At 33.6% G+C, this 72,089-nt stretch overlaps 3 protein-coding genes across 5 annotated transcripts; 1 reads left to right on the top strand and 2 right to left on the bottom strand.

Annotated features, from left to right (window-relative positions):
* Positions 1-11,986: 11,986 nt before the first annotated feature.
* Positions 11,987-12,703, bottom strand: LOC105772377 (auxin-responsive protein SAUR24). The gene has a single exon (XM_012593652.2). It carries the CDS (start codon positions 12,624-12,626, stop codon positions 12,147-12,149), a length of 480 nt encoding a protein of 159 aa, XP_012449106.1. The 5' UTR covers positions 12,627-12,703; the 3' UTR covers positions 11,987-12,146.
* Positions 12,704-29,080: 16,377 nt separating this feature from the next.
* LOC105773126 (pyrophosphate-energized membrane proton pump 3) lies at positions 29,081-40,483 on the bottom strand. Of its 3 annotated transcripts, none has more exons than XM_012594800.2 (16): positions 40,240-40,483; positions 38,896-38,932; positions 38,590-38,817; positions 37,468-37,671; positions 36,742-36,893; positions 36,513-36,660; positions 36,303-36,435; positions 33,660-33,832; positions 32,828-32,948; positions 31,974-32,161; positions 31,395-31,832; positions 31,142-31,306; positions 30,695-30,850; positions 30,211-30,322; positions 29,708-29,927; positions 29,081-29,517 (listed from the first exon to the last, which is right to left on the bottom strand). In XM_012594800.2, the coding sequence occupies exons 3-16, from the start codon at positions 38,686-38,688 to the stop codon at positions 29,418-29,420; spliced, it is 2,409 nt and encodes an 802-aa protein (XP_012450254.1). In that variant the 5' UTR covers positions 38,689-38,817; positions 38,896-38,932; positions 40,240-40,483; the 3' UTR covers positions 29,081-29,417. The 3 variants fall into 3 exon arrangements, with proteins under 3 accessions (XP_012450254.1, XP_052488319.1, XP_052488320.1); XM_052632359.1 differs by lacking the exon at positions 40,240-40,483 and adding an exon at positions 39,052-39,157; XM_052632360.1 differs by lacking the exon at positions 37,468-37,671 and having other exon boundaries at positions 40,240-40,482.
* Positions 40,484-47,229: 6,746 nt separating this feature from the next.
* Positions 47,230-71,825, top strand: LOC128041721 (uncharacterized). Its single transcript, XM_052632022.1, is given in 8 exon segments — positions 47,230-47,313; positions 47,822-47,844; positions 47,966-48,047; positions 48,147-48,348; positions 68,473-68,664; positions 68,725-69,714; positions 70,035-70,556; positions 70,559-71,825. Coding segments are annotated over 8 exon segments (3,087 nt in total). The 3' UTR covers positions 71,551-71,825.
* Positions 71,826-72,089: the final 264 nt, after the last annotated feature.

The following is a 72,089-nucleotide window of genomic DNA, read 5'->3' as shown; positions in this document are numbered from 1 at the left end:
ACTTCCCAACCATGCATCCTACAATACATGGCCAGCCATGGGAATGAGAAAATCAAGGGATTTCCAAGCAATCTTTAACAACCTCTCAAGCCCTCCATTAATTATAAATACCACCCTTCATCCATCATCTATCATGCCTCATTCATCTCTCATTTCTCTCTTCACTTTCCTCTTGATAGAGGGTTGCGCGCGGACCAAGATCGAGTTGCCAAGTCACGAGAAAACTACTACGAGGCTCTAAATGAAAATATCTAAAATTTTAATATATTTGAGAAGTGAATAACAAGGTGGCCGGCCAAGCCTTTATATAGGCTTCTCAAGTGTTTTCCTAATCTAATTAGAAAACTAAAAATAAAAAAACTCCTAATTATTTTAATGGAAATTCGGCCAAGGGCTTTTAGTTGGGCCTCTTGGACTGAATATCTACATAAAAATTTAAACTAAGTATTTAAAAAATAAAACTTTACAAATTGGGTCACTTTGACAATTTGGCCTAATTTTCAAGTAAGTATGGTTTGTCTTCTTGTTTGGGCTTGGACTCATCTTATTGGGCCTTGCCTTCAAGAACTTGGGCTTGTATTCCATCTCTTACCGAAATTGGGTCGTTGAGGCTCGTAACGAAGATCCAATGCGATTTGGCTGCAATATTTGGTTTCTTGGACCAAGATTTCCAAGACTTGAAATCTTGATTTTCTTGATTCTTGAAATTGCTCCAAACAGCAAGATTGGGCCAAGATTCGGTTTCTTGATTTTCTTGAAAACAAGAAAGTGAATCTTGATTTTCTCTTTCTCTCGTATATACATCTAAGGCCTTGCTAACAAACTCTTGGAAGGTCCCATTTAGTTTGGAACGCATTTGTCGGGCCTTTGATCTCGTTATTGGGCCTTGTGGTAATTTGAGCCCATCACGTTCTTGGGCTTGGGTTGGGCCTTTGTGACTTGTATCATTCCCCCTTCCTCAAAAAGATTCGTCCTCGAATCTGAAAAATCAAATGGGGATAAGTCAGCCACATTAAAGGTAGAACTTACATTGTACTCACCAGAGAGATCAATTTTATAGGCATTGTTGTTGATCCGCTCGAGCACTTGGAAAGGCCCATCGTCCCTTGGGTCCAACTTGGTCTTTCTTTTGGTAGGAAATCGTTCTTTCCTCATATGGACCCAAACCCAATCTCCGGGTTCTAAGATAACCTGTTTGCGCCCTTTGTTTGCTTTGTTGGTGTTGGCGTCATTTGTTTTGGCTATTCGTTGCCTAGCCTTCTCATGTAAGGATTTCACCAACTCAGCTTTCTGTTCGCCATCTAGATTAACAATGTGTTCAAGTGGTAATGGCGCAAGATCAAGTACTGTTAGTGGGTTAAAACCATAAACAATTTCAAATGGAGAATAATCAATTGTAGAATGAATAGATCTATTATATGCAAATTCAACAAATGGTAGACATTCTTCCCAATTTCTAATGTTCTTTCCCACAACAGATCGTAATAATGTTCCTAAGGTTCGATTAACTACTTCAGTTTGGCCATCAGTTTGGGGGTGACATGTAGTAGAATAAAGTAATTTCGTACCAAGCTTACCCCACAATATCTTCCAAAAATGGCTAAGGAATTTGACATTTCTGTCAGAAATAATTGTTTTAGGGATGCCATGAAGTTTTACCACCTCTTTGAAGAATAAGTCTGCCACATGTGTAGCATCATCAGTCTTGTGACAAGGAATAAAATGTGCCATCTTTGAAAACCTGTCAACAACAACAAATATACTATCTCTTCCTTTCTTAGTTCGAGGCAAACCTAGAATAAAATCCATGGATAAGTCTATCCAAGGTGAAGTAGCAATCGGTAAAGGAGTGTAAAGGCCATGAGGCATTACCTTAGATTTTGCTTGTTTACATGTAATGCATTTGGAACATACCTTTTCAACATCCTTCTTCATATGTGGCCAATGGAAGTGTTATTGCAAGATGTCTAGTGTTTTGGCCACTCCAAAATGTCCCATTAAACCTCCACTATGGGCTTCATGAATCAATAAGTCTCTCATGGAACACTTTGGTATACATAACCTGTTTATTTGAAAAAGAAAGCCATCTACAAGATAAAACTTTTCAAAAGCAGTATGTCCACAATTCTTATAGATATGGCCAAAATCAGCATCATCATCATATAACTCCTTAATATGTTCAAACCCTAAGACTTTAGCATTCAATGTAGTTATTAAAGCATATCGTCTAGACAAAGCATCTGCAACTACATTATCTTTACATGTTTTATATTTTATCACATAAGGGACTGTTTCAATGAATTCTACCCATCGGGCATGCCGTTTACTCAACTTACCTTATCCCTTTAACCATTTAAGGGATTCATGATTTGTATGTATGACAAACTCATTAGGCAACAAATAATGTTGCCATACTTGAAGTGCACGAACCAATGCCAATAGTTCTTTGTCATAACTTGAGTAGTTTAATTGTTCACCATTCAATTTCTCACTAAAATAAGCAATAGGTTGCTTATCTTGCATTAAAACGGCGCCAATTCCAATTCCTGAAGCATCACACTCAAGTTCAAAAGTATTAGAAAAATTAGGTAATTTAAGAAGAGGAGCAGAACATAACTTAGCTTTTAGGGTCTGAAAAGCCTTTTCTTGGGTTTCACCCCATTTGAAACCCACTGATTTCTTTATCACCTCTGTTAATGGGGCAGCAATAGTAGAGAAATCTTTCACAAATCGTCTATAAAAACTAGCTAAACCATGGAAAGATCTCACCTCAGTTACCGATTTAGGAGTCGGCCACTCCTTAATTGCCTTGACTTTGTCCTCACCGACATGAATACCTTGAGCACTAACTATGAAACCTAAGAATATTAGTTTATCACAACAGAATGTACATTTATCAAGGTTGGCAAATAATTTTTCAGCTCGCAGAATATCCAAAACGGTTCTAACATGGAAAACATGATCATCTAATGTCTTGAAGTAAATTAAAATATCATCAAAGTAAACTACTACGAATTTACCCAAATGAAGCCTTAAAACATGATTCATTAATCTCATAAATGTACTAGGTGCATTAGTAAGGCCGAAAGGCATAACTAACCATTCATACAATCCAAATTTTGTTTTAAAGGCTGTTTTCCATTCATCCCCTTCCCTCATTCGAATTTGATGATAACCATTTTTTAAATCAATTTTAGCAAATATGATTGAACCATGTAATTCATCAAGCATATCATCAAGTCTAGGAATTGGGTTTCGATACTTTACCGTTATTTTGTTGATTGGACGGCAATCAACACACATTCGATACGTACCATCTTTTTTATACCAATAAGACAGGAACGGCACAAGGACTTAGGCTCTCACGAATGTACCCTTTGTCTAGTAATTCCTCAACTTGCCTTTACAATTCCTTTGTCTCCCTGGGATTGCATCTATAGGCTGGTCGATTTGGTATTGAAGCTCCGGGTACTAAGTCAATTTGATGCTCTATCCCTCGTAAAGGTGGTAAACCTTTAGGAGCCTCATTAAAAACATCCTCATAATCCTGTGAAAAACATTGAAATGCACTAGGCAAATTTTCATTAATGTTAGATAGAGATAAATAATTTTGCTTAAACCTCACAATGATACAAGGTTGTTCATTGAATAGGTCTCTCCTCACATCTTTTTTTGTTGCAATTAAATTTTTCACTCTATTTTTACCACTTGCGGATTCACTCACCTTTGGGCCATTTAAATTTTGACTTTTTTCACTACTAGCCTCTTTTCTCTCTGTCTTTTTTATTTTTCCTTTCTCCCTCACCCCCTCACAAAATTTCATCATTTTTAATTGATCTTTATATACATCACTGGGATTTAAAGGAGCAAGAGTGAATTTTCGGCCTTTAAACACAAGAAAGTATCTATTAAGCTTGCCTTGGTGTGTAACATCACGATCAAACTGCCAAGGCCGTCCAAGGAGCAAGTGTGCCGCATGCATTGGGACCACATCACACCATACCTCATCCTCATAATTCCCAAGCTTAAAAGTGATCAAGGACTGTTTTGTAACTTTAACTTCTGAGCATTCATTAAGCCACTGAAGGTGATACGGCTTAGGGTGCTCGATACAAGGTAACTTTAAGGAATCCACCAAATAGCTACTAACCACATTCGAACAACTCCCACTATCAATAATAAGTGAACATAAGTTACCTTTTATAAAAACACCTAGAATGGAAAATATTGGTCCTTTGGTTATTACAATCGTCTCCCATTTGGATGTTAAGGGTGCGGCAGACTACCATCTTATTTTTTTTCCTCTTTTTTTTTTGAAATACCTGTAAAACAAATACTCAACACTCAAAAGAAAAATTAGCAAACCTCACTGTTAGTCACTCAAAAAGAAAAATCAAATTCTCAATGAGGTAGAATTCAGTCTTGTGAGTTCTTTAGTAGAGTTTATATCAACCAATTAGAAAGTGTATGAACCGAAACTACCAAAGAGTCCTAATTTGCACTAAGATGCCAAAAACTGACGAGACACCAATTAATTTATGTTGCACCGAGGAAGAATTGTGCACACCTTAAAATCCTACTAACCCAAGAAACAAGAAGGTGTTAGATAGTGTAAAGGAAGAATAAAGGCAAACAAATGAAAACCTACAGCTAAGAATCAATAAAAATTGCTGAAATCGAAAAACCTGAAAATTTGCGGAGTAACTTGACAACTTTTTTCGAGGTGTTCCCGATCTCTAAAAATCATAAAATTAAATCTGGAATGTCCTTAAATATTGAATTTTTGATCTGGAAAGTTTGGGCACCAAACTCAACCCGCTGAATCTTTTTTAAAATTTTTATTGGATTTCATCTTTTTCAATTTTTTTGAATTTTTCGACAGAATTTTTTGTGGAAAATATTTTTTATATTTAATCACAGTGCCACAAATATGTATGTAAAATTTCAGATCAATCGGACAACGTTTACCCACTCAAATGAATTTTTTTCAAAAAATTTTTCTGGGTAAAACTGTTGTTTGTAGTTTAAAAATAGAGATCAGTTTAGAAATTAACCAAGAACACCCAAAATCTGATACCAAATGATAGAGGGTTGTGCGCAGACCAAGATCGAGTTGCCAAGTCATGAGAAAACTCCTACGAGGCTCTAAACGAATAGATCTAAAATTTTTAATATATTTGAGAAGTGAATAACAAGGTGGCCGGCCAAGCCTTTATATAGGTCTCTCAAGTGTTTTCCTAATCTAATTAGAAAACTAAAAATAAAAAAACTCCTAATTATTTTAATGGAAATTCGGCCAAGGGCTTTTAATTGGGCCTCTTGGACTGAATATCTACATAAAAATTTAAACTAAGTATTTAAAAAATAAAACTTTACAAATTGGGCCACTTTGACAATTTGGCCTGATTTTCAAGTAAGTATGGTTTGTCTTCTTGTTTGGGCTTGGACTCATCTTATTGGGCCTTGCCTTCAAGAACTTGGGCTTGTATTCCATCTCTTACTGAAATTGGGTCGTTGAGGCTCGTAATAGAGATCCAATGCGATTTGGCTGCAAGATTTGGTTTCTTGGACCAAGATTTCCAAGATTTGAAATCTTGATTTTCTTGATTCTTGAAATCGCTCCAAACAGTAAGATTGGGCCAAGATTCGGTTTCTTGATTTTCTTGAAAACAAAAAAGTGAATCTTGATTTTCTCTTTCTCTCGTATATGCATCTAAGACCTTGCTAACGAACTCCTGGATGGTCCCATTTAGTTTGGAATGCATTTGTCGGGCCTTTGATCTCGTTATTGGGCCTTGTAGTAATTTGAGCCCATCATGTTCTTGGGCTTGGGTTGGGCCTTTGTGACTCATATCACCTCTCCATTTCATGCATAAAGCCATTCATTCTCCCCATTTCTCTTAGCTAGAAATTCCTTAAGAAAAACCTCTCTTGGCCAGCCACCTTGAGAAGCAAATTGCAACAAAGCATTGAAGGAAGCCACACGATCGGGTTTTTGGGAAAAAATTCTCAAAATCGTCAAGAGTTCTTCTTTCCTAGTTTTTATTATTCTTTATCATTCAACATGTCTGTAGTTTATTTTGATGATTTTTCATTAACAATGATAGCTTAATTTTGTTTAGCTAGAATAATTACATTAATTTGACGAAGTTTGTTTGATTCGTGTTATGATGTTTTGTGCCTCAATTATTCATACTTTCAATTAAATTCATGCGTGTATTTCATTCATTAAAATATGATTTACGTTAGAGGTATTCTTGAGTCATCGATGATGCGATATCGCTCCGAGCCGTACGCACTTCATATATCATGCTAAGATGGGATCATAGCCTCCAAAGCCTATCTTAAGGGAGTTGGTCATGGGTGATTTTGCTTTCTATGGTCAAAGGTGGAAGTTGACATGGAGGTCTCAATCGACGGCCATTATGCGGTAATGGCTCGGGGTATAACGGGGGAGCCAATTAATGATCTTTATGTGGCCATGAGCTCAATGTTTTCGAATACCTGAAACTGATGCCCTATAAATACCATACAAAATTTTGATGGCATATTCATATGAAAAAACTTTAGGGTTTCCCGCTATAATCGATGTAATTTTTTTCTCTATTTCCAGGTAACCGGTGCTTTTAACCTTCTTTCTTATTCGAAGGCCAGCACCGTCGTAGAACAAAAGGACTCTCAAGTGAGGAGTGGTTATTATGGTGCAGTAAAGGTGCTGCTACTTTTAGGGCGATGACGATTGTCATTATTACACAACCCATTAATAACTAGAACCGCTACCACGCCGACTTGAGTTTGACCTCTGTTGTGTCGGAACATTCGCTCTCCACCTGAAAGCCCTTTTGTGTCCACCTCGGTGTCAACCTTCGGATAAGAATGAAAGGTTAAAGATATTGACTGCTTGGAAAGAGAGAAAAAATTACATTGATTACATCGGAAGTTCCCAGAGTTTTTCTGTATGATTATGGATTCAATCTTATGTATGGTATATATAGGGCATTATTTATGGGTATCCAAAAAGCATGAACTCCTCACCGCATAACGACTGTCACCTAGCCCCCCGATTATACTCAAAGTCGTCACCGCATCACGACCATCGTTGGGATCTCCACCTAGACTTCAACCTCTGATCGTATCAAGCATTATTACCCTGAAACGTGATTTCCCCATGCTTGGTTTCTAAGGTGAATGTCCTATCCCGCCATGACATATAAAATGTATGTATGCTAAGGCGCATTATCACATCCCTGACCCTTCAAAACTACCTAAGAACTTTCGTTGTTTCAGTCGAAAACCCTGAACACTTTCAAAATACCCTAAATCCTAAAAACCCTAACACTAAAAAAATAGAAGTCCTAACCCTAAAGAGAGAAAGTGAAAGCGCGTTCAGTTGGACGAGCTTTCCTGCCATTTGTGCAGAAAGCGCGCCCAGCTAGACGCGCTTTCACTTTCTCTCTTCAGGTTAGGACCTATTTCTCTAATTAAATTTAAAAACGGCCTAAAGGGCAAATCAAGAAAAAGCTTATTCAACTAATTTAACCTCATTTATATTCTTAAATAAAACAAGGGCTCTAAAGAAATATGTATATATATATTTTAAAAAACATAGAAAGAATAGCCCTTTGATTTCAGTCACAAGGGACTTCTTGTTTCCAAATAGATTTTTGCATATACGTTTGAATTACAATGAAAGTTTCAAGTATATAATTGCATAAACTAAATTTTATGTATTAAATTGCACATTTGATAAAATTCAAATATAATTTTGAGATTTATCTCAAAACTATTTGGACTATTAAATTTTAATTGGATTTTACGTGACAATCAACATGACAATTGCATGTACTTTATTGATGTGACCACATTTTAAAACTTAAAAGCTTTTGGACCTTTAATTTTGTTTTTTTTGAATTTTTATGAAATACACTTTAATTATCATGTCAATTACCATATCACTATCACTAATTTTTAATAGTTTAATTAGGTTTTCTTACCAAAGAAAACTAAAAGTTAAAAATTGATAACTAAAGTGATAAAAATATGATCAAAATAATAAAAGAATTCAAAGTTAATGATTAAATTTATCATTATACATATAAATAATGGCTATTAAAATTTGTAATAACAAAATTAATTGCATTAAAGTAATTAGCAGTGAGTTTGACTTTTTGCCGTACAGAATACAGCTTGTTTTTTTAAAGGAATTCCAAGTCCCAACCATTATTAATTATTCAAGTTATGTACCAAAGAAAGCAATTGATTAATGCTGTGGTTATATTAATTAATCCGTGAAACGCCTTAAACACAGAGTTTGCATGTGCTATAGCCTTTAACCTAAAATAATTGTTAAAAAAAGTAAATCAAGAATTCCCAATTTTCATTCCCCATAGACTTTTTTTTATTATTTATTGAAAAAGTAACTTATTTATTTTTTCAAAATAAAAAGAGGAAAGTACTTGGGCAAGTATGTGCCACGTTCAAACTATTAATTTCCCATATTTTAGCTGTAAGCAACAAACAGTGCATGGAAATAAGTAGCCTAACACTAAGTAATTAAAATTAATAATTTAACAATATAAATTATTATGAATTTTATAATGAGTGTACTTATAAGAGTACTATTTGTCTTATAACTGTCTTCAGTGAAAGGCAAAGATTTTATTTATACCAAGGGATCAAGTTTTACATCTTTTCTTTTCAATTTTATGTTTTACTAAAATAAACTATACCTTATACATCGTATTTCAAGATAATTATCAAAATTATTTAACTACTTATTTTATAATAATATTTCAATCAGATTTAATGTGCATATCACATACAAATAGGTTGTTAAATACTAATATTAAATAATATTGGTATACCCTCAACCTCTCAAATATCATTTATCAGGAACTAGGGCCCATACCTTAAGAAGATCTTTCAGACATTGCCCCTCGAGATTTTGGACATATAAACTCCTTGTGGAATCTCCTCATTAAACTCCTCATGAAAATTCTTCCCATTGAACCTCTTCAGACCTAAATTACATAAGGATCTCAACTAACCACCATTTAATCAATCATCAAATTCTATTTAAATATGTCACTTTAGTGGTCCTATTTAGGGGTGAGCATTCGATCGAATCGAATCGAATCGAAAATTTTTGAGTTAATCGAGTTTTCAAATCTCATTTTATCATCCTAACTTTATTTGAAGTTTTCTCGAATCAAGTCGAGTGAGATGGAATTTGAATCGAATCGAATCGAATCGAATCGAATATATTTGTTCGAGTTAAATGTTAAAAAATAATTTTGGGTCCTTGTAACCATTGTCACCCATCGTAATAAAATTTGTCCACCTTAATCAAATTTTTTATTAACTTTCATCACTTCATAATTTATTTATTAATTTTTTATATACTGGTTACCTTCTTTGCTTGCTTAGTTGTTTCAATTATCTTCAGATTCTTGTCACTATGTATTTTAGAATTAAAATATATTAAATGTAAAAATATGATTTTTAATAAAAGTTATTTTAAAAATAAAATGTGAAATTGATACCAATATAAAATTTTAACACGAATATTTTATGGCATAATTAATAATTCAATTTTAATATAAATATTCAATATGACTAAACAATTCAATAATATAAATAATATAAAATGTGAAATTTAATTTAATAATATAAATAGTAGATATAAATAAAATTATTACTATTTATGTTTAGTGATTTTTTTTGGATAATTTTGATTTTTTATTTGAGAGTTAAGGGTGAGAAGTAAAAGTTTAGGGGAAAAATAAAAAGTTTTGGGGAATAAAAGTTTGAGGGAAAGTAATAGGGGGAGTAAAATTTTGGGGGGAAAATATTAAAAAAAAAATTTGGAGGGGGGAGGGTTTGGGGTAGATGAGAGGTGGGATGAGAAGGAAATAGAAGTTTTAGGGGAAAAGTGGGAAGGAGTAAAAATTTTGAGGGAAAATAAAAGGTTTTGAGGGTTTTTGGGAGTAAAATTTTGAGAAAAAATAAATGGGAGGGTAAATTTTGGTGGGAAATGGATTTTGGGTAGATTGGGGGTTGGGAGGGGAGGGGAGTAAAAGTTTTGGGGGGAAAATGGGAAGGAGTAAAAGTTTTGAGGGAAAAGTAAAAAATGTTTGGGAGTTTGGGGTAAAAATGTAAAATATTATAGTTTGATATTCGAATTATTTGAATTATTCGAATTCGAAAACTCAACTCGATTCGAACTCGAAATTTGAAAAAAAAATTCGAGTTGATTCAAATAACTTGATTAACTCGAATAACTTGATTCGTTTAACTCGAAATTCAAATTTTTTTTCGATTTTTTAAAATCGAATCGAGTTTTGCTCACCCCTAGTCCTATTTAAACATGTTATGTCAAACCGATTTACTTAATCACCTTTGTTGCCTATAACCAGATAACACATGGCATCTTAGATTTCTAGCCTAGAATATATAAGTAAACACTTGACTACCGCAAAAAAAAAAGAGGGAATCTTTTTCTCTTTTCTCTCTCTCCCTTCTTTTTTCGAACTTAACTCCAAAATATCTTTTAACCCTAGATTGATCAATAGTGGCTCTCCACCTTACTCTAAACTTGGTGAACGACCAATCACCACGTAGCTCTGCCCATTAGACCTCTTAATTTTCATTTTAAAAATTTACCATTACTCTTAATTTGAATATAAAAATAAATCTCTAATAAAAGATAAAAGTGATAAATATGAAAATAGCATAAAACGGATAAATATTTTTACCAATATCCAAATTAAAAATAAAAGTAACTAGTTTAAATTATTGGTTTGCAACTTAAGGGCAAAGAATGTTAAAAGAAAAAAAAGCATATAAATTAACTAAATATATTTTCCAATAAGTTAATCCTTATTTACTTATATTTTGTAATGTTTCGTTTATGATATTATATGAAATGATTTTTTAATATTTGTTGACAAATACATATAAAATTTTGAATGGCTGAAAATTTTATTTATTTATTAAAGTTATTTATTAACGAATTATTAAATACGCTTTAAGAATTTAAGTTGTAACCTTTTGGTCGAGTGTTCATCTGCTTCATATAGTTTAAGTTTGAATCATTATTATATCAAAAAATCAATACAAAGGTGCTTTTGTCTTTTCAAAATTTTAATAAAACATATTATAATAGGATTTACGCTTAGGAATGTGAGTTGTAAACTTTTAGCTTTAACCATTAAAGCCAAAACCTCAATTGATTTTAATATAAAATTTTATAAATATATTTTTACATAATTTTTCTTGGAAAAGATTTACTTCCACGGTGTAAAACTACATTACACCATTTTGTATCTCTTTATATGATTCATATTTTAACAATTCAATTGTTGAATTTTTTATTCCATTCATATAAATCATGCTTGTCAAATTTGATGCAAATAAAAAATTATAGCTATTTGTTTTGGGTAAAACTTTCAACCGTTCACTAAATATTAATATATATATATATATATATAGTATTTTAGATCAATATGATAGAGACATCAGATCAATTTAAAATTTTACATATGTGATAAATACAATTACATCGATAAGTTCAAAGGTTGGATCATTAAAATATTAATCATACAAAAATGGTATAAAATTACTTTAATTTTACACGGATGTAAGTAAATTATTTCCAAACAATTCTTAACCCCAGATTTCCTCTCTTTGAACTATAAAATTCAAAGGAAAATTGTTTATATGTCCTATTACTTATGTAATGAAGTAAATGAAAGATTCAAAATTTTGAGTTTAGATGTATTGATAATTTAACTTTTGCATTTTAACATTAGTAGCTCGGTTTCATATTCTTAATCTACCATATCAAAACAAGTAATTGAAAACAAACAGAAAGGGAAAATGTTCAGAATCTCGAATTAAAAAGAATAGGTGTAATGAAATAACATAAAATATACTAATATATTGATTTACTTCCGATGATACGTGTAGTAATAAAAAAAAAGTTGTACTAAATGGGTAATAAAGTGATACAAAGATTGGTAATTCCGAGTTTAATTTGGTTGATACATGTAGTGATAACAAGTGATTTTCAACCAAATATAAACATATGTAATCCATTTTTATATTTCTAATGCAAATCGGAAGGGAGAGAGAAAAAGAAGAGTTGATCATCTACACATTTGAGGCTGATGAGATGGTGTTAAGTAAGAATTATCAAGACGGAAGAAGAGTGCATCATCATCATCTTTTTTGTGTTGAAGCAAGTTTAAGATGTTGTCAAACATGGAAACATCACAAGGGATCTTCAAAACTCCTTCCTGTTGGAACCCAAACTCCTCTTCAGTTTTTCTTAGGAGAATCCCAAAGGCTTCATGCCCCAAATACTCCATAGGAATGATATATCGCTTCAGCTCTTTGCCTACGCAAACAGCCAGGAACCCTTTGGGAACGATCTCACTACCATACCCTGTTGTCGCTGCTGAAACATCATTAAAAGATAGTGTTCTTTTAAAGAATTTCATACTCTTTCCGCCGCCGCTGCCGGTGTTGGTCGTTTTCTTTGATGCATTGGCCAGCTTTTTCCACTTCTTGACAATCTGTTGAAGCCTGACGATCTCACTGATCTTATTAGACTTTTTGGACTCCATTTACTTGCTAGTCTGCTGCAAATTAACGTTAAATATTCTAGGTCTACGCCTAGCTAGCTATACCCTCTACTATTTTCTTTCCCTTTTATTCCTTGATGAATGATAGATGGACTAGAGTTTAATATATTAATATATAAAGAACATCTCTTTTTATTTTTTTATAAATAAATTATATTTTAATTCATAAGTATATAATTGGACCACCAATTGATTAAGCATTGCTTGCAACCATTTATCAACAATTAATTAATTAACCTAAAAAACACACAATTATTTTATTAATTTATTGTTTATACTAGTGTTCAACAAGGAGGCAATAGTGGTGGTAACAAGGAGGAGATAATGGTGGTAACAAGGAAGCTGATTCATCTATGACAGGTGAAGAGCCGAAATAGTTAAGGAATGAGGAGGTGAAGGAATGAGAAAGCAGGGGAGGCTGTAGAATACTGAGTAAATAGGTAAAAGGTTTCAGAGGGCTCGAAAGGAGAAGATCCTTCATACATCATGTGTTGGGGGTATTTATAGGAAATGTCTCTTGTCCAGTAGTGCCACGTCATTAACAATACGGATGGTGACTCGCTCATGTGGTTAGTCAAGGGGTTGGTCCACTGCATGTCAATTATAGTCTAGCATAGTACTATGTGGTCCTTCCCTAGCATTCCCTTGGCTAAGGTAGTACGAGGCTGTTATGCCTTAGTGGTTCCTTAATGGTCCCCTTTGGGGAATAAAAGTGAGTCGCCAAAGGCAAGTGGCCTGATGGAGAGCCCAAAGGATAGCCAAAATTGGGTGGACCTTCTATGGGTGTTACGAAGTACATGGGCCGGTGGTATTTTGTGGTCTTCAATGTTTTTGCACGCAAAGAAAAATGGAAGCGAATATTGGCACTGGTTATCTAATGTTAAACTAATACTAAGTGGTATTATGTGGTCAGATTGTAATACAGAAAGACAGCTTGTATTAGTAGATAAACCTAAACATGTTCTTAGTCTCATAAAAAAGAGCAAATTGTTTGAAAGACTAATCTGTTATCTATAAAGTCTAATTGGGAAGATGCTTTGTCTTGAGCATCGAAGCAGATGACTTCAGAAAAATAAAGACAGAGATGTGACTGACTAGACTGATAGTACATCAGACAAGACACGAATAGAATAGATCCTAGATCCATTTATGGATTTACTCACTTGTGACATTCATTGTGTGACATATCTTAATCCTGAATGGATGATGGACTATGTATGCTTGACTCATATACTTTGATGTAAGTAAAAGCCTAAGTTAAAAAAGATAAGAAACTAAAAGTTGGTGCATTGGTATACGACTTTTGTAGTATGCAACATCATTCACAACAGTGGAATTCATAGCCCAAGTAATGGGTAAATGATACTCTCTCATCGACATTACATTATAGATGAAAAGTAAACGTGACAACGAGTCGTTTGTCTTTGTGATAAATGACTTGATTATTATTTTATAGTAATTGACTTTTCATAAAGGGAGATGTAATAGTTACCAAGAGATAAAATACGATCATATTGGGAGAAAAATTTTATTCCAAACCTTTTATTTTCTCTGTTTTTTCTGTTACCCTTTTCTCTTTTACCCTAGCCACATCCCCCTCTCCTCTCATCTTTTATTTTTTTCTCCCTAAGTGTCGTCACTCCCTCTATCTTCATTGGGTTGTCATTCTCCTTTCTTTTCCCTTCTCCTCCTCTTCCTTCTTCTTTTTATTTCTCTTAGCCACCATACTTGGCACTTTGAACCGCCAAACCCCATTTGATTTTCCCTTGACGTCACCTCCATCACTTTTTGGGTTGTCGTTTTCCCTCTTTTCCCCTTCTCACAGCAACACCTTACGCTCAATTGAAGCCGCCGAACTTTTCATCCCTTGCGCTGCTGGTTTTTCTTCCCTTGCCGAATCACTTTGTCCACTTGGATTCCACTAGTGCTTAGATCTATCCACAATTAATTCCAATTTTAACAGCAATAGATTGGTAAGTATGATCTTAACACTCTTTAGTTTCAGTTGATGGTACATTGGGGAGTGCAATTTTTACCCCTCTCTTTTTTGTTATGTTATATGGTTATGTGGCTCCTCAAATTGGACTAAATCTATTTTCTAACATAAGCCACATTTTGTATGTATTTGTCATTTGAAGGGCCAGATCTAGGAGAAGCAGATCAGATCTGAACTTCAGGTGTGTCGATCAGTCTTGTGGTAACGATGTGTGTCCTAACTAATGTTATCGCATGTGTGTGTGTGTGTGTGTGTCAACATTTGGCCAAATATATATATGTGCCTCCCTTGTGTTATTTGGTTGCTAATTTCATATCTTGATGATGATTAAATATTTCCAATGGTTTTGGTTTTCCTAAGTAACCCAGGTCTTGTAACCTCTCAAGCCTGAACTAAAAGTTATGGTCGGATTCTGAAGGCCACATTAACCACCGAAATGACCCAATAAAAACAATCGAATTCAAAACGTATATTTAAAACCATTTGCTTGTCTTTTTGGAAATAATATTTTCACTTATTAAAACAATCGAATGTCGAATTTCAATTTTGAAAACTTATTTGCATATTTACTTGAATTTCTTTATAAACCCATTTTCATATTTGCAGCAAAAAAACAATAAAAGTTGGGTTTTATCTTAAAAATCTTTTAATGAGATTAATTATATTGATGGATAAAATATTAAGCAATTTAAAATAGTATATCATGCCAAATAAATCCCAAACAAAATCAAACTTACCCATGCCACAATTCAATATAAAAATTTAATACTGATCCCAAAATAACAAAATACCAAAATAGACTTTAATACTTTAATTTAAAATTGATTTTGAGAAACTCCTTCAAATGTCACCATTGAATCCTAACTTTGTGAAAAATATAAAAGCACAAAACTAAACAGGGTGAGCTATAAATCCTAGTGTGAGACTTAACTCAAGTATTAAATAGGAATTATAGCATACAAATCAGAATATCACAGAGAATTTATATAGTCTAATTTCATAGAATCCCTTATGCATGATTATGCCAATGCAATGTTTTTGAAAAAAATAATGCAAGATTTTTCAGAAAAGTTCCTACCTAACTTCGCTACACACCATAAAAGATTTCCCTAGAACTCAATCATCCAATAACACACCAAAATTATGGACAAGTCACCAGAAATTGTAGGCAAGCTACTAGATACAAATATATGTAGACATGCCACTAGAATCGCAAATATGTTGCCAAAATTTGTGGATAAACCACCAGAAAGTGCAGATCATTAAACTACCAGAAACTTCCTCCTTTAAATATCGTCTCAACCCCATGCAATGTGACATGGCATATAGAAATAAAATTAAAATTGTAGGCATGATTAACATGAAATAAAATATAGTAATATAAAAAATTCATCTCATAATATGAGATTAGATTAACAGAAACAAAATCGTGCCATAATGTCACAAAATATGAGCGTCAGAACATAACATATTTTATCATCATACAACAAATCAATCATCATTGAAATCAAGTACTTACCATAGGCTCAAAATCAGTAATCATTTTAGCACTACCCAACCATCATTTAATCACATTATTAACAATAATATATACATCAAAATAACATCATAGGCAATATTTTCTCACCAAGTACTTGAGGTAAGACGCACACATTTAATAATTGTCCAACCCGTAACAAATCTAAACCGCAACCCTTACTTTCAGATCTAACTAAACAAGTTCAAATCAGTACCTAAAATATACAAATCAAAGTTATATATCAGCTTTCAATACCATAAATATACTACAAAAATTGAAAGAATCCAAAACTTTTCATAACTTGATTATGAGATCACTACTTACTTTTCTTCCACTTCAAACAAAGAAAACTTTGATCTTAATCCATTGAAGATTCAAATGCCCAAATATGATCCTTTAATCCAATCTAAACACTTGATTAACATATGTATATTTGGAAAAAAATTAATACTATAGATCTCATAACAAGATGGAAACTTAATACTTAATAACACTTACACTACCTACTAATGATGAGTTGAAAATGGTGAGAAAGACCCATGATGAAAGGTGATTGAATTTAGATGTAGAAAAGAAGAAAGCAACAAAAAAATGGTGATGAACGCTTAAAAAAGAATAGAAAGATATTAAGATAAAATAATGAGATGTAGAGAGAAAAATAAAGAGAAAAAAGGGTGATTCAAATGTGGAGGAGTAGCCAAGAGTGGCGGCACAAATGTGGTTCTTACGGTGGAAAGTAGTAGCTCAAATCTCAACAAAAAAAATATTAGGAGGAGGAGGAGAGCAAGGTGGTTATAGGGGCAACACAGGGTGGTGGTTTTGGAGAAAAAAGATGATAAGAAAAATAATGAAAGTTGATGGCTTTCTTTTGGTAAAAGAGGTGTCATAACTAGTCAAAGGGGAAGAGAAGGAATGCGAGGGAAATAAAGGGAAGAAAAGGAAAGAGGGGGAACACATGGAGTGAAAAGGGGAGAAAACAAAGAAAGAAAAGAAAGATAAAAGAGGAAAGAATCTCCCTTGTATGGCAACAATTTTTGGGTGACAAGGAGGGGTTTGACCAAGCTTTTAATGCCGAAAATTAAACAAAAATAAAGCTAAAGAGATTCAAACTTGGTTCACTTAGTAACTTCATCACTACTTAACCTCTAAGCCAAATCACTTGCTTGTTATAACTCCTACAACATTTATTTAAAAACATGGTGTGACACTTACTAAGGTTTGAAGCAAAATTTCACAAAATAGAGAATAATGTGAGAGAAGAGATCCGAACTCAGGTCTTCAAGGACAAATCCACCAATACTTAACCACTAGACTAATACTTATTTATTATCAAATGTGCAAATATCTTAAAAATCAGGGCATGATCACTCTCAGTTCACTAACCCAATTTCCACTAACCTGATTGTGACAAATCTGATCTAAATATAAAACCTGAATCGGTACCAAAAAACCGCTGGTTCAATTTAATGGGTAACAAAATGTGTATGGTAGATCTAACTTTTTCATGCTACCATTTTTCTAAATTATCGTGTTGATCATGTATGTGATGTAAACCCAGTGCTAAATCCGCCATTGCTACTCATGTATGTTTACTACTACTGTTAAAATTACAAATCGTTACGGATTGCATGATAGTTGCATGTTAATACTGGTACCATTATTGTTTTCTAATTTATAAAAGCATGTCATATTGTTGCATTGGGAAAGGGAAATTGAAGGTGGAAGTATAGGTTTTAAATGTCGGATCTGTTCACTGATAAAATCTACCATTATACTAGTGGTTCACCCGTAAAATATTATTTTGGTGTGTAGGGATGGATGAGTTCTGAGGAACTCTTACTATGGAGTGTAGCGGATGGAGACATGTAGGAAATTGTATCGTTAATCAATCACATTGAATATTTACTGAAAATTAATCGTGAGATTAATAATCTGATATGAACTGTTTTCTATAAGTTTGTATGCTATGTTTATTATTTATGTAGTTATTTCTTTTTGTATTAAGACCACACTGAGCTTCATAGCCCATTCTTTAGTTTCCCATCTTATAACTTGTGAGGTTAGAGCTCGAACTCGGCACTTAGAGCACTGTCACCAAATTTTATACAAAAGTAGTTTCAACTCCATTTTATTAACTTTGTTGAGTTTTGTATTGTTTACAAATGGGCTGTGGCTTGGACTTTCTATTTTTCTTATGGGTGTTAAATTTTGGGATTTCGATTTTATATAATTTTGACAATAAATATGAATATGGTTAATGAATATCCATTTTTTAGTGGTTTCGGAGCCATAAATTCGACGAGTAAGTTCGTAAATGATATTATTTAATATTTATGAGTCAAATATGGTATTAAAATAAATTTTGAATTATCAATTTATGTTATTTAAATGAATAATTAGGTTCAAGTGGTATGACCCTAAAGTTAAGTGGTTTTAGAAAATGAGGTATCGGGACCTCATTTTTATAAATCGAGTTGTAAATATTTTATTAAATATTTATGGAATGTTGTTAAGTCATATTAAAATTTGGCTAAGAAATTTAACCAAATTTTAATGTTTGGATAGTTAATTAAGGAAAAGGACTAAATCGTAAAGGATGCAAAAGTTAATTGCTATAGATTTAAAATGCAAAAGACCAAAATGGTAATTCAATCATGGTCAAAAGTCTGAAATGATTAAATTCACTAGCTTTTGGGCTATTTGCTCTTTAGTCTTAATTAGTTTAAGATTAAATTGTAAATAAGTTTATTTAGTTGGAATTTAATTTAATTGAAGGAATAATTGTGCAATTAAACCTTCCTTTAATGGTAATTATACCATGTTTATATATAGTGGACATTTTTGGACATGTTTTAGTGATTTATAAGTTATAAATTAAAGGTTAATTTTGTAAATAATTAAAGAATAAGTTAAATTAAAAGACTTAAAATATGATATTATCAAATTTTCTGATATTATCAAATTTTCTTTCTTCTTCTTGTTGGACAAGCTGAATATCCATGGAAGACATGGGGAACGCTTTAGGTAAATTTTTGTTCTTCGATTAGGTGAGTAAATCTTTCCCATTTTTAGTGATTTTTATGTTTTTAAGCTCGTATTAGTTTAATCTAGATAAATTGGGGACTAATTTGTAAAACAGTCAAATGTTATTGAATGTTCCATTGATGAATTTAAGATGTTCTTGAAAGTTTATGGTAGAATCTTAAGCTTGGTTGCTAGATAAGACTATTTTGTAAAGTAATTTTGGTAATTTTAATGTTTAAGGACTAAAATGTGAAATTAGTAAAAGTACAAGGACTTAATGAGAAATAATAGAAAACATGGGCTGTAATAGGGTTCCAAACAATTCTACTAAACTTGAAATTGAATAAAAATGGTTGATTTGCATGTTTTGGGCTTAGGGACTAAATTGAATAAAAGTAAAATGTTAGGGGCTATTTTGTAAAATGTCAAAAAGGACTTAATTACATAAAATGAATTGATTTTTTTGTTAGAATTAGTGAATTGAATGGAATTATTAATTTAGGTCAAGAATGAGTAGAAAATCGAGGAGAAGAGAAAATTACCAAATAGCCCCTGTAATTAGTCATTACCGCAATTTAGTCTGGTAAGTTCGTATGAATTGTAATCATTTAAATGTTGTTTAAATTGAATATTTATTATGTTGTTTTATGTAAATGAATCAAAATATACACGTATCAACACTATGACGAATTAACGAATATTGAATCTCGGTTGAACCTTAGAAATTCTTAGGATACAAATGACATGTCATTAAGGATTTTATGTTTCTGGTACTGGTCTTGAATGTCCTACCAATGGCTGAGGTGCTGCATTTGTTGCGGATTCTCCACAGCTCATGTGAGTAGCATCGTGTAGCTTACATTCTGACCCATAGTTCATGTGAGTATTGATGTAAAGGAAAGGTTACAGTTATATGTAAAGGCACACTTCATGTGAGCTTTCCTAAGTATTCGATGTAATTCTAGATAGTTCAACGAGTAAGAAAAGGAAAGGAATGGTAAGTGACTCAATGGAAAGGTTTATGACTATATGGAAAGGTTAATTCTTATGTAATGTATCTTATGAAATTTATTTATGTTATAAATGAGATTATATGATTGCCAATGAATCCACTATCATGTGAACTTGATGATGCTTGAATAGACTTATGTTAAACTCATGGTATTGGAAACGGTAAGTAAGCAAATGGAATGAATCATGATTGTATGGTAACGACGATAAACTAAATGTTATGTTCATACATGGTTGATTTCTTATGTATAATGAACAAGTATACTAAATTGGGAGGTTGATGGTGTTATATAGGCTTTTATTAGGCTTATGGCATTGGTAAAAGGTTTATTCTTATTCTATAAATTTCATTATTTAAATGGTATGTTATGTTTAAAGTTTATACAAGCTGATACGAGCCAAAGAGGTGACACTCAAGGGGTTGTTTTTCCTTGTGGTCCAATCACTCGAAGCAAGGCACGACAATTAAAATCAAAGATGAATGCTTTTGTCCAAGACTTTGTTGCTACAAATTTAATTCATCATGTTCGTGACATTGACAAATACGGGAATGCAATTCACTGGACCAATCTTGGAATAGTGAAAGCCCATAAATTGGTGGATTAATCTTTTATGTATCTTATTATTATTATTTACTTAATTCTCATTGGTTGGGACACATCATTTATGAGTTAAGTAATTTTATTGGTTAGGTTATTATTTATTTATTTTCTTAGATAATTTTAAAGAGTTTTATTAGGATTCAATTACTCTTTAAAGAGTTTTTATTAGGATTCAATTACTCTTGTAATTTGCCTATAAATAGGCTTGTTTTCTACACATTGGTGGAGACATAAAGAAGAGAGTATTTGTTTTCTTCCAAATTTGTGTGAGGCAAATTTTTGAGAGTAGAGTGATTCTTCTCTTGCTATTTAGTTTGGAGTTTGTTACTTTCAAGGATATTTCGGAGCTACAAATATTCAAATTTCTTCCCGTTCATCGGTGTTTCTAGAGGTTCTTCTTCTAGGGGTTTCGTAGGGAGCCGCTCAATCATTGGCCTTTTTGGTTGCAAGTTAACCAAGGGTTCCATAGGGCAAATCTATCCTTTTATTACTATTATTATTATTTAATTAATTTTATTTATTCTCGTTTTTATTTCTAATTTGTGTTTCTCTTGTGTTTAGATCCGGGGTTCTGCATCAGTTGGTATCAGTTTCAGGCCATTCGGTGTTATTTTTGAAGCTAAAATCAAATTCGAAACGAGTCAAAATACCAAAAACACTTTTCATCGGTTTCGTTGATTTTTTTTTTTTAAGTTTGTGTTTATTCTCCTCTTATTCTTTAAAAAAAACAGCAAAAAGAAAAAAAAAGAAGCAAAAAAAGCAAAAAAAAGCGCAAAAAAAACTGAAAAAAAAAGTTGCCTACCATTCATACGTAGGTTTCTTCTTTTCCTATTATTGTTATTATTTTTTATTTTTCCCAAAATCGAATTTCTTTTCCTTCATCTTTTCTTGACTCAAGTATAATTAAAGCTTCAATTTTTTTTTTTGAAAATATTAAGACACTAACGTTTCTAATTTTTGTTTTTTTTTAAATTGGGTAGAGTTTTCTTAAGTTTTCTTCTTATTAAAGCTTTTCTTTGACTCTAGAGTTAAGGATCGTTGCAGGTCTACGTTTTTTGTTTCTCTTACGCTTTCTAACACTTTGTTTCTTCTTGTGTTAGCAGATATTAAAGGCACGCACAATTCCTTCATCTGTGTAGCCTCCATTACAAATTGCCTCGTCAAGTTTATTGGCCTCTTAAAGCAATTAGGATCTTCATTGTTTCTTTCAAGTTTGCACCTCCGTTATTTGATCTTGATTAGTAACCCTCTCCAAACATATTTACAAGTTTTGAATCATTCAGAGAGTTATTCTTTTGAGAGCTAACGAGTGAGGTTATTATTATTTCTTTCTTTCTTTTCCCTGTTTGTGTGATTTTTTCACAGATACCATGCCGATCACTAGATCCCAAACTAGTAAAAATGAAGAGGATGAGCAAAAAAGAGAGAACGATCCTTTGGTCGAGTTGTTACACAAAGAGATGAAAAAGTTGCAAACTCAATTCGAACATCGCATGACCCAGATGTTACGGGAATTAAGTAAATAATAATAATAATATACATAAAAGATTAATCCACCAATTTATGGGCTTTCACTATTCCAAGATTGGTCCAGTGAATTGCATTCCCGTATTTGTCAATGTCACGAACATGATGAATTAAATTTGTAGCAACAAAGTCTTGGACAAAAGCATTCATCTTTGATTTTAATTGTCGTGCCTCGCTTCGAGTGATTGGACCACAAGGAAAAACAACCCCTTAAGTGTCACCTCTTTGGCTCGTATCACAAGCTTACTAAGCATTCGTTATTTACGTAATTATTTTCCTTTGTTTTACAGATTATCGAAAGCTCGACCGGTTGGAAGTTCTTCGGAGATCTATCACACTATCTAGTGCATAATTTGATAGTTTTTTAGTAATTTGGCTAAGGTTTATAATGGCATGTATAAGGTGATTTCTAATGGTATTCTGGTACATGTGTTAATGGTGTTTTTGGTATGTGTAAGCTTTGGAAAGCTATGTTGGTTTGGTACACCTTGATACCTTACCAAGTTATGTGATTTTGGTTACTTTAAAGTGCTTGTTGATATGGTTCTGTTGGCATGTTAATGATAATTTGAAAATGGTTACTTGTGACATGTTTTAGTTCATATTTGAATTAGGTATTATGTTTGGAAATGGTAATATTAACATGTATAAGGTGGTTTATAATGGCGCTTTGATAAATATGTAAATGGTAATTTTGGATGTTTGTGCCTTGATGTTTAAGTATGGTTGATAGACTTATAATGCTTGATTAGGTAAGTCCTTTTGGTCACTTTTTGCTAATTGGTGTGTATGACATTTTGCTACAAGATGTTGACTTGGAAATAGTCAATAATGTTGTGTTTTAGCCAAATAATAGAATGAGGTCTTTATGCATGGAATTAGGAAATATTCACATGTTTTGGTAAATGTTGTATTGCTATAATTGTGGTGCCTTTGAATGACATATTGGTTAGTTGATCTAGGATCTTGAAAGGACATTTTAACGTATGTTTGGATGTTGTCTAGGTCCCTTTTTAAATGTGCACAAAATGTTGTCTAGGTCCCTTTTTAAGTGTGCACAAATGAATTGAATGTTCATGCATGGCTAGGTAATGAAATGGCTTGATTTAGGTGAAATTTGGGTTCACACAGCTTGAGACACGGGTGTGTGATTCGGCCATGTGAAGCACAAGGCCTGGCGACATGGCCGTGTGTCATATGAGAATTTCTTAAGGTTCCAAGTCAATGAGTTACACAGCCTACCACACGGGCGTGTGGGGAAACTTTGAGAGCTACACGGCCTGGCACACGGGTGTGTGCCACAGCCGTGTAACCCTACTCAGAGAGTTACACATGTGAGGACACATGCTAGGACACGACTGTGTATCCCTAGTTCAAAAGTTACACTGCCTGAGACACGGGCGTGTGTCTCATCTGTTTGAGGCACACGGCCGTGTGATCCCTGTTTTGTAAATTCTGCATCTTTTTCCTAAACTTTCTGATTTGTTTGAAATTGGTCCCAAATTTCTTCTAAGCTATTTTTAGGGCCTCGAGGGCTCAATTTAAGGACAGTGTGCATGTGAATGAATAGTTTATGATGTGATTAAATATTTAATGTTGAAATGTTTAAATGCTTTTGATTGTATAATAATGCTCCGTAACCCTAATATGGCGATAGATATAGGTTAAGGGTGTTACAGTTAAGATTTTCAAGATGTTACTTTAAATTATTTTTAATTGGTACAAATATGAATTTTCCTATTGGTTTTGTAATTAAAATTAAATAAATGAAATAATTAAAATAAACTAAGGTTTTCTTAAAACGAATTAGATTTTAATTTTTACTTTTAAACAAAAACAAAATTGTTTTCTAAAAGTGATACACACCAATTCTGTAAAGAGATTTAATATATACCAATTCTGGGAATTCATTATGAGCACCCGAGGTAGACGACCCCAAGGTAGGCCGTGTCGAGCTACTCAAGTTGAGTTGCCTATAGCTCAGGATGATACTCCAAATCTTGAGGCTGATAATGGAGAGAATTCATCTGTCACTAGAGGTAGAGGTTATGATAGGGATGATGATGCACTGTTCCATGCCATGTTAAGAGTACTTCAGAAGGTTGCTGGAACTCAGACTGGATTGGGTGGTCGTAGGTCTGTGATTGAGAGGCTTTAGGGTAATAGGGCTGAGATATTCAGAGGTGTAGCTGGGACAACCCCATTTGTAGTCGAGTATTGGATAGAGGCTATAGAAAGAATTCTATAGGATATGGATTGTACCCCAGAACAAAAGTTGAAAGGTACAGTGCCTCTGCTGAGAGATGAGGCTTATTGATGGTTGCAATCTATAGTAAGAGGTACTCAGGTAGAGCATCTGACTTGGGAGTATTTTCAAGAGGCTTTCCAGAAAAAGTATGTGAGTACAAGGTATGTTGAGTCCTACAGACTAGAGTTTATTAAGTTGACATAAAGTGATAGGACTTTGGCCGAGTATGAGGCTAAATTTCTGAGGTTAAGTCGTTATGCTCTGAGTATGGTGGATACTGAGCAGGATAAGAGCCTACGATTCAAGAATGAGCTGGGGTATAGTCTTAAGATTTAGGTGGCACCATACCAAGAGAGGGTGTTTGAGACCTTAGTGGAAAAGACTAAGATTGTGGATGAAATTAAGCATGTAGAAAAAGAAAAATGCGATAATGATAGGGCCCAGAGTAAGAGTGTCACATCCCACTTTTCAATTAATTATACAAGAGTGATACTGTCATCTCCTAAGTTTTAAACTAACTGCGCAATAGTGAAAACAAGGAAGTGTTGTGGCTTAGTGGTAGGAAGCTCCCTAACTATCCTAGAGGTCCCTAGTTCGAATCCCCTTGCTCCCTTGTTTTATTTTTATATTTTTGGGACAATTCCCAAGTGCACAATAGATACCAACCGTCCACTCCTTTGTTGACTTATGCAAATTCCTTTCCTCCTTTAGCAAGTCAAACTTGCCATAAGTTGTGAGACACATCCCCTCTTTTTGCTCATTTGTTCCCTCTCCTTCCTTACACTATTTTCTTGCCAAAACAAATATGTTGACCACCTCAAAAGCCTCCCAAATTGTCCACAACCCTCATTTCCTCCTACTTTCTCTTTTCTTCTCTTTTCCTCCACCATTTTCTCTCATTTTGGCAACCACCACCATTTCTCTTCATCTTTGCTTCCATTCCTCCACCGTGAGCCTTAGTTGCACCACTACCTCACTACCATTCACACCTCTCTTTTCTCCTTCTTCTCCTTCGATCGCCACCCTTCGTCGCCGCTGGACTATCACCATTGCCGTCGTCGTCGACGTCGATTGTCATCAGGATTTGGGTTTTTCTCCTATTTTCCTCTTATTTCTGATTTCTTTCACATTTTTATTCCAATTGACTCATTCTTTATTTTTTTTCACTCCACTTGTGTACGAATCTCACCGATCCCTTGTAGACCATTAAACCTCTGAACTTTTCTCCGGGATTCATCTCTGATTTTGTTGTGCTATTTAGTAGTATAAGTTATGCAAAGTGATGGAATCATCATCTTTCCTTATTTTTCCCCTCATTCTCAAATAATGACTCCATTATAATTGCTTTCTCAAGATTAACTTTCAATCTCCATATGTTATGAAGGACCGAACAACCCTCTAGGAAACCAATAGTGTGGCATCGTGAGAGTAATGGATCCAAGTGTTCAAATTAAGGGAAAGTATTGGTGAGATTTCCTGTATTAAATCTTATATTAAAGGACTTGTCTTTCGTTAGATCATGACTAAAAAGAGATATTCTTGTGATTAGATTTGTGATTGGGACTAGATCCAAGCGAGACCTCTAAAATGGGAGCATTCGGTTTAGATCTACAATAAGGTGTGGGGTCTTTAACTTTTTCACATGATGATTGTTTATTTTATTATATTAGCATGTTAATAACTATTTATGCGGGGTACGCTAAATACTCATAAAGAGGGTTGAAAACCCCATCAATGATAAACCCAAATAAGTGACCCTATCCATTATTCTTGAAAAGTATATTGTGTGATGTGATGATATTATGAGATTATGATGTTTGTGCAAATTGCATCTATGTGATATTGATATATGTGTATATCTCACTCTCATGATATATGACGTATGGCTTCTTTGTTATCGTTATGATTCCGTTATGCGAATATGAAAATATGAATATGACTATGTGATATGTGATCCTATGTGTAAAACATGTTTACAACATGTTAGTGAATTGATTAAAATGAGAAAATGGTCATACCATATGCATGGGGTGGAATCTGTGAAAGGAAGAAGATATGTGGCAGTTTTATTTGTAATTATGTGGTCGTTTATCGCCAATTATGTGATGGCTTGTCCACAATGTGCTATGTAGTTGTTTTCGACATTTATGTGGTGGCTTGTCCACAAATGGTGTGTTATTGGATGGACAATTTCTGGGGAACTCGATATTAGTGTGTAGTAAAGATGGGTAGGAAAATCTTCAAAATGTGCATTGTTACAAAAGCATGTCTCATTATGTTCTTTTATATGTAATATTAATTTCTGTGAAAATTGTATATATATTGTTTTGGATGTGTTATTCGATGTGCTAAAATGTATGTCATATTATATGTGTATATATTTTGTATCGATCTCACACTGAGCTTTTTAAAGTTCACCCTTATTACTCATATGTCTCAGGTAATCCTCGTAACTAGGACTCGAAATCGGTCATCAGAGAGGCTCTCAGAATAATGGTTTCTTGGTTATGGATTTTTAAGACTATTTGGAACTTTTATGGACTTTATGATTATATTTTGGATTTTATTTTGTGGAAAATTATTAAACTGTGGCATGAGATATTTTGTTTTTAAAATAATGAACATTGAATGTTTTTGCATGAACTTTTTTATATGGATTAAACATTTTAATGGTTTTCTTAATAAAATTCGCTTTCCGCAAACTCAATTAATCAAATATTTTTTTTATGATCAAAACAATGTTTTACAATGATAAGTCTTCCTTCGAAGTAATGTTTTTACTTCAACGTATAAAAAGGGAATATTAAAGCGTGTTTTCAAAGATTAGATCCTTTTTTTTTTCAACTCAAGGTTTTCGCCATTTCTATGGCCCATGTAATTGCTTGGATTGGGCTGTAATGTTTAGGCCCGATTTGAGGGGTTACAAAGAGTGATTCAGGTCCTAATGGCTCAGTTTTGTGACCTTTGAAGTGAGCCAAGGAGGGCAGACCACAGTAGAATGTTATAGGGGTAATGTTGGAGGTACACCAGGATTAGGGAGAATCTCGATTTGTGGGTTCTGTGATAAACGTCATCTGGGTGAGTGTTGGAAAAAGATGGGTGCATGTCTGAGATGTGGATCTATAGAGCATAAAGTGAATGATTGCCCACGTCCAGTTGGTCAAATGCAAGCTGTGACTCAGAGTTAGGGTTTTGGGCAGTTACCTTCTAAAGGTCGTGAGCAAGGTAGGAATGGTGGTTCTGGAGTCGCAATAGGTGCGACAGGTACTGTAGGTCGTGGTCAAAGAGCACCAGGTCAGAATCCAACCAAGACTAAGGCTAGACAGCTGGCATTGGTTTATGCGGCTAGACGTCGAGAGGATTGCGATGCATTCGATGTCATAGCAGGTACTTTTACGATCCATTCTATGCCATAACACAATCTTGGCATGCTATGTGGTGAAAACACCTAGAAAAAATAGATGTCTTTACTTTGTAAAGGCATATTGTTATTTTTAATGACCAAAAGGACTTAATTAATTGTAATTTTAACCTTTAATAACTCAATTGAGTGCAAAAAAAAGTATAAAAACTTAATTGGTTTTTAAAAAAATTCAAGGACTTCTAAGACTATTTAGCTAAAGAAAAACAACTATTTAGATTCTATTTGATAAAGAGGAATTTATTTTCATGTTTTATTGCTCATATTCGATTTTCTATTTTCCTATTTTTTCATCAACCAAATTATCTTAATAGATCAAAACTTTATTTAACATTGCTTTTTAAATCAAATTTTAAGCCAAAATTCTAACTTTAAACTTTTAAAAGCTCGTTTAGGTGCAATTTTATAAACTATAAAATCATATATACAATTAACATATTAAAATTAACGGTTGCAAATAATTTATATTAATTCCTTAAAATATTTAAGTGTTCTATTTCCTATGTTATAATATTAATAATATATTATTATAAATTATGTGTATATTTCTATTATAATTTAAGTTGAAGTTTTAATATCTAAATACTTTATATTATTAATTGTAAGTGTTATTTTCGTATCCAATCTAAAATATATATTTTAAATTTAGAAACAAATTAATTATTTACTTAAAAGTTATTTAAAATTTTTATTTCACATATCATAGTATAATGCTATTTAAAATAACTTATTTTATTTTACATATTTAAAATAAACATTTTAAAGTTCTCCAATTTTTGATAACTCAAATAACTTTTTCAGTTACTTTTCGAAAACACATTTTCAATATTTAATATTAAATTAACCTCGACGTCACATAAATACCGCTGATGTGACTTAATTGAACAATACTAAACCATGTCAATTTTCATACCGATTATTTTAATTCAATTTAAAAAAAAAAGGAAATTCTGACGTGACCGTTAAGTAATGGTAAATGCCACGTCATTACAGTTAAGCATTGGAGTAGCTAAATCGACCTTATACAAATTTAGGTACCCAATTATGAATTTATGTTTAAGCCTCAAATACAAAACCGTTGTCAACAGTTTGAGGGTAAAAGTTAAGAAATGCATTAAAAACTTGAAAATGGAATATCAAAGTACAAACGTTTAACTGAAAATACTAAATGTGCACTGCACTGCACTCTATAAACACCTCTTATTGTTTCAGATAGAAAATGATTTAGTGAGGCTATCAATTGAGACAGGCAGCCACGGCCATGATAGACATCAAATACCTATCTACCTATCTATCAATCAATCTGTTGTGTATGTGCAAAATAGTAATACCCAAACAATAACTCGGTGATGGGTGCCTGTATGTTGGTATGCAGCCTGCTACTCAACTCTCCATCAAATATATATATATAAACAAACGAAAGTCTCAGAGAAACACTGGCGCCATTACAAGTGTTATGGTAGCAAGCATTTTTATGAGCACATGAAGTGATGGTCCAGCTGTGTCTTTGAATGGATCTCCCACTCTGCAATCCCATACATTCCAATTATCATTTTCTTTTTATTATTATTTGAAAGATACTTGGAGGTCATATCACTATACCATATTATTGGGCATGAGTATCAGACAACTTCAAGAAACATGAAGAGTTGGGGCAACACAATCCTACAGTTATTAAGGAACAGGAATATAAGAAAAGGAAAAAACAAACTTACGTATCTCCAGTAACTGCTGCTTTATGAGATTCGCTGCCTTTGCCACCAAGGGCTCCAGTCTCAATAAACTTCTTTGCATTATCCCAGGCACCACCAGCTGTGTTTAGAAACAGAGCCATTAAAATACCAGAAACTGTTGCAAACATCAACAAAGCAGCTACTACTTTTGCTCCAAGGAGAGGATGCCCAGTATAGTGTCCCAAAACTCGAAATAGAAAACCTGCAAATTATTACAATATTGTATGTGCTTAGATTCTAAAAATATACTAAACTCAATAGAAAATCAGAGAAACCGCTTTAGACATCTAATCTCCTAAATTCTCTTGGTAAAATATATTTTACATTCTTGAAAATTAACACTAGGAAAGAAAAAAAAAACTTAAAAGAAAAAATCAGAAAGAAATGAAGGATTAATAAGATAAATGAACAAACTACCCCAGAATATCAAAAAGTCAATAATAGCAAAAATAATAATTATAATCAGCAAAGAGCAATTGACGTACCAACTACAATTGGTGATACTATAGCCAAAGCACCAGGTTTTATCATTTCCCTCAGAGATGCAGAAGCCACAATAGCAACACAGCGACCATAATCTGGTTTCTCCTTGTAGTCCTGCAGTAAGTATGTCAGAAAAAATAAAGCATAAATATTCAGACAAGATAGATAAATTATAGAAAAGAAACAACATGATTTAAAGCAACACTTAATTACTCTAAATTTGTTTGTGTCAGATTAATGATAAGAAATATGAATAGTTTTAAATCTCTTTTCACATCTTTATACTTTTGGAAAGAAACTTTAAAAGTGGATTATGGAACAAAGACTGCAACTGTATCTTTTTTCTCTTCTTGTCACTTCTCTCATAATTCTTCTATCCAGATAAGAAATATTTTTAAATTTCTCTACTGCTTTTTGTTCAAATACAATAGAAAAGCTAACGGTTAAAGTACACACTGTGAAAGGCAATTGAAACCTTAGACCCACCATGATACCCGGCCTCTCAATAAATTGTCTTCTCACTTCCTTAACAACCTCCTGAGCAGTTCGGCCAACAGCAGCACAGGCCCATGCACTAAATAGGAATATAAGCATGGAACCCAACAATCCACCAATAAAAACCTCAGGAATGGCAATATCAACCTGAAAGATCATTCAAACTACAAATGTTAGACAAATATTGAAAGACATTGCGCAGTAACAGCTTCAGGCTCCATTTGTTGCCACTTTTTTACATGTTCTCATCATTTTTTACCATTCTCAGAAGCACCAATTCAAGCACAATTACTGTGGTTACAAGTAAAACCACACATTTTTCTTTAGTAAATTACTCAATCATTGCTTCTTCTTTTTTAATTCCTAAGTAAAACATTAGTAGGAAGTGAGTGGTAAACCATACAGTCTTTCATTAAAGCATAGTATAGTAACACAGACCTGTTTAAAAGGTTCACGTGCAAAAGATGAAACCTCATCCATATATGCACTAAACAGAAGAAAAGAAGCAAGTGCTGCAGATCCAATGGCAAAACCCTTGGTGGTAGCTTTTGTGGTGTTCCCGACAGCATCAAGAACATCAGTAATCTCTCGCACACTCTCTGGCTGTACAAGGCATCAACAGCCAACTTAAATAATCCAAAAAGAAGAACTGTAATATACAGTGAAATCTAGAGGATCAGCCATATAGCACCTGCTGACTCATCTCTACAATTCCACCAGCATTATCAGCTATCGGACCAAACATATCCATGGTTAGAATATAGGCAGCAGTGCTGAGCATTCCCATTGTAGCTACAGCCGTGCCAAACAGCCCACCAGTTGGACTTCCTGTTTCGTCCACAAGCCCTGAGGTGTGACCCAGCCAAAAAGCAGAAATAATAGATACACTTATCACAAGAACAGGAATTGCTGTCGATTCCAGGCCCAAGCTGACTCCAGCAATAATGTTAGTCCCATGTCCTGTAGAGCTAGAAAGCGCTAATGTGCGTACAGGCTCATGCTTGTAGTCAGTGTAATATTTGGTTATCCAGACAAAAACATACGCTGTAATAATACCAACTAACCCACATAAGGAAAAGTTTAACCATGCAGAAGGTGCTTGTTCAGTATAAAGCAACCACCGAGTAGACTGCAATCATTTCAAAGAAGTACAAGACATGAATAAGCTTTCAATCAAAACAAAGGAATGTAAATGGCAAGATTTCAATACTTCATGAGAGAAAACAGAAAAAAATATTGCATTATGCTCCAGTTATAGATGATATATTACCCCAAAAAATGTCAGAACAGCCAAAATTATTGTAACAGAATATCCTTTCTGAAGGATTGTCATTGGATCCTCTAATGGAACTTTCACATTGGAGTCACGTGTACCCCTAATTGAAAGTATTCCAATTGATGATACCACCAGGTCAAATGAGTGCACAACAAGAGGAAACAGGATGAAGCCAGACGGGTCTGCATAAATATCAAAGATGAGGCCACACCAAAAGAACACACTCAATACAAAGAATATGCCAAAACCAGAGAAAAATAAACTGAAACAAAACCAAGCTAACAACTCAACATGAAATGTTTTTCATACCGTCAGTTACATTTTTGCAGGTCTGAACCCTTAATATTAACTACAACCAATGGACATACTCTCAGAACTAACAAACTTAGTTCTAACACCATAGAGGTATAAACTTCTTTCATACCTATTTGTTAACAAGGTTGGTTTGAAAACTACAGCAGTCATAAAACATTAGTAACCAAGAGTAGAGATGCCTGATCGCTTCCAGTTAAGAGGCATTTCAAGTTTGTCTTTAACATTAGGTAAGAGCCAAATAACACTAGTCATGCACTTTTACAACCCTCTTTCAAACCTCACTTAACTACAATAACAAAACGAAACATCAGGACACAAGAATGCCTCTTTATCTCATCAAACTGCAAATTTTGGCTTCCTTGAACTGGTCAGGAAGGTTTTAACTGTCATCTTGATTCGTGGTAAATTTATTAAAACAAGATAAAATTATATTTTTGCAGTTGTAAATTGTTGTAGTTAATAGGACATTCACAAGATGCAACAGTATAAATATGTTACAATTCCATTAAAAATGAGGGGGAACTTGAACTCGCCTTCAATTTTACAATGCTGAGCCATTGTTCCACCAAGTATCATGGCACTAATTATCTCTGCTGCAATGCTTTCAAAAAGATCTGCACCTCGAGCAGCACAATCACCAACATTGTCTCCAACCTTCAGTACAAAACGAAAGATACAAGTAATAAACATTTCCACCAAGATAAAATGTGTGAAAACTTAAACATAAAATATAAAGATAAAGAAGAAGAATCATGGCTGTAAATTTGATCACGCTTTCCAATACTGATTTGCAGTATATATTTTCAGCCACGTCCCTTATTGAACTTTCAACCAATAATTTTTTTATTAACAAAATCTTCAGATGGATTACTTCAGTTTCCACAAAATCTAGAAGGTTCAAATTTTTTATGGTAAAGAAATATAAATTTCTAAAAATAAAAAAAAAAATATAAGTTTTCTGCTTTCTCTCTCAAATGCATGTGTATTTGAATCTGAGAAAGGCTTTAATAATTATGTGCAAGGTCAAGTAGAAACATATCCCCCAGAGTTCTGCTATCATAATAAAATGTTTAACAAAATTGCAATTGCTTTTAAAATACAACTTCAAAAATTTTCTTCCAACTAAATCCCCTATAGTCAACTCCTACAACCATAAACCTTCAGTCCAGTTCATAAATGAACAAATTCATTGTCTAAAATAGGAAATTACACAAAATATGCACAAGCTTTACGTACTCATTTTCAACTCAAAACTAAACAAATAAGATGAAGAGAATAAAACCGTGTTACTTCGGACTCCAAATGATTAATTATATCTTAAGCATCAATTCAAATAAAGAACTCCATGAAGTTCAAATTCAATACCAAATCTGCAATTACAGCCGGGTTTCTAGGATCATCTTCAGGTATTCCTTGTTCCACTTTTCCCACAAGATCTGCCCCAACGTCAGCTGCTTTTGTATATATTCCACCACCCAACTGAGCAAACAGGGCAACAAATGAAGCCCCAAAACCATATCCCACAAGAAGAAGAGGCACTGAAAGAAATAAACAATATTGATCAAGGGAGTCACTAGTACTATTGATTCTAAAACCCATGTAATGCTAGTTTAAGGTGAACAAAGAATCAACAGCCACAGTCCAAACATAGTCATGTTTGCATACAAGCATATATATAGTGTGATTTGATATCTCAGCTCATCATAGGGAGACTGAAACTTTAGGACTCGTTAGAGAGAGACCCACATCTCTTTAGGGTTTTTTTAATACAAATTCTGCTTAGGGTTCATTATTCCATTTGTCCCTTTAACCAAGGGCCAGCCTTGTTTCATAAATAGGAAACCAACAGGAACAAAATTAAATAAAATCAAAACTAAAAAACCTAAGGAATGAAATAAACCTACAACATAATCCTTAGTTAGAAAATGGAAATTAATGGTCTTTGCTGACATAGGTTTGGCACATAACATTAGAGAAAGAGTTTGTTCTCACACTCACAAAGTCAGATACACTTGGCCAATGCTGCCTTTCTCAAGGGTGAATGATATTTATACAGTGCTCACACATCCTGAAAATCATCATTGTAGTTGAATCAAAGATAATTGTATTAGCTAAACCGACCACTACCACACCATTATTCCTTCGCATTACAAACAATAGAAATCAATAGGGGTCATGGACCTCCACCAACTTATTTACATTTATGAGCACCATTGAATGGATCTCTTCAAACGTCTAACCAACATTCACAATTTTCGAAAGTAACCCAATTAAGCTTTCTCAACTGGCAACTCCCATAAACTCAAGCATGTTTTTAGCAAAAAAAAAAAATCCATTTCACTGGGTAATCCAGCAAGTTGAGACCCATTAAACTTTTTTGGTATACACTTGGAGGTTTTTCAAATCAAGTTTAAAGAAATAGGCAGTTTACTGGACATGAGTTTAGAAGGGGTTAATGAATAACACATAGGATCAAAGTTGGTTGTGACTGCCATGGTTTTTGTCAACATGGATTTAGGAGGGTTTGATACATAGGATACGGAAGAGAGATTGATAGAAGCTTCCATGGTTTGGTTTTCTTCAATTAGAGGGTCTACCATAAAGTTACCAACCTTTTTACCACCAATCATTTTATCTATTTCTTCATGCATTTGATTAAACACTTGGGTTTTGGTTTCAGCAATAATTTCATCAACATGCTGCAACTTACAATCAAGCATTTATTCTATCTTTGCCTGCATATGCTCAAACTCCTTACATATTTTTACTCGCCACTTTGTCAACCATTGTTCTACCGTTGCTAAGGATCATTGGCTCTTGATACCAAATTGTTACGACCATGTGTTTAGGATTGATAGTTCAGCTCATCAAAGGAGACTGAAACCTTTCAGCTCATAAAAAGAGACTAAAACCTTAGGACTCATAAGAGAGAGACCCAAATCTCTCAAGGGTTTTTTGATAGAAATTTTGCTTAAGGTTTATTATTCCATATGTCCCTTAAAAAGGACCAATCTTGTTACATAAATAGGTAACCTATTCTAAAACAAAAATAAATTAACTGAAGTAAAATCACAAACAAGACACCTAAGGAAAAGAAATAAAATTGCAACGTAAGCCTTAATTGGAGAATCAAAATTAAAGGCCTTTCCTAACATAGGTCCAGCCCATAACAACAGATCACTTCAGCATTGCAAGCAACATAGCACCTGAACTTTCTAAGTGAAAACAATAGTTAAACATGTGAGATAAAGTTAACCAATATGAACTGTCATAGGAAACAAATACAGTACTTGCAGAAAGCAAAGACTACAAATTAACAACAATACCTCAAAAATCGAGAATACCATGTTACAAACACCCAACAATATCATACATAAGATGTTATGCATGCAGCAATAAGCTTCAAAGAAAACATGTGAGACAGATTCCAAAAGACATATTTGGTATAATTAAATCAAGAACCTTCAATCACAAAACTTTCAGTCACTCTAATTCAAATAGAAAGGGCAACTCAAATCATTAACTTTGACAAGAATATAATAACAATTATTCTAAGGAACGCTGTGCCACTTTCTCCATTGTATTTTGTTAGTAATTCATAGAATGTTCATATGTGCCATTCTCTTCATTAGTAAGAAAATTTTAGGTAGCCAAAAACCTAATAGCTAGAAGCCATACCACGCGTCATTGACAGATATAACTCAAAGTCTAAAATCCAAGTCATAGCTGCTTTAAACTAATGATCACACTTGATGAATTTGCAAGGCAATTACCAATCTTAGATAGCCAAGAGAACTAACTACTACCCACTTTCATTTATATGGGGGAAACAGAAAATCATGCTTATACACTCAACCAACATTTAAACAAGAGAACATGAACATTCAAGAATATTTCTCAATATGTCAACGTACGTAGGAAATGGTAAGAACCATGTAAAATGAATATCCATCTGCACAAAGTGAATTAATATAAATAAATTAAGGAATAAGGAAATTAATCACATACAATCTGTAACCTTCATTGAACCAGGTGAATCCACTCCTAGCCAAACATAAAATGTTGCATAAAGGATGGCTATACCAATCACAGCCATACCAACAACCACCAAGGCAGAAAAACCACCAGCACGGACAGCTATCTGCATGTTATGTCTGCACTTAGCACTCAAATCCACAAGCATCCAAGAAAAAAAAAAGAAATTTAAAAGGATACAACCTGCAATGCTTCCCTAGCTGACCGTCTTGCAGCACTAGAGACTCGAACATTTGCACGAACTGATACCCACATCCCAACATACCCAGCGACACCTGAACATAGAGCCCCCAATAGAAATGCAGCAACAGTGATACATGCAGATGTTGCCCTGCACAAAATCATATTTGTCACAAGGGTAAAGAAAAAGAAGTCGAATGCTATTTTACATAATGTTCATATATATCTCAACCTTCCTAAGCCTGAGGATTCTTGTTGAGGAGTTGTATTTCGAAACAAATATATGCTAAGGATCACTAGTGCTAGCAACACTGCCATCTTGGAGATAGTACCATACTGTGTCTTGAAGAATCCTTCTGCTCCATCACGTATAGCCTCAGATATCTAGAAACAAAAAAGATAAGCTTGATACAAGTGAATGACGAGATTGCTAACAAATAGAAAGTTATTAGTTGCATTTTAAGGGTTAACAAGAAAATGAAAAACAATGGGGGAGGAAGCTCCTCTTTTATCAGGATATGTATGTGACAAAGTAGTGAAAAAGCATGGAGTTCCTAGCCTTACGAATTTCTTCTTGTTCCCAATGCCGACAATGAATAAACTAGAAAGCATACTTTTTCCTAGATCTATGCATGCTATTCAATTGCAAAAATCTTTCTGAAAACTTTCTGTACAGATTAGATTAAGAGGCTAGAGTTTAATTGATGTACAAAAAAAAGTGTCCTCTATCATCAATATTTCTTATCAAGCCTTACATGAAACTCTAACGGTCGTTAGATATGACTGATGTACATTAAAGCAGTAAAATTGTAACAAAATTAACAAGCATTGAGAATAAAACATTCAATTAGTAATTAAAAAGTTTCTGGAGAAGCATTTAATACAATTTTTCCAAGAGCATAAAGAAAGCTTGATATTTGACTTTATGAAAGTTGATTTTACCCTAAAAAAAAACTACCTGAGCCATCTCTGGAGGCCCTTCATCCTTGGAAAGGACCCACTTTGTAAGATAAATTGACAAAAGGAAGCTGACAATGCAAACTGAGAAGACAAAAACAATGATTGGAGAAGTACTTGCTCCAATGTAAAAGACATATCCGAAGCCCAAAAAGAGAAGTATAACAAGAACACGAACATTAATTCCCCTGAGAATTCGAAAAATCTGCAGAAAGGAATTAGTCTCTTTTTTTTTTTCTTTTTTGAGAATAGGAATTAATCAATGAACACACAATAAGAGGAAAAAGAGTGTCTCATGAGCCAAGAGGAAAGAGAGAGAGAGATAAAAAATATGCTTAGCTAGGCAAGACAATAGAAATGAAAAAGAAAAGAATTCTCCATAGGATCCACATCACTCCTTATTTCCTTGACTAAAATATTCAGCTGTGGGTCTCTATTAACTTTGCCAGTACAAGTCAAACTACCATTCACATCAATTCAGCAGTCTCTGTGAAGATCATGCTAAGCTTCTTTCCTTTTTTTAATGCTAACCATATTTTTCCATTTTAAGTTCAAGAGAACCACAACTATTATAAACACCATAACACCAAAACCAACAGATGGACACACATAAGCCAAGATAATAGACAAGAATCTTAACTGCAATTGAGAAGGAAAAATGTGGCCAAATGAAAAACAAAAAGTCAGGATGTATTTTGTGGACTTCATAACAAGTACTTGATATACCAATTGATCTAGAAAAGAAATATTAGAATGAGCAGTCTCACCAAGGTAGCCTTCAAACAATTCCTGAAACATATAGAGTTCTAAATCAAGCATCTCCGCTCACTAATTGTGTATATAGCTAAAATACACTTAATCTATAGCAATAATAAATTATTACGATGCAACTACAAATTGACAATGAGAAAAATGATCTGCCCAATAGGAATTAATTCCCCTTTTCCAAAAGTAGTTTATAACCAGGTACTTGTAACAAAAAATGCAGGATCAGAACAAATTCCTAAAACAACAAAAAGGAAAATGAGAACAAAAAGAGACATCAAGGCCAAAATATCCAAATGCGCACTCATCTACAACTAACAAACTGCACACAAAACTGAGACAAACATAATGTCCTTACCAAGGGGGTATATGGTTTACTACGCATGTTCGGAAATGTCCTTGGCCTATCTAGGTAAGGCCCCAAATTACCATTCTCAACGTCATCTCCCATCATCATGGCACTGGCAGAGTTCACCCTCCGGGCAACAGGAAAAGAGTACTCCCCAGTTTGGGGCAAATCACCCCCTGAACTTGGTCGCTGAATTTTGAATGCTTTAATTTGTCCAGTGAAAGACTATAATTTCACCTAAGACATACAAGACAATCAACTTTTTTAATAACAACAGCCTTAATTTAGGTTCAATAGCTTCTATTCTTGCCTTACCTCCAGTTCAGGGATTTTTAGACACGAGTTAATTTTCCTGCATAAAGATCAAAACATTTACTGGTTAAAACTTAAGAAAACAAACAAAAATTACAAACACTTAAGGTTTAGGTCAAATCAAACCAAGCCACAACTTTGGTGATGTAAAAACAATACCTCATCAGTGAATAAGACACTTTTAGGCAGATAATTGGAGAAGGATTCTTAATACACAGCATTTCCAATCATAGAAACCCAATATCTCGAGTCTCTAAGCCTAGAACTGTGATCATGGAAGTACTCTACACTGATCAGAACAAAATCTAGCATCGTAATTATGCTCATATTGCTTAATATTAAGCAGCCAAAGCCCCTAATTATGACTGTATCTGAGTAGATAAAAAACGAGAACCTGGAAAAAGGTGCAAAAGTAATTGCATAGACTAAAAGATCTGGAAAGAACAATCTCACTGGTTTTACTGAAACTGAACATTTAACCAGACTATCTTTAAAAATCTCAGCTTACTGTGTCAAGAAATTGCCTAAAATACAATTCAAGTTTTGCTAAGTGGAAGGATGGGATGGAAAAGAAGGGAGAGGTAAAAATTTTGAATGCAATGGTTAGGCTTAGGCTATGAAGGTGGTAACGAACCTAAGTACTTAACCATTAGATTAGAAAATTGTTCCTCATTTACCCTTAACATCAAGCAAAGGCTCAACCTAAAATATTCAAACATCTTACAAAATTATAACCACCAAATATCATTTTGACCTCCAATTAACCGCTTCACTTCCCCTATTGCACTGCCAAGAGATATTCCATAAAAAGTGCAAGATGTTGCAAAAGGCCATTAGAAGCTAATAAATTAGCCAAAAGATGAAGTAGAATTTATATTTTTCAACCCACACATTTGCAAGAACCAAACATTATTTTGTTCCATTTTGACCTATCATAAGACTAAAAAACAAGACTAATTCAACTCAAAATACAATAATTTCAGTTCAGCATTCATGAATCATGATATTTTTCTCCTTTCTTTTTTTCTGTTTTGTTCCCATTTTTCGGACCTCATGGATTGTAGTTACGATAGCAAAATGGAAATAAATAAAGCGAAAAAGAAAAGTTAATCAGCCACTAAGTTTTCAATTTTCCGAGTAAAGCAGCCACTAAGTTTTCAATTTTCGAAGGTTCCAAACAGTTCTCATTCCCGACATTTCATCAACAAAACGACCAAATGAAGGGACCTCCCTAAGAAACATAACAACTTAGGATCCAAAGCCAAAACCCCAGATTCAAAGTATTGCATAATTTGATCTAAAAAATAATCAATTAGATCTACAAGAAAAGAAAAAGATTACACATACCGTTTTCAGTGGCCGCAGCGAAACCAAGTAACCGCCATTAACGGGGAAAAACGTTAATGCTCTCCCTCCCCCCCCCCCCTCTCTCTCTCTCTCTCCCTCTCTCTGCGGAAACCGAAATTTTGCAGACCTCTTAGTCTTAAGATTATAAACTTTTAACAAGTCGAGAAGGATGAATTATTTTTGTTTGTTTGATTTTTCTTTTCTACCTTTTTTTTGTTTCCTTCGGTTTCATTTTATTCTTTTGGTTTAAGCTTTTCTCTGCTTCTGTTTATAAAATCTCTTTTGCCATGTCAGCGCTGCCAATAGTTTTCTTACATGTAAGCTGTTTCCACGACCAGACAATTAAAGCTTTTATCCATCTATACTATTAGCTTAATTCTCAACACAATTATTAAAAAATTCCTTCTTCTATAAATAAACACTTAGGTACCCAAATTTTTTTTTATTTACGAAAATTACCTACTTTGAAAATCATGTATCTAAACATAGGTGCACTTTCACCTAATAATTGATTACAGCGCATAAAAATATTTTTTTAGATCGCATCAATGGTTTTGACGTTACCAATATCATGTATTCTGAGGGGAGAATACGAAAAAATGATGTCACCAAAAAGCTATATATACTCATGCCGATGAAATATCTGTGTAAGGTGAAGATCAAGATTTTGGGGAGGGAGAAAATTTTTTGATTAGTTGTAAAGGAGAGAAGAGAGAAATGTTTATTATTAAGAAAACATGGAGATCAGGATCAATTTTTTTTTTCGGTTTATTTAGAAAATTTTATAATTTGAAGGTATGTTTTATTTAATAGTGGTCCAGTGGAGCTCAGACACTGACAAATTTAATGGTCCTTTTTGTTAGTACAAATCTCCAGTGAGGAAAATCTCAAACACACGAACGAAACTTGAACAGAAAAAGAAGAAATAGGAGAAGGCTCCAAGGAGTGTATCAAGCCACTATCTTTAAAGTTATATTCGCCCCCACCTATCTTCGGTGTGCAAAAGAGTTTCAAGCAAATTACTATTTGTGTTTTGCACTGACAACAATAGTCCACTAAGCACTGAGCAATGTATAACAAGAAATTCAATTTCTAAAAGGATTTTTGCAGTAATATTTTATAGAATAATCTAATAATATTAAAAATGGAGGAAGGAAAGAAAGAATTTTAGAATTTTTTTGGTGTGATTTTTAAATGAAATCTCATCCTTATTTATAGGAATTTTCATGTCTCTTTGTAAAGACATTTTTCAATAGGTGTCTTTCGAATAAATAAATAATAATAATTAGTCATCTAATTTTATAACTATTCAAGTAATATTATTTGAATAGTTATAATTCTTTTTCAAAAATCAAATGATATAACTTTTGACCAATAACTAAAAGATTTATGTTTTGATTAATTACACTCATTCATTTATAGTTATTGGAAGAGTATAAATATTTGAAAATATTCCAACACTTTTTGGGAGTGTAGATTTGATTCCTTAATTTCATATGCAGTGACGGTTTCAAATAACAATAGGGGTCTCGGTTGCTAGTGATTTATGCGGTAACGGGTTCAAATTGGTTATGTAGGTCTCTCCGTTGGATGTGGTAGGGTGATAACAGGTTCAAATTGGTTATGCAGCCAACGAGTGGTATTATCTGGGATTTTCTGGGTCAGGGGGATGTTTAAAGGTTCTAATAGAATCCCAGTTGAATACTACGGGTGAGATTATCTCAAATATTAGTACTAAGAAACTTACTCGTGTTGCCATTAAACATGGTCCTTTTCAATTTGTAAGACACAATGGTATCGATCTGGAACAAAATCAAATTCATCATTTATTTTTGTTTTATTAGTATTTAAAAACTTGCTCGTGCTGCCGTTAAACATGGTCTTTTTCAATTTGTAAGACACGATGTTGTCAGTCTTGAACAAAATGTAATTCATCATTTATGTTCTGTTGTAATTTTTATGTTTCAATTTCCAATCTTTTTTTTTTAAATGTAGGAAAATGTAAATTACGTACTAAAGTAAGTTATTTGAAATTATTTTGTAATGTTGCTTGTAACAACCCGATTTCGACCCTAATCGGACATAGTGGTTTTGGGACCACAAATTTGAGTCGGAAAAATATTTTAATATTATTTTGTGTTTTATCATGTGTGAATTTGACTGTGTGAAATTTTTGTGTTCTAATTTTATCGTTTGAGTGACCGATTAAAGAAAAAGGGTTTAATTGTGTAAAATGAAAAATTGGCTAGTTAATGTGTAAAGTGTTAAATTGCTAATGTCTTTTTAATATGGAGTCCTTAATAGGTAATAAGCCCACTATTAAGTGAGTGGGTGATAATGGTCAAGAATGACCTTGTATTATAAAGTATAAATATTTAGAAATAAAGGTTAATAAGGTAAATTAATAATATGTTAATATATGTTAACTAATATCAAATTATAATTCATTAGTCATCATCTTCCTAAGGCCGAAACTAAAGAAAAGTAAAAAAAAGAAAAACTCAAGCAAGGTTCGGCCATTGTAAAAGCTTGATTCAAGGTTAGTTTTGTTTCGGTTTTTGATAATTTTTACGTTTTTGAGATCGTTGCTTCGAATACTTCAAAACCCATGTCTTAATTTTGTGAATTGTTGATGATTTTGAAATGTACCATTGATGAATGTTTGAGCTTTATGATGTTAGTTGATGAAATATTAAAGATATGTGAAAGATTAACATGTTTTGTCTTTGAATTTTTGGTGAATTTGAGTAATTAAGGCTAAAGTGTGAAAATAAATTTTTAAGGGACTAAAATGTGAAATAAATGAAATATATGGATTTGTATGGACTAGGGTGATATTCGGCCTAAGCATAGCATGTGTAAATTTTGTGTATTTTGTGTTTTATGCAATAATGACTAAATTGCAAAAAGTGTAAAATGTCAGGGGCAAAATGGTAATTTGTCTATTTATGTGTTTTTGGATTAAATTGAATGCTTTGATGAATAAAAGGGTTAAATTTGAATTTTTTTAGATCAAAAACTGAAAAAAACTGAATTGGATCGGGGGAAGTCGAAAGTAATTGAGTAGTCGACTATGTTCGTCGAAATTCGAGGTAAGTCGATAAGCATTTAAATTTTGTTAAATTCATTGGTATATAGTAGATAGGTGATAAATGGAATTATTGAATGTATTAGAAGTCTTGGCTGATTGTATTTGTTGAAATATGTAAGTTATTTGAGTTCGATTCAATTGATAATTAACGTCTGTAAGCCCGTACGAACCCTAGAAACGCATGGGATTTTCTGATAAGTGTTTTCATGTAAGACCACGTCTGGGATGTTGGCACCGACTTGTGTTTTCATGTAAGACCACATCTGGGACGTTGGCATCGACTTGTGTTTTCGTGTAAGACCACGTTTGGGACGTTGGCATCAACTTGTGTTTTCGTGTAAGACCCTGTCTGGGACAGCGGCATCGATCCGTGATTACATGTAAGACCACGTCTGGGATGTTGGCATTGTACGAATCTTACAACTATTCTCGTATCCTATTTAATTTCGATCGGTTCAACGGGCAATGTTAAACGAAGACGGTTATATAATTGAAATATATGTGCAGGTATGTATTAGTTAAATAAATATATGGAAATAAGGTAAGTTATTCATTTGGAACTATATATAGTATGTGTGTACAAGTTTTGAATTATTATGGTTGTATATATATGTATAATTCGGATTTTGGTTGATAACTATACTGTTAAAGGTAAAAGTTTTATATACATTTATACAAGGACATAATCGGTTATTAAATTATATATATGTGGTTAAAGTGTGATATGTAATATATAATATTTTTGTATACTAAACTATGTGCCTTTAATTCTTACTAGTTAAATATTATTTATGCTTACAACTTACTAAGCTTTAAATAGCTTACTGTATGTGTTTGTGTTTGTTTATCTTTGATTTATAGATTTTGAAGTCGTTACGAGCTCGGGATCATCAGTAAAGCCTATCACACTATCGACTAATTACGGTATCTTATAAGTTGGAATTTATTTTGGGACTATGGCATGTATAGACTAGATTTGAAGTTTGCTTAATTCAAATGTGTATATATTTAAGCCATGCGAAAATGGCTTAATTAGCTTGTTGTGTTCGGTTTTGGGTGGATTATGGTTTAGGCATATTTTGATTATGGTTAAGCATTTTATGGATGGTATTATATATGTGAATGTTATGTGTGACTTGTTTGAAGTAGTAGGATATGATATATAAATGGAAGTGTACTTGTAGATGTTAGAGGTGAATTACTTTAGTATTATTGATAAAGTAAATGAATGTTTGCATATCCAATTGTGTATTGATTTGGATTTGTGGTTTGGATATGAAATTTCAAATGGTATGTTTAATTGTGGGGTTGATTTTAAATGATAGTATATGTGTATATGTTTGATAAATTAATATGATTGCCGATAGTTATAAATTTGATATTTATTTTATAGCATGTAATAATATGGTATGGATTAAGTGATATATATATATATATATAATCGGAAATGAAATGCTTAGTTTGTATGGTAATGTAATGAAATATAGACTTTGAAAGTGGTTTAAGTATGAGCATTTGTGCGCATGCATTTAAATAAATAGTTCGATTATATGTATTTAAACAGATAAATGATATGTCGTATATGCATTGGTATTGGATGATCAATTTGGTTAGTTTGATGTTAGATTTATTTTAGGCATATAATGCAATAGAAGAATTGGTATTAGTTTAGCCACTTCAATTCGATTATTTAGTAAAGAAAATTTCTATGCCTGGGTTTGGATTCGGTTTTAAATAAGACAAATTAGTTTGATCGCATGATTTTATTATAAGCCATGTATATTCGGCTATGGTAGGAGCTTGTGATAGGTAATAAAAAAAATGATGCAAATAGATTCGGATTTGTGTTTTGATTATAAGATTTGTAAATGTTTGAATGTACTTGGATTATGGATCAAATGATATTAAATTGTATGTGTATAAGTTTGTTAATAAATTTGATTAGTTTCAAATCGTGTGTATATAGGTAGCCAAGTGGAAATGACCTATTTTTTCTTTATGCTTGCATTCGGTTTGTTTAACCATGATTTATTCATTAATAGTTATGCTTGGTTTTGAAGGTTTTGTTAAATTTGATTAAAATGGTGTTTTAGTTTATGCATATTCAGGTCATGGGTTAAATTCATGTTAGTTATTATATTTATTAGTATAAGAACATAATTTGTTATTCAAGTTGTATTTATATTTGATTAATTTATGTATAGGTTGAATAAGAATTTTGAGATTTAATAAATAGGTATAAGGAAATAATGTATTTTCAAATAGATTATATTTGTTTCATGTTTAATTCAAAAAGTGTGGTTGACTACGGAATTTGCTTGAGTGTTATATTATCTTAATGAATATATATATATAATGTTTCTTGAAATGGGTAAGATTATATATTTGAATAAGAATAGTGAAATTTTAATTTATTCAAATTGATAAAATGTACACCTTTATTATATTTGAATGGTTAGTCTATGTATTAAACTTGATTGTTAAGCATGCAAATTTGGTTTATTTGAATTGTTATATTTGATTTTGCTAAGCTAAATATATATATATATATATATATATATATAAACATAGTGCATGATTCTTTTTTTTTTTGGTTTTACCATTTATTAATTAAAATTAGAATTAAGCTTTTGGTTCGGTAATGCCTCGTAACCCCAATCCGTCGACGGTCATGGGTTAGGGGTGTTACATTGCCAATGTCAAATATTATTTTGTAAAATATTGGCTTTGAATTATGTAAATTAATAGTTATTTTAAAATTTTCCAATGTAAAATAATTTCTATTTAAATGATTTCCTCAATGTGAATTAATCGTTTGACAAAGAGCGTAACTTAAAATATAGAAAGATAAGGGGCAAAATTGTAATTAGAGGAAAAAAAGTTTAGGAAAACTAATAGATATTTGATATATTTCATATGTAAATAATTTCCATTTAACTTATTACCGCGATGGTAAATAGTTATTTCATTGGATATAATAAATTCAAGATCATAAATGAAATGAACGATATAATTAAGAAAATGGAGAAAAAAAGGAACTGGGGGCGGGACAGTGAAAAAATAAACATTAGGGGGGAACTTTAAATAGAGTAAAAAGGAAGGATGAGAAAAAAATGAAAGTGGTGAAAAAATGAAAGAGGAAAAAAAAAGAAAGTGGGAGAGGGAGACTGGATGAATAAAGAAAGAAAGAAGGGTCATTTACGTAAAAAGTACAAAATATTGGGCCATTTTTTAAAAAAAATCAAAAAAAGAAGGATCAAAAAATAAATATGAGAAACCATGACTAACCGGTCATACCACATTAGTTGCGTCAGCAACACCAACGATGTGATAAGCCAGTGATTTTTTTAGCCTATTACAGTTTTTTTTAAAAAAAATTCAATTTTTGGCTCCCCTCCTACAATTCATTAGTATAAAGGGGAGGACATTGGTCCCCAACATGCTTAGAATAAATTAGATAGAAGTTTTTTTTTTGTTAATCTTAATTATTTAGTTTGTTGTGTTGGATTTAGTTGGTGTTATCTAATATTTGAAGTTAATACAATTAATATATGTAAATTATATATTTTGATGTCTCTGTTTTATATTAAAGTAATTATTATAATGTAATGTTTAACTATATTTAATTTATTAAGTGATGTTTAATTTTTTTAAATTATGAGATATCAAAATGTCTTCTCTACTCCAACCTGTCGATTACACTACATTGAGGATAAATGAAACAGTAAAATACTAATATATGTATCATTCAAGATTATATGTATATTTATAGAGTTGCAGTATGATTTATTTTTAGTCAGGTGATTTTAATAAATCAATTTATGATATGGACAAGATGAGAGTATCAGGTGTTGAGGTCGCGAGTCTATTTTCCGAGGTATCGTTCAAACAAACGAATCATGTCGTACTTGGAGGCTGCAGGATTTGGATCTGCGGCATTGGTCCTGATGTTCGACCTGATCGCAGGCATAATATCCGCCTTGGTTAAGCGATGGCGCCCTGAGACCCACATTTTCCATATGCTATGCTAGGAGTGCACGATCACCTTGGAAGACGTTGCAATGCAACTTGGGCTACCAATCGACGGTGACGTGGTCACAGGTCCAAGCAAACTGGCACAACCTTTGACCCTATGTTACTAGTTGCTTGGATGGTCCCTTGGTGATGGGGAAGACAACTTCACCTCTTTGAAATTCTCATGCTTGAATGAGAATTTCAAACACTTATCGAGCATCGCCATTGTGTACGAGCTAATGTGTGCTACTCGAGCGTATATATTGCAACTAATAGGGGTACTTATGTTGGACCAATGTATAATAAGGTCCACATAATGTACTTGCCTTTATTGGCGGATTTGTACCATGCTCATACTTATAGTTGGGGATCAACAGTATTGCTGACATTATATCAAGAGCTTTGTTGAGCGACAAAAAACGAGGCACAAGATATAGTCGGTTGTTTGATACTGTTGCAGTCTTGGGTGTTGTATAGGATGCCATTTCTGGCATTAGCAGGTCACCAACCACATATTTGGCCACTTGTTAATAGGCAAAAAAATTTATACTTAACATTGAACGAAAAACATTTTTTATTTATTTTTTTAATTCTGTGCTAACAAGTTTACTTTGTTTTCAGATGGGTAACATCTCCAAGTATTAGCGATTGTAAGACACTAATAGTGTACCACCAGAAGATAGAGGCGTTTGTCGGTGACCAAGTAATATTTATAATTTAATTTTGTTATATTGATTTAATTTATTTAATTGCACCATGTTATTTGACTCATGTAACTAACATCATGTTAAATATTGTGCAGCTCATGTGGATGCCATATTCCGCACTAGACGTTGTGCCCCTCATTCTACAGTGGGTTCATGCCAATGTAAATGTGTGGTGCATCAATGCGTCGGTGATGAACTTCTCAACGGTTGAGTGGTACAACACCGATTGGTTTATGCGACAGTTTGGATGTATACAATATGTTTTGGACGTTCCACAGAGATTTGATGTTGTCTACAGTATGAAAAAGAGAGGAAAATAATGAAGCAATTGGGTCATGGAACATCAACAATATATAACATTGTGGAAAGTCCAATTTGAGAGGCAGCCTCGAATGCAATCCTATTTGTTTGACTTTAGGCCCTCGGTCGAGTACAAACGTTAGTACATAGAGAATGAACGGGTATAGATGAGGGACTCAACCTGTGGCTAAATGACGCTATCCTCGAAGTCAACCATCTCGTGCTTCCCAACCTGTGGTGGAGCTCGACCTAGAGCCTCAACCTCTGAGCCCACACATTTCACCGGTGGCTACTTCTTCCCATCCGGAGTTGTAGGTTGACACGTTTGGGAAAGGGTCCCAGAGCTACACATATAACCTGGATATGGTCGATTGCAGTTCAAATTACCAGCAACCGTAATCATCAATGATGGTTGATATATTTAGATTGGCACCCTTATATTCTATGTACTCCACCCCGCCCAAGCAAAGCTTTAACCCGACATACGATTTTTCTGATATGTTGAATATACCTCAAGGGTCGTATCATACATGAATGATGACCAACATGGGTCGGGGAAAGAGGAAATGGACCGTAACAAACAACCACGTTGTCGATGGAGGCCGCCACAACGATACACCCCCCGAGACGATACCACTACTGGCTCCCGCCAGTTTTGATAATTGGACATTTCATATGCAATATCATGTTTGTACCACTACAATTTTTATTTGTTAAATAAAGTTATACTTGCACATCCATTCATCTTATTATTATAAAAATTAATTTTGATCATTAAAAAAACAACATGCAAAAATATGTGGAAAATTTTATCACTTTTGGGGGTGAAAGTGCAATTTTTTCTTTTATTATAAATAGAAAATTTAAAATTTGATGTTTCTAAATGTTGGAAAATAATTTTTAAGATAAAAATTCGTTGAATTATTGGTGTTCGATATTGAGACTTTCAATAATTAAACAATATGAATTTGAGCACATTTGAAAATGTATGTTATTTTATAATACTAACTTAAGATAAAGACTTTAGAAAAACTTAAACCCGAAATGTTGAATTAAATTTAACAAAAATAATTCCTATGTCATAATTTGTAACCATGAAATAACACGTTATTATATCCATATATTTACAAATTTAAGTTTTAAAAACCTAATTAATTGAACATAATTACAAATTTCAATTTCATAAATAAAAGAAAATCGAGTACACTTATTCCTCCCGATCGTGAAGATTGACTAGCATGGAAGTTTCGATTATGGTACTTATTCCGACTATGGCCGACTGTTCTGCATAGCTACAATGCTTTGGTTCGACCGTCTCTCTAACATCCATATCACCATGAATCATTGTCGCCTCCGATCAACATTTGTGTTTTCTATGTACGGACTGGTCTGGCAACATTTCAAACGCATGCAAAGGCACTTCCCATGTTGAGACATCCCGTAGTACAGGGAACTCGTTACCCCAAATACGTAATGTGCATTGCAACGTGTACACATAATTTATATATTGTTCGACATTCAAATTGGCGATTGCACACGTTGCAACGACATGAGTACATGGGTACCAAAGTTTCTAGAACATTCCACACTTGCACCGCCTGTTTCGGAGATAAAATCTGTAAGACCTTGGTGGGACCCCCGCGTGACGACCGATGCAGTTTGTCACAAAAAAGTTTCCAAGTTTTGGGAATATAGTTCTGCATTCATCGGCCTCACCCTCCGAGCATTGTCTTTCATGGCATTGATAACCTCTCCCAAGTACACGTGTCTGGCCTCTATTTGTTTTGCTTGTCTCAACCCTATTTGTGGCATCAATGTTGCCAACCTATGAAACGTAGCTAAAAAAACTGATGAAATTTGCAAGTGACACGTACAATTCAAGACGAAGTTAACCGGCTAAACGAGGTTGGTCATCATATGACCATATCAATACCCATCATCGAAAATTTGAGCCCATTGCCACGTCTCCATGCTACCCATCACTGTCTTAGAGAAGTCGAGACCCCCATCATATCAGTCTCCAACCTCGCCAGCCTATGCCTAAATCAGTGTGGTTCCAACTCATACTTTGCATATGTATTTCTATATAACACGTTACCATTCCTTTAAGTAACGTGACTCAAATATTTACAAATTCAAATTGAAATGGGATTTTTTTACTTATGTTAAGGAGTTGTTTGTGCCAGTCTTAATTCTTCTATTCCTTGTGGAAGTTGACAACAATATGGCGGATGCAGTAGATGGACCTCCATGAAGCCCGGAACACCTAATCATAACAAGTAGTCCCTTCGATTTGTCGGAGATAATGCAAATGTTGTTTTGCTTGGCAACCTGCCTTCGCAAGTTCCTAAGGAAAATTCCCACGATTCGAAGGTCTTCGACTCCACAATTGAGAAGGTGATCAATAGTATGTTTCATTTACCATCTTGTGCAACTACAATCAAGAGTATCTGTGCGTATTTTCCATAAAGCCAAGTGCCATCAATTTGCACCAGTGACTTACAATGGGAGAAGGCCATAACACATGGATCAAACATCCAGACAATCAGTGAAAAATTCTTCTCCCCAGTTATAGTTTGCCACCGTAGCCTTTGTAAGGGAACATCTACAAGTCTAAGACAATACTTGGAATGTGCTTTTGCATCGCTGAAATCCACCTCTTAAGTTTATTGTATGATGCATCTCAGTCGCCATACAACTACTCCATGGCCATCTGCTTCGCCCACTATGCTTTCATGTAGGACATCTTGTACTAGAACTGAGCTTGCATGTCCGTGATCGAGACCAATATAGAAATGGTGGGCATATCTTTCACCGGTGGCTTGATACAATCGTAAATACTTTTGGCATCTAGTTTCCGGTGGTCTTGCATCATATGTGTGACAGTGTATGTATGGACCTTTCTAATTTTCAGATTTGCCAGTATTGAGTCCTTTATATAAAAGTAGCTCGAACCTGCCAGTTTCACCCTTTGTTAATCCTCCAACATTCCCCATATAATGTTAGTGTAGACTTTGCGACCTTGTATTCAATCGACACCTTCGTGTTGTTATGTTTGATGGAAAACACACAATCCACCTTGTTCTCAAACTGTTGCCCTATGAACAACTTTTCCAATTGCAAGTTTGCGACCAAGCTATGAGTAGGTACTATATCAGTGTACTCGAGGAACTCAGGTGCATGTGCTGCATCTAGATTTACGCTCACCATGTGGGCCTTAAGTGTTATAGTGTGCCCAAAGACCAATCATGAGATGATTGTAATTACATACTTATTTTACCTTGTTTATTAATATAATGCATTGCCATTATTATTTTAGTTTCTTTTTCTGTTTATATAAATAAACTGAATTGTAATAAAGTCCTAAGCAAATATGATTATTCTTAAAAGGTCCTTAGTCAAGTATTATTGTGGGTTTAGACAACAATAACGCATTAAGACTAATGTGTAGTTGATTGATGACAAAGTGTTGTCACTGACATATGGATGTCAAAATCAATACATTAGTATGTGTTAGAGAGCAACATATCGAACTGACCCGTTATGAGTATGTTTCTTGGATTATTATGTAATAGTCACAACATTAATCAAAGTGATAACTATGTATATGATCCTTAGACTTGAGATTATCATTGTCCCATCATCGTGAGTCTTATATTTTGATATAGTCAAACGTCTAGCATAATAGGTTGTATTATAAAGATTGATGTTGGATATACCACAATCCATGTAGTGGGATATGGTTGATCAAGATAGGAATTATCCCTCCTACATAATGGGAGCAATATCTTAGACCTTTTGATGGAGTGAGACTAGAAATGCATGTCCATGCTCGAATAAGTTTATATGAGATATCACACTTATTTGTTTATTGTAGTCTACTCAAAAAATCAAGAAATATGAGATTGGACTATACTAGTGTGATTATTCCATGACTTGTGTCCAATTTAGATATTAAGGATAAAATGATATAATACATGAAAAGATTATAACAAGAAGGTTATGTTGTATTACGACTTCTTGTAACTTAGGTAGCAATGATGCATTGCTAGATGCCACTCATTGCTTGTATTATTAGAAATGTTCTAGTGTTACTACTAATGTTACAAGAACCTACAGGGTCACACCCTATGGTTAAAACGAACAAAATCGAAACGCATTTTATATTGTGTTTAGTTGTCACATGAATTAAATTAATTATTGAGTTAATTTAATTTGACAGTTAAATATTAAACAAATTAACTGTACAAGCTCATTGTACACAAATAGAGAACATAGTTAAAATTAATATATGAATTTGATTCATATAAAATTTTAATAGAATATATTTTATCGAAATTATTATAATAAATTATTTTTATTATGATTTTTCTCAAACATTGAAACATGGTAGTTATACTTCTTTTTGGAAAGAATATAACATGTTTAATGCTTTCCATACGTTCTCTATAAGATTTGATTTCGTTTTCAATATATGATACCAAAATCCTGAATTAGGGTGTGTTTTTTAAAAAAAGAAAAATTGACAGAAAGGGTCTAACAGCCATTTTGGGAGATTTTTCTCTGGAATAGTTCCAAGAGAGTTTTACTGTTCGTTTTAATACAGGGTGGACTACATAGAGGCCGGAATGTTTTTGTTGTGGCTTGGAATCGACATCCAATCAGTAACATCCTCTCATCATTTTCGGTTAAGAAGGTATATCTTCAACCTTATCTTAAACTGTTTGATTCCTTGGCTGTGGATCGCCGAAATATTTTTCTTGCTGTGCCACAGGGCGTACCAGTGGTCCTAACACTAGGGTCATTCCGTATAACAATGCCACGATTCGGGTTCTCGAAAGAAAGGGGTGCACATATTCACTCTCTTCTAGGCCTTCATCGTCGATATCTTCTAGAACCTCATCAAGCTCGGGGTCACTATAATCTTCAACAACATGATGAGAATCTTCATCATTATCGGACCCTTATTCACCGTTTAAGATCCTAGAATAAGGCCTCGAAGCTTGAGATTTAGGGAGCTGGTGTTTGCTAGTAGGCTTGACGAGTTGGGGTTTGCTAGTAGGCTTGACTAGTTGGGGTTCTCCAGTAGGATTGGTGAACTGGGGTCGTTAGTGGGCCTAGTGAGCTATAATCACTATTTTGTGTCGAGCATCAAAAGTAAGAGTAGAAAAAGGACAATTATACCAAAGTTAGGAAGTCAACTTATTTTCCTCTTTGCAGCACCATTCATGCATGTAACTCTTTCCTGCTTTTACTACGACTAGGGTATCCTAAGACCATCAAAACACTTAGTGCCTATAAATTAAGCTCTTTTCATTAAAAAATTCATATTCTGTTAAACAAAAAAACTCTCTCAAATCTTTTATTTGATTACTTCTTTCTCTTGTTGTCAAGTTTCTACGAAAGATAACAACCCAAAACTTAGCTCTTAGGATTTAAGGTAAGACTTTGTTTCTCTATTGTGTTGATGTTTAGAATTAATTAAGAAAGGTTCACAATAAGGAAACTAGGTTCGCCAAAAGACTAGCATGTGCGAACATAGGTTCGCTTATGTTTATGTATGAGTTTTAATGTGCAATTAGTGACTTGTGAATGTATTTGAAATTATGAACCTAATAGAACCATTTACAAGGAAAGATAAGGGAAATGTGAATCTTGTTCAAAGCTTTCAACAAACTGGTGAGTGTTCAGGGGTCACTTACTTGTATGTACGAACCATAGAGTTAATTAGGAGCCTAGAGTTTTATCCTAAGTTTCGAGAGAAAGTTTTCTCTAAACTCTGTTTTATGATTGTGTTCAATGTATGTTTCTTTAAACAATGATATGCAGGCTTTATATTGTGAGCTAGATATGAACAGTGATCTGTGAGCTCTATGTTTAAGTAAATGTTTTGACACTATAATCTTTTAAAATCGTTGGATATAATGACCTGCCATAGAATTGTGAGTACTCACCTTTATGTTTTGTGATTTGGGTGAGAGGCCCTGGGACAAGTTTGGAGAGATGAGGAATGTCGAGCTAAGCTCTATTCAATGGGATATGTTGGTGTGTTTAGAAAGTGTTTAGCTTTATGTTGTAGTTATGGGACATTTTAAGACTCTATGAATCAAAGTGAGGAGTTATAAGGAGATCTTCTTATCCAATAGAAAAGAACACGTGAATAAGTTTGTGTTTTCAAGATATTATGTTTTACTATTTTAAGCTATCTAAAAGTACGTAACTGCGAACCAAGTTTTGCGTAAATATGGTGAACCTAGTTCGCAGAATAGTAACTTTGTTAAAACTCTTGTTTAACTTATGTTTTTGTGCATGCTATTTGGTTTTCCTATATATTCACTAAGTTCGTAAGAGCTCACACATACATTTCTAAATACTAAAGATAGTTAGATTGCACGGTGGGTAAAGGTGAGGTGAGTAATCCAAACGAAGCCTAAACATTAGAAAGATGGTACAAGCAAACTTTGGACATAAAGGCTATCTGGGATTCTTCTTTGGCTGGGAGATATTTTCTTTCTATATGATAACTTCACCGGTTGTTCTAGGGCTTAGTTTTTATGCTTTTCTTTATGTTTATATTCTTCCTTATGTTTTTTTACCTATTGCGAACCGATAAAAAACTATAAATACATACCTAAATCTTAAGTATTTGAATATAAACCAAGCTAGATTTGTTGTTTCCTTAATTTACAAGTTCATACTTAAGTGTTTAATTACTAACAGTGTGTTCATCATAAGCAAAAACATGTAACAAATTAAACCGACTAACTTATATAGAGCTTGCCAAAGTTGCTACGAAGTGACAAGGTTGTCGAATTGTGCTAAGTGCTAACCTTAACGATTAGCGAACTGGTACTTGCGAACCCTTAATAAATTTTGATACACAGAATAGGAAAGTGTTGGATTTGATGTCCTAAGTGTAGTATTTTCATCAATATACACTTATAATTTTTCAAACATATTGGTTAATAAAACAATTTCATTTATTATGATTAATATACTTTGTATGATTGTCCTCAAATGGTTTTTGCACGCAAAGCAAAATGAAAGAAAATGTTGCTCATTAGTTGTCTAAATATTTAACTAATACTAAGCGATAGTACATGGTCGGATCGTAGTACAGAAAGATAGCTTGTATTACTAGACAAACCTAAACATATCCTTAGTCTAACCGAAAAAGAGTAAACTGATTGAAAGAATAATACGCCATTTATCAAGTGATACATGTACGGGAACGATTGAAGTGTATTCGAGTTCATTAAGTGGGCCAAACTCCAAGTTTCCCGTTTCAAAAGAGGAGCCAATTGAAATTATCATCGGGCTTATAACATGTGCTAGATCAAAGAAGTTTAAAGAGGTGATGATGGGCCTGATTCAGCAAGTTTGGGCTGAACATGAGATGTCCAACCCTTATTGGTCCCAAAATAACGTCCTAAGTCCATGAAATGTTTTGCATGTGGCTGTTTGTTTAGTCTAATTAATTCTATAGCTTTTAATTATTTCTTGTTTATTATATGCATCTTAAATTAGTGTCTTGCATTATTGATACGGCCACGCCTCAAGTCCAATCTAGCTCGAGCAAGGAGCCTTTGGAGCTGCCTCAAGGTCCCATCACCCGATCACGAGCCAAACAATTCAAGAAGGTCAGTTTGACTTTAGTTAACAAAGTTTGGGGCGAGACTTTGGTTGGGCACATCGAAGAAGCTTGGACCAACTCAAGAACACTCCATGCATTTTACTACGAAATGAATTAACTTCCAATTTATCTCAATGAGCTCAAATCACTCAATTTAGCTCAAAACTTGCAAATTCAACTCAAATAATTTTTGCTATTTAATTTGTCTCAAATCTGGCCTGATTTAATTATGCATGATTAATTGTGTTTTTCCTACATGTTATTAAGTCAAATTAATTTCTTGACTTATATATAAGTCTTAATACATGTTTTTAATGTGTCTTGTCCAAACCGAATTAATTAGACTTAGTTTAATTAATTGAGTTTTGTTTTAATTATTTGGATTAATGTTGTCTAAATTTCATTTTTAATATGATTCAATTGAATAATGATCAACTAAATTCATTTGTTCATGTTGTGTAGGTTGGCGAATGTGGATGGAAGCATTTAAGCTAGGTGCATGCATCAAAGGTTCAATGAATGTGGCGTTACATGCATGAGGAATGTTCATTGATTTAAAATGATTCAAGAACCAAGATATTGCCGTTCACACATGAAGTTCACACTCTTGGCTTTTCGGTTTGGAATGTTCACACACAAGGACTCTTTGAAACCGAAAGTGTTCACACTTCATTTGGCCATTCAAATCCTCTTAATGGTGGTCACTTTTCAAAGAAAAGATACAACTTAAATAAGCTCATTTATGTACATTGGCGAATCTAACTCCTTCATGCACCATTCAAAGTGACCAAGGTTCAATGGGAGTTCTAGAAGCTTGTCAAGTTCAAATTAATCTAGCTAGCACATTCAAGAGGTTCATTTGCTTACTCCTTAAGGATTGAAAGAGACCATTCGGCTAGCTTAGGAGATTATTATAAATAGCTGAATTTTTACTTTGTAAAGGACTTTTGACATTTTAAGTAACGAATTGCTGCCAAATTTGTGAGGCATTTTCTCTCAAATTTCGTTCGAGACCCGTAAGACTTATCTAGCTTCTAGTGGCGTCTTTCCGAGTCTTTCTTTCGAACTTATCACTCCCTAAACCCGAGTGTGGCGTTCACCTTTGATACCTTTGGTTCATACTTTACTAAGTATTGTGTCAAGGTCCTTATCCACCATTTCCAACTCAATCTGGTTCTATAAGTTTCGGGTCAGCACTCTTCTTTAGTGTTGGTTCACTCTTGACCTTTTTGAACCATTACCAATTCGTACCAAATACCATACCATTTTCGTACCAACTTCCATACCATTTTGTACCAATTCCTAAATACCAAATCGTACCTAAACCAAATACCATTTCTTGTTTATTCCTAAACCGAATTCGACCATACTAATCATACCATTTGACTTAAGCCAAATCCACATCTTATTTTGATCGAACTTATTTTACTTCTTTGAACACAAATATATTCTTTCTTCTTCTTGTCTAATATACTTCTTCGTTTATGATCGGGAAATAAACGACTCGGGTTCAACTACTAAACCGAGATCGTATCAATTATTGATCTATATCTTTTAATTGTGACATGCACTATGTGTTTTGCATTTATTAAAGTCATGCATTATGTAACTCTCAAGTTAGTTAAGTTTTCATAATAAATTATGACATGCATTGTGTAACTCCCATGTTAGTTAAAGTTTGTATCATTAAATTAAGTCATGCATTAAGTAACTCATTTTTTCATTTAGTTTGCATCTTAAATCATGCATTTGAGTATCTTAGTTGTTAAATATGTTTGAGTTTCTTTATATAAGGTTATTTAATTTGGTTGTTACTTTTAATGCATAAATTAAAGTCTGTTTATTTTTATTTTAAATAAGGTGATTTAAGTTGCATGTTCAATTAATTCATGTGCATGAGTGTTATTAAATATGTTGTTTTTATGAGTGTTTTAAGTTATTGTTAGCTTAATTATCTATTTTTGCAGGTGACTTTTCCTATGACTAAAGACTCTTCAAGTTGGATGGTTTCAAAGCTTTTTAATGAACATTATGGAGGCTATTTAATGGACCAAAGGAGACTTTTCAAGTCTGAACATTTTTGGAGTCTTAAACCTTCATCATGATGCCATTTAAGAGGAAGTTACACAAGTTTTCAATGGAGCTGAAGGGACATCAATTAAACTCATTAAGGATACATTAAGTCTTCATTAAGAAAAATTGACATGCCTTTTCAATTACATCAGATTCCAATGAAGAGACATGACTCATTGCCTTCCCTATAAGAGTTAAAAATGAAATTAGTGCTTGTAATAATACTAGTTAATCGCCGAATATGAAAAGTCTCACATAGACATTTGAATAGCCACAAAAGTGCCTATAAATATCCTGTAAATAGAACTTTGGTGAGACTATGATGAATGAATATTTTTGAGTTATTGCGAGAATTCTATCTCATTGTTCTTGAAAGAACTTACTTGGACTTATCAAGGTTCTCCTTGTGGCGTCAAACTTTTTTTTTCTTTTGAACTTATCACTTCCTTTCTTTTTTTTTGTTCTGAAGTGTGACGTTCTAATATACTGCTAGTTCCTATTTTGCTAAATAATGGGTCACAGTTTACTTCTTCTTCTTCAAATACTTGTTTGTTATTTCTCTGTATAAAAATCGAGTCATGATCTCTCATATCGTCGGTTCATTTCTAAGTGCTTGATTTGTACAAGTCATCCATCCAACTACTTTTAGTCATTGTCATCTACCAAGTTTCCATTATTCATAATTTCATCTTGAATGACAAATCGAGACGATATAGAATTAGACGATCGAGAAAACTAGCGTATTGTAATTAAACTCACGGTTACGAGCATGCATCATTTGGTATCAGAGCTACAGAAATCTAATCCAGGTATCATATTAGAAGTTTCGAAATAGAGAAAAATTTAAAAAGAAATATGAAGTGAAATTTCGTGAAAAAAATTAGAAGTTGAAAAAAAAATCGATTCATATCCTAGAGTATATCTTATATTTTCCGACAAGTTGTCACACTACTAAAACATTTCGATTAAAAAAATTGTCACATTTTCTTTTCCTTTTTGAACCAATCTTACTACATATGTTGCAAGTGATCCTTGTCCAAGTCCTAACTAGTTCAATCCAAAACTTTGAGAAGAACTTGAGAGAAAAAAGGCACGAGTGGTGAGATTAAAAGAGCGAGAAAAAGCCAAAATTGAGTGAAACATGAGCGGAGTGAATTTTTTTTATTCCGAGAGGACTTGTGAGGATTTTGAATTTGGTGAGGTTCATATTCTATTTAATTCTTCTTTTGTTTTATAATCCTTTGTTGAAATCATGTCCCAAGAAATTTTCGAGTTGGAATTGCAAATGTTGTTGAAAGAAATGAGAAATATTATGCAATCTGAAGCCGAGAAAATACAAAAAAGTTAGATCGTATAGAAACAAGATCGTCAAGGAGCCAATATTCCTATGATCTCTAGAGAAGAGATCCATGTAGTGATTCCTATTCATCGAGGAATTCGAGTCAGAGTAAAGAAAACCAAGAGTTTGATGCCTTTCGAGGTAACAAACGAGAAGGCACAAGTATCTCTTCGAGTGCTCAAAAGTACTCATCCACCGAGGTTCAATCACAAAGAGTTGTCCATGTCTCGTATGTAAATCCTTCCACTCTTACCCAACGAAAATCTTCTCATTCCGATTCTTTCATGTAAACGCCATCTTGTAATGAAAGAATGAAAGAAAGTGAAATTGAAAGAAAAGAAAGACAAGAGTTGATAATGAGAGAAAATGAGCGAAAAATAAAAGAAATAGAGAGAAGTAAAAAGTAAATGAGAGAAAAAGAAATTTAAAGAAAAAGAGAGCTTGAAAGAAAAGAGAAAGAAAAAGAATGCGAACAGGAAAAGAACCTTGAAAAAGAGGAAAACGAGAGCGAAATAAAAGAAAATGTGAAAGATGAATATTTCATTGAGATTGAAGAAATAAAAGAAAGTCTGAATGAAAGGAGTGATGTTGAAAAAGAAAAAGAAATGAAGAGTGAGAGTGAGTTTTCAAAAATAAAAGAGAGTGTGGAAAAAGAAAGAGAGTTTGAAAATGAGATTGAAAAAGAAATAAATGAAAAAGAAGAGAGTATTCAAGCAAAGGTGAGGACTTTTTTGCTAACCCACATTCGAGTTTGCCTTTTGATTTCTCTTCATTTCAGGTTTATAAAATTCCATCTATGGACAAGTTCCAAATTTATTACCTTTCCGACGAGAGACGATTCCAACTGATTGAAAAAGGTAAATTGGAGAGTGAAAATTTTTTCTTCAAATCTCTGAAGGTAAGCAAGGTAAGGAACTTCTGTAGATTCAATCAAATTGGTATTCTTTGAATTTCATTGACAAGTTTGCCAATGTTTTTGATGTAAAAATTTTTTTTTACAATAACCTATTTTGTTGTTATTTGTTGAATGAAGTTGCTGATTTTGACCCAAATAGTGTTTTAAAATGTTTCTCTTATGATTTGTTTCATGTTGATTCAAATAAAATTAAATTGCAAGATGATTTGGACATTGATGTCTTTGTTCCAACTATATGTCAACAAAATTTGATTGTCGTATGTGATAAAGAATTTTCATGTAAAAAGCTTAATCTGTTTGATTTAGATTATTATATGAATTCTTTAAATCAATGTGAGAAAATTTTGTGGATATCTCTACCTGTTCGAAGGAATTTTGGAGTTTTGATTGTTTGAACATACCTATGCCTAAATCTTGTTTGTTTAACATGTGTGAATTCTTGTTGAAAGAAAATTTTTTAGTTTATTCGAAAACAAGTGATCAAAACCACTCGTTTAAACCCGGAGCATGTTTTCCTAAGTTATTGTTAAGAGAAGGTGAGCGTCATAATTTTATTTTGTATAAATGTGTTAGCCACTTTGATATGCTCCATGTTTTATCATTATTTTCGAAAACAGAATATGTGAATTCTGATGACTTACAAATTTAAAATCAAATTTTTGTTCCCAGAGATTATTATTCTATATTATGGTTGAAAGGATTCAATCATGTTTTGCATGATTATAACTTTCAATTGCTTCATGTTTCTTCTCTGTTGCTAGCTGTGAAACTTTCGAGTCAGATTGAAATGGTAAGGCAAAACTTTGTTTTTGATCCCGGAGTTAACTTGAGTTTAGAACATTTGGAAGGAACGCTTGATATTCATTATGTTTATACGAATTGCAGCATCTTTGAATTGTTCCGAGATCATGTACGTGATGGATTGAAAGAAATCCTTCATTCTAATTTTGTTTGTGAAATTGTTTTTGATTTTCAAGTTCAAAAAAGAGTTGTGCTCAACTCAATGGAAGAAAGATATAATTCAAGGAATTATGATCAATAAAGATTTTTTTCTAGCAAATGGCCCAATTTGAGGACAAATCATTTTGAAGAGGAAGGGTATGATACATGCATAGGAACGATTGAAGTGCATTCGAGTTTATTAAGTGGACCAAACTCCAAGTTGCCTGTTTCAAGAGAGGATCCAATTGAAATTCTCATCGGGCTTATAACACATGCTAGATCAAAGAAGTTTAAAGAGGTGATGATGGGCTTGATTCAGCAAGTTCAGGCTGCACATGAGATGTCCAACCCTTATTGGTCCCAAAATAACGTCCCAAGTCTATGCAATGTTTTGGATGTGGATGTTAGTTTAGTTTAATTAATTCTATAGCTTTTAATTATTTCTTGTTTATTATATGCATCTTTAATTAGTGTCTTGCATTATTGATCTACATCTTTTAATTGTGACATGCACTATGTGTTTTGCATTTATTAAAGTCATGCATTATGTAACTCTCAAGTTAGTTAAGTGTTCATAATAAATTATGACATGCATTGTGTAACTCCCATGTTAGTTAAAGTTTGCATCATTAAATTAAGTTATGCATTAAGTAACTCATTTGTTCATTTAGTTTACATCTTAAATCATGCATTTAAGTATCTTAGTTGTTAAATATGTTTGAGTTTGTTTATATAAGGTTATTTAATTTGGTGTTACTTTTTAATGCATAAATTAAAGTCTATTTATTTTCATTTTAAATAAGATGATTTAAGTTGCATGTTCAATTAATTCGTGTGCATGAGTGTTATTAAATATGTTGTTTTTATGAGTGTTTTAAGTTATTGTTTAATGCTTAATTTTCTATTTTTGCAGGTGACTTTTCATATGACTAAAGACTCTTCAAGTTGGACGGTTTCAAAACTTTTTAATGAACATTATGGAGGTTGTTTAATGGACCAAAGGAGACTCTTCAAGTCTGAACATTTTTGGAGTCTTAAACCTTCATCATGATGCCATTTAAGAGGATGTTACACAAGCTTTTATAATTTGGTTTCAAGGGAGCTGAAGGGACATCAATTAAACTCATTAAGGATACATTAAGTCTTCATTAAGGAGAATTGGCATGCCTTTTCAACTACATCAGATTCCAATGAAGAGACATGACTCACTGGTTTCCCTACAAGAGTTAAAAAAGAAATTAGTGCTTGTACTAATACTAGTTAATAGCCGAATATGAAAAGTCTGACATAGGCATTGGAATAGTCACAAAAGCGCCTATAAATATCATGTAAATAAAACTTTGGTGAGACTATGATGAATGGATATTTTTGAGTTATTGCGAGAATTCTATCTCATTGTTCTTAAAAGAACTTACTTGGACTTATAAAAGTTCTCCTTGTGGCATAAAACCTTTTTTGTTTTTGTTTTGAACTTGTCACTTCCTTGCTTTCTTTCTTCTGAAGTATGGCATTCTAATATATTGTTGGTTCCTATTTTGCTAAATAGTGGGTCACAGTTTACTTCTTCTTCTTCAAAGACTTGTTTGTTATTTCACTTTATAGAAGTTGGGTCATGATCTCTCATATCGTTGGTTCATTTCTAAGTGTTTGATTCGTACAAGTCATCCATCCAACCTACTTTTAGTCATTTTCATCTACCAAGTTTCCATTATTCATAATTTCATCTTGAATGCTAAATCGAGATGATACAGAATTCGACGATCGGGAAACCTAACGTATTGTAATCAAACTAATGATTACAAGCACGCATTATCAAGTCCAATTAGGGAGATGCCTTGTCTTGGGTATCGGAGTGGATGACTCCCTTAAGATAAAGACATAGATGTGACTGACTGAACTGTCAGTAAATCAGACATGATCCCAGTAGAATAAATCTTGAATCCGTTTATGGATTTATTCACTTGTGATGTTCATAGTGTGACATAGCAAAATCCTATGTGGATGACAGACTATGTATGAGTGACTCGTACATTTTGATGTAAGTAAAGCTTGAGTTCAAATAGATAAGGAATCGAATGTTGGTGCATTGGGTGTACGACTTCTGTAGTTTGTTGCGTCATTCACAATAGTGGAATTCATAGCTCAAAATATGAGTAAATGAAATCGTCTTATTAGCATTACATTGTTGACTAAAAGTAAACGTGACCACGGGTCGTTCGTCTCTGTGATGAATGACTTTATCACTGTTTGATAGTGATTGACTTTTCATGAAGGAAGATGTAATAGTTACCATGAGATAAAATAAGATCATATTGGGACAATGAATATTATCCCAAAGAGATCATGGATATCATATGAGGGTAACATATTTATGACAAGGTTACTGGACGAGTACTCAGTAGTTGCGTTCGTAATGGTATGTTATTGAGGAGAGCTCAGTCATGATACTATAGTGGAATGACTTCGTGACTAAATAAGTTTATAATTAATAGGCGAAAAGCCAAAAGTTAAATATAAATCATTTGAGCCTCAACTATATATGTCCAATTGGTCCTTCTGTTAGCTCATTGAAATTAGATATAAATTGTGTGTTTGAATAAAAATGAACGAAATGAATAGGAAAATAGAAATGGAATCATTTGGAAATTAATGTAGGTTTCCAAAAATGGAAATGGAAATGAAAATGCAAATTTGCAATCCTATATAAGATTACTTAAAAAATGATAGAAGAATGAGTTTCTATTTTTAGGCTGTTCTGAAGCCCAAAAAAGAAAATAAACCATTCGATCATACTTGAAAAATGATAGAAGAATGAATTTTCTCAAAATTTTATCGGGGTAAAATCGTTAAAATTTTATTTGGGGGTAAAATTATTAAAATTTTATTGGAGTAAAATTGAGATGAGAAAATTATTTATTATGTAAATATTAAAGTTTATTTTGGGAAATAGAAAAACTGAATCGGGTTGGATCATATTACAAAGTATTGGGTCAAAAGGCTTAAGAAGTACTTGTAATTGGACCCGATGTAAGAGAGGCCCAAAACCTCTCATATAACATGAAAGAGGGAGACAACCCTAGTAGAAATACAATGGTGAGTCATTCACCTTTCTTCTACTTTAAGTAGGATGTTGTTTTTCTATTTAAAATAATCTTCTACAACTCTATAAGGGTTCTACATTCTTTTCCTATAAGTAGATGGCACCGGTTGAGCTATTAACAAAACTTTTGAGAGATTGTTATTTTACCTAAAAATAGAGAGAATTTATTCTCAACTTATAAACATATTTTTCAGAATAACAATTTTACCAATTTCTATTCAATAAGAGAGAATTTTCGTTTTCACTGTAAAAGAAAACTTTTTGCTAGTTCTGTGTTTTGATTCAATTGGTTCAAGCCCACACTCGAAGCAATTTGTGGTACGAGAATAGCGAAGATCATTTGGTTCAAATCTAGAAAACATCAAGAATCCGTTTATCCGAAAACACAGGTACAAATTCAGTTAAGGTTTATTGCTATAAATATCAGAAACATGGTTGGTTTTCAAAATTTTAATTTTCCACTGTGCAAGAAAACCATTTTCAAATTGGGTTTTTTCCCAACAGAATGACCCTGTGAAACGTGTTCGCAGAATCTAAAAACATAAGGATTGTTCGCGAGAATTACTCTATTTTAGGACACTTAATTCGAGAAGACTTAGAGTGTGAACCTCGATGTCAGATAGTTGAACTGATGTGTTCCTCAGGGAGTACTATTTTGCAAAACTTAGGGTTCGCATGTTCTTAACTGATTTGATCAAATATTTATGTCTTTAGGGAAGGAGTAGTTAAGTTCTTGCAAGTGATGTAGGCTCGCATGTTTTTGCTGATGCGTACCATGAAGCAAGCAATTTGAGTTTGCAAGCTTGTGTTTCCTGAAACCTAAACATGTTATTATGATCCAAATTATGGTGTGATGAAGGTTCAGTTGGGTTTAAACGAAAAGTCACCTAGGTGGCTAATGTGGCGTTCCATAGCTCAGGTCTGACAATCTGATAGGGTATGGGGTGTTATATTTTGTAATGGCCCAAATTCAAAGTTATCGGAATAGTGGTTTCGTAACCACAAATCTGATTTAAAGACAAATTTATTTTAATATTTTTGCATGAATATTGGTATGATAGGAAAATCGTATGAAAATATCGATAGAAAAATTTTACCGATTTAGTGGTTAGTTAGAAAAAGAAATTATAGAAGAAATTGGGTAAAAATAAGGTATCGAGACTTCGATCTCGTAAAACTGAGTCAAAAATATTTTTATAAATATTTATGAAGTGTTAGTAATATGGTATTAAAATTTCGTTAGAAAATTTTAATGTTTGGGTAGTCAATTAAGTGAAAGGGACTAAATTGAAAAAGGTGTAAAAGTTACTAGAAGGATTAAATAGCTCAATTGTTAAATTAAGAGGGACATAAATTGAAAATAACCCCAAAAGGAGATATTTTGGGCGGCATACGCTGAGCAAAATCAGGAGAATTGAAGAATTAAGGGTAAAATTGGAATATTGCAAAATTTGCTTTAAAAGTTAGGACTAAAGTGGAATTATCTAGATTCCTCTTTATTTTTCTGCATTCCCATCAGCCAAAAACGTCCTAAGGGTTTCTTCAAGCTGGTTTTTCATAATTTTTGCCCCAAGTGAGTTAATTCTTGCCTTTTTCTTGTAATTTTTGTGTTTCTAAGACTTTTACTACTAGGTCCTATTACTAAATTCATTAGTTTTTGATTTTATGAATGAATTTGAAAGTTGCTATGAATATGTGCTGGAATTTTATGATGAAATAGGATGAAATTGAAGCTTTAATTTGTTTGTGAGATGATTTTATTAGGTAATTTCAATAGAAATTGATTTGTAGGACCTAATTGTGAAAATGTTTGGAATCAAAGTCTAGTGCTGAAATTCTGATTTACAAAGGTTATAAAGTAGTCTAAAGTGATGGGATAAAGTGTTAATTGAGAAAAATCAGCTCAATTGAGAGGTTAATTGAGCAGGGATGAAATTATCATCTATTGAAAGTTTAGGGAAAAATGGTAATTAACATCATACACTAAAACAGTTTTGGACAGCAGCAGCAGTCCAACTTTGAAAATTCACCAAAAATTGTAGAGATCGAATTAGAGGATGAATAAAATATGAAATTGAATCTTGTTGAGTCTAGTTTCTCATAGAAGAAATGGTTTAATCAATGAAATTGTAAATCATGAGATATAATAGATTTTGTGAGACAAGGTGAGAATGAATTCGGGTTCCCCTGTTCTGACTTTGGAAAATCATTAAAAATTGTACAAAAATGATTATGAGTTATAATTTATATGGTTAGAATCCTTAATGAGTCTATTTTCAGATGAAATAAACAGAAACATCATCCAAATTCTGTACAATGAGATAATTAATTTTTAGTGAAGAGGGGTCGGAACTATTAACAAGTGAAACAGGGGAAACTTTAAAGAATAAACTGTACTGATTGGCTAAACCAAAAATTTTGAAAATGTTATGATAATAAGATATGTGAGTCTAGTTTCACGGAAAATTAACGGATCTTTATTTGGAGTTCAGTATCTCAAGATATAAATAATTTAGTGACTGTGACTCAGTGAGACAGCTTTGAATGCACTACAAATAATAATGGAATTATAGAGAATGTTACATATGAACATGAAAAGTATTAGATTAATGATTAAATTTATTTATTTAGATCCGGAAAATTCAAATAGAAGCAAGATCGAGGAAAAGAACAAGTTCGGGATTAGTAGATTTTTGGTTACGAACAAGTGTCGAGGTAAGTTCGTGTAACTTGAATTATATTTCTAAATGCTTGAAATGTTTGTTATTGATGTGAAAATGATTTGGATGTTTATTGTATGATAATTGATGAAGTATTGATATTCTTGATGAAAAGAGGAAATAAATCCCGGTTGAATGAAAGGAAAAATTCGATGGATCTCTGAAAAAGGAATTGACGGTAAAAAGGATCTAGCCCGGACGGGTGATCCTATCCTGATATAGCCCTCCCGAAGAATATGTGGAAAATGGATTTAGCCCTGACGGGTAATCCGAATTAGGGTCTAAATTTAGCCTGGACTGGTAATTCAAATCCAAGCTTATTAGAGTAATTGTCATTGCAGGGGATTTAGCCTGGACTGGTAATCCCGACAATACTCTATGAGTTTATATTATGTGATTTAGCTCGGTGGTAATCCACTGTAAGGATGAGGTTCGCGGGAGTGTGCTCTCTGAAATGGAAATGTGCGCACATGAATATGAATTGACGGACCCGAAATTTGTACACTTTGGTGTACCTCTGAGAATCCATCAAAATTCCAAGTAGTTTAACGGGATAAATATGGAAAAATAACAAGGAAATGGAAATCATGGAATTGATGAGCTCATCAATCATGATATATATATATATTATTGATACATGGAAATTATTGAACTAACTTGAATGTTGAGTTTGTGCATGATAGGGGAATAATGTGTTGAATGGATGTATGAATGTTTATTGCATTGTATTAAAAATATTAGGTAAGTATAATTCCTGTTACATGAGCTTACTAAGCACAAAGTGCTTACCCTGTTTCTTTTTCCCCTGTTTTGTAGTGTTAAGAGCTCGGAGGTCGGATTTGGTCGGAGAAGCATCATACTATCAACGTCAAGATCTCGGTACATAAAGAAACTTATTTTGGAAATCAATGGCATGTATAAGCTAGTAAACTAGATGTTAATGTGGAATGAATGTATGGTTAGCCATTGGTATGGCTAACAAATTTTGGTTTGGCATGTGATGAGATTATCTTATGAATACGATAAATCTATTTTGAAAATATGTTGAAATGGATTGGTTGTGTTGGCTTGGTCTCGGTTTAAAATTTGCAGGGAGGATTAGATATTTATAAAGGGGTTATATTGAGTTTTAAAAAAGAAATCAGTAAAATCTTGTAATACCTCGTATCCTATTCCGGCGACGGATACGGATAAGGGGTGTTACATTTGTTGGTATCAGAGCCACGGTTTAGCTGGTTCTCGGACCGACGTAGCAAATATGAGATTAGCTATACATGCCATTTAAATTATCATTGATAGTGTGATATCTCCTGACCATTTGAAATGTGATTTTCTTATAGTAAATGTCTACCGACCGAGCTTAACCCGAGGAAGCCGGGAGTCATGCTCTGGCTTCAGAACATAGAGAAGTTGAAGCTACTAGTAGTAGAAGGTCCGAGACAAGGGACCAAGGTGAAGAGGTTAAAATAGCCTTCTATCAAATGATGAATGAATGGTTTGCTCAGTATATAGGAACTAACCTTGTAGTGCAACAAGCTCAAGCTCCTCCTCCCCCTCCTCCACCGGTTCCCGAGATTCCACAAGGTACAGGTACTGAATCTATCAGAAAAGGGAAAGCTCCGGTTGATAAAATCTGAAAACATTGGGCAGAAGAATTCAGAGCTACAGTTGATGATGATCCTGAACGGGCTGAGTTTTGGTTAGAGAATACTATTCGGGTATCTTGCAAACCAGAAGAGTGTCTGAAATGTGCAGTATCATTGCTAAAAGATACAGCTTACCATTGGTGGAATACTAAAGCTTCGGTGGTTCCGAAAGAAGAGATTACCTGGGAGTTCTTTCAGAACGAATTTAAAAAGAAATATATCAGTCAGAGGTTCCTTGATCAGAAGAGAAAAGAATTTCTTGAGCTGAAACAGGGCAACAGATCGGTATCTGAGTATGAAAGAGAATTTGTCCGATTGAGCAAATATGCTCGAGAATGGGTAAAATCAGAAGCCGAGATGTGCAAACGATTTGAAGAAGGGTTGAATGATGAGATTATGTTACTGATTGGAATTCTTGAAATCCGAGAGTTTACTACTATTGCAGAGCGAGCTTATAAAGTCGAAGAACTGAGCAAAGAAAAGAAACAAGCTGAAAGAGAAGCTCGGGTTTTCAGTAAAAGATCGATGGAAAAATCCCAGTTTTCTGCTTCAAAGAAATTGAAGAAATACCAGGATCGTTCTACCTCAGCCACTGGGTATTTGGGTAGAGAGCGAGGTTTTCAACGTACTAATCCAAGACCTTCCACTCCATCGATGACCGGTGTTGGCGGTCTTTGGTACCCTAAGCCAAGATGCCAAGATCGTAATAAAGCTCATTTTGGAGAATGCCGACTGAAGAGTGGAGCTTGTTATAGATGTGGTTCTTTCGATCATTTCCTCAGGGATTGTCCAGAAAGGGGTGAAAGGGAAACTGAACAGACATTGAAGCCTAGTAATCCAGTTTCGAGGGGTAGACCACCTCGACCATCTGGTGATGTCGGTGGTAGTCGAGGAGCTACGAGAGATACTGCAGGCAGGCCAGAGGCACGAGCACCTGCTAGGACATATGCCATCCGTGCTAGAGAAGATGCTTTAGCACCCGATGTTATTACTGGTACTTTTTTCTTTACTTGATACTGATATTACTGCATTGATTGATCCCGGTTCTACACATTCATACATATGCACAAAATTAGTATTTGTTAAAAAATTTATCTGTTGAACCTACTGAATTTGTGGTTAAAGTCTCGAACCCCGGGCGCTTTGTGATGGTGGATAAAATTTGTAAAATTGTCCCACGATGGTAAGAGGTTATTGTTTCTCGGTGACTTGATGTTACTTCCTTTTGATGAGTTCGATGTGATATTGGGTATGGGTAGCTAACTCGGCATGATGCAAGAGTAAACCTGTAGACGTAAATATATTGTATTGAAGTGTCGAATGGAGAATTACTTCGGGTTAAATCTGATCAGACAGAGGAATTATCTAATGTGATTTCAAAGTCTTGTATTTCGAGGTGTATCAGAAAAGGGTGTGATGCTTATTTGGCATATGTGTTAGACACTAAGGTATTTGAGTCAAAGATCCAGGCAGTGCCAGTTGTATGTGAATTTTCTGATGTGTTTCCAGAGGAATTACCAAGGTTGCCACCAGAAAGAGAAGTGGAATTTTCTATAGATTTGATTCCGGGAACTACTCCAATCTCCATATCTTCGTATCGTATGGCTCCTACAGAATTAAAGGAGTTAAAGACACAGTTGCAAGAACTTGTTGACAGGGGTTTTGTTCGACCGAGTCATTCACCTTGGGGTGCTCCGGTCCTATTTGTGAAGAAGAAGGACGGGTTTTTGAGATTGTGTATCGACTACCGACAGCTCAACAAAGTCACTATAAAGAATAAGTACCCATTGCCTCGAATTGATGATCTGTTTGACCAGTTGAAGGGTGCTACTGTATTTCAAAGATTGATCTCCGATCGGGCTACTATCAATTACGGGTAAAAGAGTTAGATGTACCAAAAATAGCTTTCAGAACCAGGTATGGGCATTATGAGTTTCTTGTTATGCCGTTTGGGCTGACTAATGCACCTGCAGTATTTATGGACTTGATGAATCGGATATTCAGACCGTACTTAGACAGGTTCGTGGTAGTTTTTATTGATGATATCTTGGTCTATTCTCGAGACGAAAATGAGCATGCAGAACATTTGAGAATTGTGTTGCAAATTCTGCGAGAAAAGCAGCTATATGCTAAATTCAGTAAATGTGAATTTTGGCTTCGAGAAGTGACTTTTCTTGGACATATTGTATCCGCGGAAGGCATCAGGGTAGATCCAAGTAAAATCTCAGCTATTATCAATTGGAGTCCACCGAAAAATGTATCTGAAGTTAGAAGTTTCTTGGGTTTAGCTGGTTATTATCGGAGATTTGTACAAGGGTTCTCTATGATAGCTTCTCCGATGACCCGTTTATTACAGAAAGATGTTAAATTCGAGTGGACTGATGAATACCAGCAGAGTTTCGATCGATTGAAAGATTTGTTGACGAAAGCACCTGTGTTGGTACAACCTGAATTGGGTAAAGAATTTATCATTTATAGTGATGCATCATTAAATGATTTAGGTTGTGTCTTGATGCAAGAAGGTAAAGTTATAGCTTATGCTTCGAGACAACTTAAGACACATGAAAGAAATTACCCGGTGCATGATCTTGAATTAGCTGCTATTGTATTTGCATTAAAAATATGGCGGCATTACTTGTATGGTGAGAAATGTCATATTTATACTGATCATAAAAGTCTGAAATATCTGATGACACAGAAAGATTTGAATTTGAGACAGCGTAGGTGGCTTGAATTGATAAAAGACTATGATTTGGTTATTGATTACCATCCGGGTAAGGCTAATGTTGTAGCTGATGCTCTGAGCCGAAAATCTCTGTTTGCTTTGTGAGCTATGAATGCCCAATTGTCTTTGGTTGATGATGGTTCAGTCGTAGCTGAGTTGAGTATTAAACCAACATTTTTACAACAAATATATGAAGCTCAGAAAAATGATGAGAAGCTACAGGCTAAACGGGTACAATGTGAGTCAGGTAATGATTCAAAATTTCAGATTGGGACTGATGGTTGTTTATTATTCAAAGGCAGAGTATGTGTACCGAAGAATTCAGAGCTTATACAGAAGTTTTTACAGGAGGCACACAGTGGTATTATGTCCGTACATCCGGGAGGTAATAAAATATATAATGATTTGAAGAAGATGTACTGGTGACCTGGTATGAAACGTGATATTTCTGAGTTTGTATCAAGCTGTCTGATATGTCAACAGGTCAAAGCTGAACATCAGGTACCTTCGGGATTGCTCCAGCCAATTACTATACCGGAATGGAAATGAGAAAGAATTACTATGGATTTTGTGTCCGGATTACCATTGTCACCGAGAAAGAAAGATGTCATTTGGGTGATCATTGATCGATTAACAAAATCAGC

Source organism: Gossypium raimondii, chromosome 6 (assembly GCF_025698545.1).
Source record: "Gossypium raimondii isolate GPD5lz chromosome 6, ASM2569854v1, whole genome shotgun sequence".
NCBI lineage: Eukaryota > Viridiplantae > Streptophyta > Magnoliopsida > Malvales > Malvaceae > Gossypium > Gossypium raimondii.
The sequence above is the reverse complement of the archived record's forward strand: the minus strand, read 5'-3'. Positions and strand labels throughout refer to the sequence as shown.

What these genes read in the sequence shown, in the direction of transcription:
- LOC105772377 (XM_012593652.2), bottom strand. Translation starts at nt 12,626, where the DNA reads ATGGAGTCCAAAAAGTCTAATAAGATCAGTGAGATCGTCAGGCTTCAA.
- LOC105773126 (XM_012594800.2), bottom strand. Translation starts at nt 38,688, where the DNA reads ATGATGATGGGAGATGACGTTGAGAATGGTAATTTGGGGCCTTACCTA. An exon ending in TTCAATGAAGGTTACAGATT is followed by an intron (nt 33,833 to 36,302) that starts GTATGTGATTAA and finishes TATTTCTTTCAG; the next exon opens with TGCCTCTTCTTCTTGTGGGA. An exon ending in TCAGCATTGTAAAATTGAAG is followed by an intron (nt 32,162 to 32,827) that starts GCGAGTTCAAGT and finishes ATATTTATGCAG; the next exon opens with ACCCGTCTGGCTTCATCCTG.